The 64,041-nt window shown below is 40.3% G+C and overlaps 4 protein-coding genes and 1 pseudogene across 4 annotated transcripts; all 5 read right to left on the bottom strand.

The window, feature by feature from the left end:
- Window positions 1-8,093: 8,093 nt before the first annotated feature.
- Window positions 8,094-9,095, bottom strand: LOC100016903 (olfactory receptor 52K1-like). The gene has a single exon (XM_001370595.3). The coding sequence runs from the start codon at window positions 9,093-9,095 to the stop codon at window positions 8,094-8,096; it is 1,002 nt and encodes a 333-aa protein (XP_001370632.2).
- A 17,099-nt stretch (window positions 9,096-26,194) lies between these two features.
- Window positions 26,195-27,187, bottom strand: LOC100016938 (olfactory receptor 52K1-like). The gene has a single exon (XM_001370613.3). The coding sequence runs from the start codon at window positions 27,185-27,187 to the stop codon at window positions 26,213-26,215; it is 975 nt and encodes a 324-aa protein (XP_001370650.2). The 3' UTR covers window positions 26,195-26,212.
- A 10,787-nt stretch (window positions 27,188-37,974) lies between these two features.
- LOC100013918 (olfactory receptor 52K1-like) lies at window positions 37,975-38,976 on the bottom strand. Its single transcript, XM_001363922.3, has one exon. It carries the CDS (start codon window positions 38,920-38,922, stop codon window positions 37,975-37,977), a length of 948 nt encoding a protein of 315 aa, XP_001363959.3. The 5' UTR covers window positions 38,923-38,976.
- Window positions 38,977-45,872: 6,896 nt separating this feature from the next.
- LOC100014095 (olfactory receptor 52K1-like) lies at window positions 45,873-47,355 on the bottom strand. Its single transcript, XM_001363614.3, has one exon. The coding sequence runs from the start codon at window positions 47,353-47,355 to the stop codon at window positions 46,423-46,425; it is 933 nt and encodes a 310-aa protein (XP_001363651.3). The 3' UTR covers window positions 45,873-46,422.
- Window positions 47,356-54,810: 7,455 nt separating this feature from the next.
- On the bottom strand, window positions 54,811-60,520 carry LOC100017017 (olfactory receptor 52K1-like; annotated as a pseudogene).
- Window positions 60,521-64,041: the final 3,521 nt, after the last annotated feature.

Raw genomic sequence — 64,041 nt, forward strand, 5'->3', positions numbered from 1 at the left:
AACTTGAAGTGGGCTGGCATGACACCAAAGCAACTAGAACTCGCTGCCTCTGACAGAAGCAGCTGGCGAACCCACATTAACCAGGCCGCCACCACCTTTGAAGATGAGTGACGTCGACGTCTTGCCACCGCGTGTGAATGCCGACACCAGGCCACAACTGCACCTCTCATAACAACTGGTGTTTCATGCCCCATGTGCCACCAACTCTGCGCCTCAGCCTTTGGACTCCAAAGCCACATGAGGGTACACCTTAGATGAAACTGCACAAAGACAATAGTTATTCTTGATCACTGAGAGACTACTATACAATACAATACTACAAGAAGGGGCAGTTAGGTAGCTCAGTGGATTGAGAGCCAGGCCTACAAACAGGAGGTCCTAGGTTCAAATCTGGCCTCAGACCCTTCCTAGCTGTGTGAACCTGGCCAAGTCACTTAACCCCCATTGTCTAGCCCTTACCTCTCTTATGCCTTGGAACCAATATACAGTATTGATTCTAAGACAGAAGTAAGGATTTTAAAAAAGAATGTGGAAATATAATTTAAGAATTATTAGATTATCTACAAATTATGACAAAAAAAGCTTAGATACCATTGATTGGAAAGCAAGCTTGGTCTGGGTCTTCATTCCCATTAAAAGGGGCTTGCTATGGAACATTGCCATCATTTATTTAAACCACCTGCTGGGGCAAGAACACTGGCATATTTTGAAAAATCTACCAATGGGAGTTCTGGGGCTACTTCTTTCCTGATAAACCCTTGTGAGAGAATAAAACACCCAGGCTCCAACAGCACAGAGCTACTTTCCATTTGGAGATGGCCCAATACTAGTGGTGCATGAGAAGAAAGCTCCTTGAGAGTCCATGGGGATGAGTGTTCTCTGCCTTCTACTTGGACCACCACTCCACCCTCTCCCCTTTATTACTGCTAGTGTAAGAATGTGTGTGTGTACACACACACATCCTGCTGTTCCACTGGACTGGAGTATCCAGTTATGTCCATCTGTCTAACTCCCTTTGCAAGGCTAATAAACCATTACAGTTGTCAGTATTTCCAGATTTCCACATTTTCAGTATTTTAAGATTCCTTGCAGAATCCAAACCCACTGGCTAGTGTAGCTAGCCCAACTATATTTCAAGAAATTACAAATGAAAACTGGTTAGGTCCTTAGAAACAGAAGGCAAAATGAAAACAGAAGTAGAAAGGATCCATAAGTCACTTACTAAAAGAAACCCAGAACTTCCATGTCAAAGAAAGAATACTACAAGTAGTCAAAAGAAAGCTCAGGTACCTTGTAGCCAGTCAGGCTCACACACTTGACAGCTACCACAATAAAAAGAAAGAGCCTGAAATCCTATATTCTAAAAATAAAAAAGATAAAAGCTGAGATGTGTGGAAAGGGAATAAGACTGACAGTTTGTGGGGGAAGGGGCCAACTGGGAGTGGCAGTTGGGTCTTGTGACTAGCACTTCCTGCCAGCTGAGTGGGACTGGCTTCCGGGTATTGGAGGAGAGAGGAGCGTGGTCAGCCCAGTCTGGAGTGGCATGCTCTTCTTGGTTCAGCCCGAAGACACAGGCTTCTGAAGGTTAGAATTGTTCTTGTTTGCTTTCTGTCTATTGCTAAGATTCTGAATTAGAACAACGAGTGTAGACAGGAGTGGGACAAACCCTCCGCCAGCCTCTAGGGCCTGGCCCTATACTCTGAAGCTAAGGAAAAACTCCAAATCCAACTGGATTATTAAACTTTATATTATTTGAATTTGCAGTCAGATAAGTGGACTGTCTTTTCTGGTCATAGAGGGAGCTGAACTTCAGTTCAGTCATTCAAAGACAAACAGACCTCATTGGACCCCTGCTGTTTCCTCTCAGCAGGGGGCATCTCCCTCCCTTGCCACACCAAGCTATATACCCTCTCTACCCTCTCTCCTCCTTACTCCATACAAACCTCTCATTATCACCCATTTTTCCAATCCCATTTCCTTTCCCAATAAATATTACAGAAGAATAAAATAAACAAAATAGCAAAACTAAATATAATTCTATAGGGGAAAGGGAGACTTAGTGAAACAGAGGATTTCCAAGCATCCCTGATGAAAAAGTCATTACTGGGCAAATATTTTGAAATGGAAACATAGGAGTCAAGAGAAATTTAGGAAGGTACCAATTGGAAGGGACTAAATGGGGAATGTTTACATACTAATAGAGGATAAGGGGGAGAAAAATGTCTTCTCAAAATCCTGATATGGTTAAGGGTAATGTGAAAGTTGTTCAGTTGTGTTGGGCTCTGTCCATGGTATTTTCTTGGCAAAGCTATTGGAGTGGTTTGTCATTTCTTTCTCTAATGTGTCTCCCCTACTATTTTACAGTTGAGAAACTGCAACAAGAGTTAAGTGACTTGCCCAGCTAGTAAGTCTGAGGTCAAATTTGAACTCAGGTTGTGTGTGTGTGTGTGTGTGTGTGTGTGTGTGTGTGTGTGTGTTTTATTTCAAGTCCAATGATTACTGTACCATCTGACTATTCCTTAAGTGTAATAGAAAAGAGTAAATATTACACCCAGAGGACCCATAAAATAGAACTTCAAAATGGTTTAGAAAAAACAGACTCTGACCAGATGTGATTTTAAAGAAACATGTTTGAAATATATTGATGTAGATGCATAGAGCTAAAATGAGGAGCTGGAGTAAAATCTGTTTTGTCTTGACTGACCTTAAAAAAAAGGAATAGTAATCATGGTTTCAGATAAGGGTATGATACATATAGATATTTTTTAAAAAAGATAAGTAGGAGTGAAACAAGGATGCCCATTATCACCTCTATTATTTGACATTGTATTAGAAACACTAGCAGTAGCAATTAGAGAAGAAAAAGAAATTGAAGGCATTAAAATAGGCAAGGAGGAGACCAAATTATCACTCTTTGCAGATGACATGATGGTCTACTTAAAGAATCCTAGAGACTCAACCAAAAAGCTAATTGAAATAATCAACAACTTTAGCAAAGTTGCAGGATACAAAATACACCCACACAAGTCATCAGCATTTCTATATAATTCCAACACAGCTCAGCAGCAAGAACTAGAAAGAGAAATACCATTCAAAATTACCTCAGACAAAATAAAATACTTAGGAATCTATCTCCCGAGACAAAAACAGGAACTATATGAACACAACTACAAAACACTTTCCACACAACTAAAACTAAACTTGAACAATTGGAAGAACATTAACTGCTCATGGGTAGGATGAGCCAATATAATAAAAATGACAATCCTACCCAAACTCATCTATCTATTTAGTGCCATACCCATGGAACTTCCAAAATTTTTTTTTTACTGATTTAGAAAAAAACCATAACAAAGTTCATTTGGAAGAACAAAAGATCAAGCATATCCAGGGAAATAATGGAAAAAAAATACAAAGGAAGGGGGCCTTGCAGTCCCAGATCTCAGACTATATTATAAAGCAGCAGTCATCAAAACAATTTGGTACTGGCTAAGAGACAGAAAGGAGGATCAGTGGAATAGACTGGGGGCAAGCAACCTCAGCAAGACAGTATATGACAAACCCAAAGATCCCAGCTTTTGTGACAAAAATCCATTATTTCATAAAAACTGCTGGGAAAATTGGAGGACAGTGTTGGAAAGATTAGGTTTAGATCAACACCTCACACCCTACACCAAGTTAAATTCAAAATGGGTGAATGACTTGAACATAAAGAAGGAAACTATAAGAAAATTAGGCGAACACAGAATAGCATACATGTCAGACCTTTGGGAAGGGAAATACTTCAAAACCAAGCAAGACTTAGAAAGAGTTACAAAATGCAAAATAAATAATCTGGAATACATCAAATTAAAAAGTTTTTGTACAAACAAAACCAATGTAACCAAAATCAGAAGGGTAGCAACAAATTGGGAAACAATCTTCATAAAAACCTCTGATAAAGGTTTAATTACTCAAATTTACAAAGAACTAAATCAATTGTACAAAAAATCAAGCCATTCTCCAATTGATAAATGGGCAAGGGACATGAACAGGCAGTTCTCAGCCAAAGAAATCAAAACTATTAATAAGCATATGAAAAAGTGCTCTACATCTCTTATAATCAGAGAGATGCAAATCAAAACAACCCTGAGGTATCACCTTACACCCAGCAGATTGGCTAACATGACAGCTATGGAAAGTAATGAATGCTGGAGGGGATGTGGCAAAGTGGGGACACTAATTCATTGCTGGTGAAGTTGTGAATTGATCCAGCCATTCTGGAGGGCAATTTGGAACTATGCCCAAAGGGTGATAAAAGACTGTCTGCCCTCTGATCCAGCCATAGCACTGCTGGGTTTGTACCCCAAAGAGATAATAAGGAAAAAGACTTGTACAAGAATATTCATAGCTGAGTTCTTTGTGGTGGCCAAAAATTGGAAAACGAGGGGATGCCCTTTGTGAGAATTAAAATAGAGTGAGTCTCAAGTTGTAGAAATTAAATTAGTATAAGGCCATAAACTGTAAGATTTAAAATTGGTGAAGCCAGGGAAATATTCCCAATTATTCAAATACCCAAGTCAATTGGGTTTTATAGAGATTTTTAATTAACAATACAATGAGTAATCAAAGAAAGAGAGAGAGTAAGAAAGGAATAATTATGAAGGGCCTCAAGCCAATATGGCCTAGACCTGAGTCTTAAAAGAGAAATAAATCAGTTTTTTAACACTCACCACAAGGTCTGACTAAACAAGGATACTAGTGACACCAGGCCAGCGTCCTTCCTCAAAGAGTCTTCCAGCCAGAGATTGTTTCAAAGGGCCTCTCTCAAGAGCCTCCAGAGCTCCTACCCCAGAGGGACAGAGCCCCTCAGAGGAGCTCCTCAAGGAACTCTCCTTCAGAATGAGAGTCAGAAATCGAGATCTCCTCTGCTCTTCTCTGAGCTCTTATTTTTAAGGGCAAAATCTCCTCTGTCACCTCCCCTAAGTCCTTACATCTACCAATCATCGTAGATGTTTCTAAAGGACAGCCCATTTGAACTCACAGCTGAGTAGTTTTAATCTCTTTAGTAAGTCAGAAAAAAAAAATGCTGCTGTGTCCACAAATTTCATTAAGAAAAAACCTCTGAATAAGTTATCACCCTTTTAGGTTTAAGTAGTTTACAAGTTGCCCCACCTTTATAGGTACTTAGTATCCCATTGTATCAATTCTAAAACAGTCATGACTCAAAGAACTTCCTCTCCCTTCCATAAGCATGGATCAAAGTACTTTCATTGTTTAGCAAGCAATTTTAAGTAGGGTGGAGCAGGGACACTCCCATATCTAGGAGCCCCCACACTCAAGTAGAGTTCTCACCATCTGCTAGGGAATTTTTTTAAGTAGAAGATTCCCCAATGGGGGAAACCCCTGACATTCATAAGTCTGAGAAATTTTGAGGTTTACACCTTCAATTGGGGAATGGCTGAACAAATCGTGGTATATGTTGGTGATGGAATACTATTGTGCTAAAAGGAATAATAAAGTAGAGTAATTCCATGGAGACTGGAACGACCTCCAGGAAGTGTTGCAGAGCGAAAGGAGCAGAACCAGGAAAACATTGTACACAGAGATTGATACACTGTGGTACAATCGGAGGTGATGGACTTCTCCATTAGTGGCAATGCAATGTCCCTGAACAATCTGCAGGGATCTAAAACAATACTATCCACAAGCAGAAGATAAACTGTGGGAGTAAAAACACCGAGGAAAAGCAACTGCTTGACTACAGGGTTGGAGGGGATATGACTGAGGAGAGACTCTAAATGAACACTCTAATGCAAATACCAACAACAGGGAAATGGGTTTGTCAAGAACACATGTGATAACCAGTGGAATCGTGCGTCGGCTATGGGAGAGGGAAAGGTGGTGGGAGGTGGGGTGGGGAGGAAAAGAAAATGATCTTTGTCTCCAGTGAATAATGTTTGGAACTGACCAAATAAAATAATGTTTAAAATTAAAAAAAAAAAGATAAGTAGGGAACTTGTGCTATCCACTTTGGGACCACAAGAATTGGTGGAAAGTCCTGAATCATGGGACTTTGATATGCCTGAGGGAATGTCAATCGATATACATTAAGTATTTGCTAGGTGCCAGGCAATATCCAGAGCTCTGGGAATACACAGAAGGGCAAAACCAGTCCCTGCCCTCAAGGAACTTAAATGCTAATGGGGGAGAGAAAGGGATATAAATAGGGATATGTAAGGTTCATACAAAATAGATAAAAGGAAACTTCAGAGGGCAAGGTGCTAGGGGAAGATGGGTGAATCAGGAAAAGCCTCCTATAGAAGGTGGTGTTTGAGGAATGAAGGAAGCTAGGGAGTCCAAGAATCAGAAGTGAGGGAGGAGAGCATTACAGGTCTGGAGATGAGTCAGTGCAAAGGTTCAGGGGTGGATAGATAAAATCTCATGGGTGATGCCAATATATAGCTAGATCTTGGGGCATAAGGAGGGACATAAGTCTGGAAAGATAAGAAGGGATTAGGTTATGAAGAGTTTTGAATTCCTCCCTCCTTCCAAAAAAGAACATTAAAAAAACCAAACAAACCTTGCCTTCCATCTTAGAATCAATACTCTATATTGGTTCTAAGGCAGAAGGGTGGGAAGGAGTTAGGTAAAAGGGGTTAAGTGACTTCACCAGGGTCAAATAGCTAGGAAGGATCTGAGGCCAGATTTGAATCCAGGATCTCCCATCTCCAGGCCAGAGTCTCTATCCTCCTAGATGCCCCCCAAAGAATATTTTTTGGATCTTATTTGGAGCCTCTGCATCTCATCAATCATGTAGGTCATCTCTCTTGCCTGGTATGTGCTCCTCTTAATCCTAACTACCTAGCCCTTACAGCTCTTCTGCCCTGGATTAGATAACTTAGTGTTGATTCTAAGACAGAAGAAAGGTTTGGGTTTTTTTCCCCCCAAAAATAAGACCATATTGGTTTAAATTCCAGCTTTGCCACTTGTCTGCGTGGCTTTGGGCAAGTTGCTTAATCTCTCTGGGCTTCTGTTCATCTATAAAAGGATTAGAACATATGATACCCTTTTAATTAGAGTCCCTTCTAATGGAAATCTCCAATTCTATCATTCTGTGCTCTTTTTTTGCTGGTGTCTGAGCAAAAGATAATCAAAATTGCTATAGTCCTTCTTATATTGCTTGTAGCACATTTGATATATCTTTCTTTTTTGCCCTTATCAAACTTTGGCAGCATGACATCTTTGTGAAATGAATAGCACACTGGATTTGGACTCAGGAAGACCTGAGTTTGAATCCTGTCTCAGATCCTTATTGTTTGCTTGACCCTGGGCAAGTCACTTAAGCCTGACTGTCTCCATTTCCTCATATGTAAAATGTGCTGGAGAAAGAAATGTCAAACCACTCCAGTGTCTTTGCCAAGAAGATCCCAAATGGGGTCTCCAAGAGTCAGGCAGGACTGAACAACAATAGCAAAAGGGGTAATGATAATAGACCTTATGTCTCAGGGTTGTTGTAAGGATCAAATGAGGCAATATTTTGTAAAGCACTTGGCAAATTTTAAAATTCAAAATAATAATATAATAAATAAAATAAAATTCAATATAAGATTATTGTTCCTATTTCTTTGTCCTATACTTATTTTTTTTTACTTCTTGTATTCTCCTTTTTATACTTTAAACTCTTCAAGAGTAGAGCCTATATATATTTATTTTTAGCTTTCCCTTTCAGTGCTAGGCATGGGGCTTTTTATGCAGTAGGAACTTAACAGATGTTGAATTGAATGAGGGGAGAGGGCAGGGAAGAAGCTTTAATTTTTTGGCTATTATATACTAGGCATCATACTAAGTGCTTTACAAATATTATCTCATTTGGTGAATATAACAGCAATCTTGAATTATTTGAAGATTCATCCTTGGAACTCAAACAACTAATAAGATCGTGGAGGTAAATGATGGAGTAGTATATTGTGAGGCTCTAATATTTATCTTCTTCCTATCTTAGCAAATATCAGAAAAAGGCTGGAAATAGTACAAGAATATGTGATGTGGATGAATGATTGGTCCTCATGTTCCTAGGGGTACACCTGGGTTTTCCCTCAGCCTCTGAGATATCATGAAGGAAGCTCTCTTTGTGGAGGTTGGGATGGATTTTTCTCAGAAGTGGCCTGAGGTCCTGCTCTCTGGAATATCTTGACCAGGTGTTGCCGGATCTCTTTGGTTCTGGCTCCATAGATAACAGGGTTGACAAGACAGGGGAGCAGTAAATAGAAGGCACTGAGCAGGTTGTGTACATCCTGGGAGGCAGTGCGGGCTATGCGATAGACAATGGAAGAGGAAAGGGTGGAGGAGTAGACAGTGAAGATGACTAGCAGGTGGGAGCCACAAGTATTCAGGGCTTTGGAGCGGGCACCCCCAGAGGAGATCCGGAAGGCAGCATGGATGATGCGTGTGTAGGAGGTGCCCAAGAGCAACATGTCCAGGACCCGGTTGAAGACTCGGACTGCAAGCCCCACTGTCTTATTGAGTGAGATGTCCCCACAGGACAGCTTCATCAGGGCCATGTGCTCACAGGTGAAGTGACGGATGATGTTGGAGTGGCAGAAGCGGACTCTTGAGGCCAGTATTACCACCGGGGCAACAATGCACGTGCTCCTCATTGCTGCTAAACCTACCAACCCTGCCAACAGCTGCCCTGTCACAATTTCTGGATAGCGTAGAGGATAGCAGATGGCAACGTAACGGTCTAGAGCCATGACTAGGAGGATGTTGCAGTCAAAGACAATGAGGAAGTAGATGGAGAACATCTGGAGGAGGCAGCAGGAAAGAGAAATGCGATAGTAGCGGGTTGAGAAGCTACAGAGCATGGCAGGCACAACAGCAGTAGCAGCACAAAGATTGACAGTCAGTAGCAGAGCAATGAGTGCATACATAGGCTGGTGCAGGCTTCTCTGGGCCACTACAGTGTAGATGACCAAGGCATTGGCCGAGAGGATCACCAAGTATATGCAGGAGAATGGAAGGATCAGGAGGGATCGGGTCTCCTGCAGCCCGGGGAAACCTACCAAGAAGAAGTCAGTGTAGGAGATATTGTGGGTCTCATTCCACCTTGTCATCCTTGATGGGATCAGTTTAGTGCTTTGGGGAAGGAGACCTAGGAGACAGAGACTCTGGGCCCAGTTATGTTTGGACCCAGATCCAGTCTCACTTGGCTGGATGGATTTTCTTGTCCTTTATGAGTCTTTGATGTTCCTAGAGAAGGAATATATATAAAAAAAGGAAATATAACCAGATTCAATTTAATAAGATGTTCCTGAGAAATGGTAGTTTGTTTCCATTCCTACCTTTCACAAATGTCTTGAAAATGGAGATGATCACTGGGAACAAAAAGTGTGGGACTACTTATCCATCTTCATCAGGGACTTTCCCCATCAAATCTTGCTCCTGGCTTTATCTTTTAATTTTTAAAAATACTTTTTGGGGGTATCTTTTGTTTTTATATCACTTAGAAATTTCCTCCCTCCCTACCTCCCAGAGGGTCACCCCATATAACAAAGAATATTTTTAAAAAGAGGAAGAAAAAAACAGTAAAACATCAATGTTTTTCTTTTCTAATTTTACTCCTAGAAACTGTTCAGTTTTTCTGTTCTTTTCTGTGTTGAGATCTTCTCTTGTTCTCTTTTTGATCAATCAACTTAATTTTATAAGTGCCCTGGGATCACTACTTTAAGACTGAATCAATGATTAGTCAGTTCCTGCATCGAATTTCCATGCTATGATAAGGGCCAGTCATGATAATCATTCTCCACTATACACCTTTGTCCTGTCCCACCTCCATGCCACTGACCCCTAGGGACAATAAGCCACCTGAACTCGTTTCTCAATGATTACTATCTTATACTCTTCTACCAAAGATTCCGGACCGCCAAAGTCATCATAAAGATCCTATTCTGCATCCTTCACTGCCTGCCTCCTTTATTCCCATTTCTTTTTACCCAACTCCACAACATTCCACTTGAGATCTGCCTTCCCCTTCCACTGTGCTCCCTGGAATGCTGGCTTCATAGATAACACACTCATCTTAACCCTTTCCTTTCTCATTCCCATATCACCTTCTTACACTCACTGAGATCTGGTTCCCTTCTGATGATGACACAGCTTCCCTTTCTAGCACTGGTTGCCCTTTCACTCATCCCTGACAATTCTTTAGTCATGGAGGGAGAACAGAACCATTCCTTGCTCCCAACTGCCACTTCCAGACTCTACCTGTACCTGTACCACCATCACTTAGTAACCTCTCTTCCTATGAGGTCCATTCAAGTCATGTTTATCAAACAATCAAGACTCTGGTAGCTGTTATCTACCAACCCATTTTCCTCAATGAGTTCAGTGTTCTGAACAGCTTGTGTTCTTTTTCTTTTCCCCAAATCTTGCCTTCATAGTAGGGGGCTCCAACGTACATACCAGTACTTTCTCAAACATTCTAACTTCTCACTTCTTCAGTTGATTTCTTTTCAATGACTTACTCCTCTGTTCTACCACAGCTAAACACACAGATGGTCATACCCTCAGTCTTGCCAAATCCACCATTTTATGTTTGTGAACTCTAAAATTCTTTTACTGGATCAGAATATTTTGTCTCCATCTTTCTTTCCGTCTTTCAACCCTGAATCCTGTTTTTCATCCTCACCATAACCCCCTCTGCCATCACATCTGTACTAGCTACCCTCTTTACCATTTTGACCCCCTAGCGAAGTAGTTCAACTCTATCCTGCCCTTTTCTGTTCTTGACTCCCTTTCTCCTGATCATACTGCCCATATTACTCTGCAAAACACCAGCCTTGGATTATTCCTATCATCTCTTTCCTTCATTGCAATCCACATGCTGCTGAATAAAGGTAGGAAAAACCTTGAAGCTATGCTGGCTGGGATGATTAAAACTTTGACATAATCTAAGCAAGGCCCTCATTAGATAGCAAGTTAATTCTTTGATACCTCCTCAAACTATTTGCTTTTTCATTCATCCCAGCAACATTTCCAAATCCTTTAATTTTTTTTTCTTTTAACCTCTTGTGGCTCCTCTTTCCCCACTCTCTCAGCTGAGAACCATGCCTCACATTTCACTGAAAAAACCCCCAAAGCTGATGCAATTTTCCAAGAGCTCTTAGTTGTTGCATCCATTTTTTCTTATGTAAGTGTCTTCCTTCGGAGATTATCTCCATTTTATCTTGTAGAGATCATGGTTATGCATAATTGTTTGCATGTTGTTTCCCCAATTAGATTTTGAAATCCTTAACAAGGGTTGCTTTCTCCCCTTGCCTGCCATGTGTACTAGGCTTTTTATAAATGCTTGTTGGATGACTGACTGACTGTACCTATTTTTGCAAGATCTTATGCTGGGCGGTAGGCAGGATGCAAAGATCAATAAGCCAAAGAGAACCTTTGAGGAACATTCACACAGCTAAACAAGAGACTCATACAAGGTTAGTAAGTAAAGTACAACGTGCTTTGAGAGTTCAGAGGGGAAAGGCTGTTTCTCAGGTAGTGTTGGGAAGTGGAACTAATGTGCCATTTGGAGTCAGAACCTTTATTCAGATCCTGGCTTTAGTTTACCTGACCCTATTCTTACATGGTCAGAGTGTCCTTCTGCTCTTACCTGACTGCTTTGTCTTCTGTAAAGGACCTGGTGGATGGGTTTCCTTTGCCATCTACATTGGTTTTTCTCAGACAACTTTAATTTTCCTCCTCATAAGATTTATTTCTCTTTGTGCCTTAAGGAATGCATCCTTGAACATTTCTTCTCTCTCCTGAGCTCACTTCCCCCATAGAATTTTAGGTCATAGGATCTTACTCATCCTTTCTCTGGAGCCTTTAAGTCTATTCTTCTGGAACCCAAGATTCATGTCAGTCTATGCTTGCCTTCTTTTCCTCTATCACCAGTTTCGAGATGGAATAGCTTCTTCCTCATGTTTCCTTACTGGGCTTGTGATCAGTTTCCTTGAACTTCTCATTAAGTATTTATTAGTCTTCAAGTGGTCCATAGCATATGGTCAAAATAACATCACTTGCATTTTCACCCTTGTTGACTTTCATCTCGATATTCTTTACCCTGCTTTCCTCTCTGATTCACCGATTTCCTCAGAGGAATGTATTTTCCTAATTTACTATGCTAATTCACTTCTCTTGTCCAGCTAACTACCCTTCTTCTTTTGATTAAAGCTTTTCCTTCAAGAACTGTATTCCAGGAATGGGTCATATCCCAGCCACTTCCTTTTGAGGCAAATAATTCCATTCTTGGGTCATTCTCATTATCAGGGAGGAAGTTTCCTCATCTAAAAAATGGGAGCATTAAATTAACTGGCTTGGAGGAAACTTCTGGGTCAAATCTTTTACTCTCAGATGGCCCATTTTCCTTTATTTTTATTAAAAAAAAAACAAAAACCCTTACCTTCTCTCTTAGTATCAGTCCTAAAACAGAATTGTAGCAAGGTCTAGGCAACTGGGGTTATGTGACTTGCTCAGCGTCACACAGCTAGGAAGTGTCTAAAACCAGATTTGAACATAGGTCTTCCCGACTCCAGGCTTGGTGTTCATCTACTGTGCTACCTTGTTGCCCCCATTTCCCTTTTCTTTAGAAAAAACCAAACCAAACCAAACCAAACCAAACCTAACAGCTGTTGCTTATCTTATAATAAAAGTGATCCTTTTTCTGCAGTCCCTTAGTCATATTATTCAATCCTCCAACCACTTGACCCAATTCATTATTCCAGGCAGCCTGTCTTCTCTCTCTCTCTCTTTTTCACACTGGACCCATTCTTTCATCATTGACGTTGGCCTTTCAAAATATCTTCATGGTCCCTAACAACTTGCCCCGCCACCCCGCTTAGCCTTCTTTTCTAGAAAGGAGACAAGATTGCACTTTGAAAGTAGGTACCTGCCATTTGGTGGGCAGAAATTCAAATGCCATTCTCTCTGGTCCGGTCACTGGGAAATCCTTGCTAGTCATATTTTGGGGAAGTGAGATCTGCAACCTTCGTCTTTCTTGCTATTGTGAGTGCCAGCAATGTTTATGTGAATTGCCCTCACTTGCTTACCATGGAGAGGACCCTGCTCTCAATGTAACTGGTGATGTTTATGTGTTTTTGCAAAGAGCTTTAATCATTAATCAATCAACATTTATTAAGTGCCTACTATGTGCCAAACACCATGCTAAGTCCTGGGCACATATTATTTCATTTGTTTCTCACTACAACCTTGACAGGTAGGTACTATTATTATCCCCATGAGGAAGAATGAGGAACTTAAGGCAGAGGTGGAAGTGACTTACCCAGGATATAGTGAGGAAGTAACTGGGGGAAGATTTGAACTCAGGTCTTTCTGACACCATGTCCAGCACTTCATCCACTGGGCTGTCTGTTGCCTCTAAGTTTTCCTTCCTAGCCTGGATATTTTCACTTGCCTTTAGCATGTTGGACCCCATTATGGGGTTCTACATCACCAGAGACTCTCCTAGAACTGACTGACAGCAATATTCTGGGCTGATAGCCCCAGTCCATCTGTCAACAACTACAGAACAGGAGGGAGCCCAGGGCAAAGCCAGATCTTACTGGCTCAGGAGAGAAGGTTGTTGAAGTTTCATTGGGAGCATTTACACTTTGGAAATTGGCAAATTCTACAACTCAGGATTCTATTTTTTGTTGATTGTCTGGGCTTAGGAGAATGATAGGGAAAATTTTATGCAGATTAAACTAAAAAGTACATCAAGTACATTTTTTTCAGTCAGTTAAGCTAAACATTTATTAGTTGGGTTAAACATTTACTAGTATGCCTTTTTTGGAGGAGCAGTGAGGAGGGCATCCTAAGACCTACCCTAATCTGTTTTCTTTTCTTTTCTTAAACCCTTACCTTTCATTTTGGAATCAGTTCTGTGTATTGGTTCCAAGGCAGAAAAGTGGTAAGGGCTGGACAATGGGGGTTAAGTGGCTTGTCCAGGGTCACACAGCTAGGAAGAATGTGAGGCCACATTTGAACCCAGGACCCTTGTCTCCAGGCCTGGCTCTCAATTCACTGAGCCACCCAGCTGCCCCCTACTCTGTTTTCTATGAGCTCCTTTTACTCTTGTCTTTTGGGTACCAGTGAAGACACAGACATATACACCTGAAGATGCATGGACCCACATGCGTGCCCTTATAAACATGCACAAATACAGGGCCTGCCTTTGAAAACTTGAGGTTTGCCTTTGGGTTCCTTCCACATCCTGTCATCATTCTGATGTTCCTCCTTCCTCTTCACACACCCCTCTAACTGTACCCCCCCCTTGCCATACAGTCCTTAACCTGCACCCACTCATCAGAGCTCCTCTGAAGTGCTATTTCCTACCTCAGCCTGAGAAAGAACAATCCCCTAACTATTAGATTGCTGAATACTCTCCCCCTATTCCTCTTTCTCTGGGGATGGGACCCCAAAGCAACCAGGCAATCCTATTCCAGTAGGCAGTATTAGATGAGGTCTGATGACAGTGTTAAGGATTACAATGTACTTTCCTCAGCCTCAGTTGCACCAATAGAAACATCTTAGACCAATCTGTACATAACCAAAGATCCCTCAGCCCATGGTTGACACATGGTTGTTCCTCCCAGCCCAGCTTTCTGATCCGGGCAAAGTCCCTACTCCCCTCTAATCCTATCTTTTCTTGCAATGTATTCTCCTAAGTCACACCATTTTTTTTAAACCAAGAAAAGAGGATAATAATAACATCTACTTCACAGTGTTGTTATGAGGCTCAAATGAGATAATATCTGTTAAACCTTTAGGCACTAGATAGATTTGAGTTCTTGCAATATTATTCCTGGGATCCAGAAATGCTCTCTGGAAAGGCTAGGACAATCATTTGCTCTTTTCCTTAGCGTCTCAGAAAGCTGAGGAAAGCTGGGGAGGGGTTTTGCTTTTCTGATGCTATGAAGAATTAGCCAGGGCTCACCCCTGTGGTTCCAGGTCCCCAATGTCCTTGTCCCTTGACACCTAAGCCTGCAGGAGGGGCTTGCTTGGAATTCTATTCCTCTCCTCCTTTGCTCCATCTTTACTGTGCAACATCCCTAGTATGTGGAAGGTTGGTTCTTTCTGGGTTTCCACTCTTGACACCACACCAGTCCCATTGCCCCTTGGTGTACCTGAGAACCAGGTCAGGTTTTCAAAGGGATTTACTAATGATCAATAGGAAAAAAAGGTGGAACAAAAACAATGGATGGAGGGACCTTCTGTGGTCATCTAGCCCACCTTGTACCTGAGCCACATTCCCTGTGATAGCATGTGGGTGAAATGAATTCATATACTCGGGATCTCTATGGGTTGACATTATGCGGGAGTGTGACTTCCAGATCTCAGAGGTGGAGTTTCCCCTCTCTTCACCAGAGAGCTGACAGATTCCCTCCTCACTTTGGAGGAAGTAGAAGCTCATTTTGCAGGTCCTTAAAAGCCAGGGGCGAAAGGGGGCAGGGATGCTAGGATGGAAAAAGACTTCTTCCCTAGACACTGGCCAGTGGCAGCTTGGCTGCTTCACACGGAACCTGCCCTTCTCTCTTTACCCTATCCTGATCATCTCTTCCAGGCTTCTCACACCCTGGATTGCCCAGGACATGCTACTTACCAGAATGTGATCAGACTGGACTGGAGGAGACCAGTTAGGTCTAAACTCCAAGTGTAGAGATTAAATCCTCCTGAATTTCTGGGGGGTGTGTCCTCCAGGACTCTCCAGACCCTCCCTCTGGATTGTAGTTTAGCTAATCAACAATATTCTCTTGGGCAAAGCCCCAGGGGAGCTGTGAGTCTTCAAGGCTTCATCTATGCCAGGGGCTAAGGTAGGATCTTCATTGGGGAAGAAGATGAGAAATCCTGAGAAGGGAGGGAAACTGAGGCAAACAGCCTACATTTCCTTGAGTCTGGGTTTTGAGGAGATGAACTTCTCAGAAATGGAGAAATCCCAATAGAGTAGGAAGATTTAACCTCTTGAACATTTTGGAGTGGGGAAGAGAAAGATAAAACTGGTGGTGGCTTAAAGTTTTACTTCTGGAAGTGACCTTACTAGAAGTAGGGGTCCTACTTCTAGGAATATTGATTTACAATTAGAAAGACCCTTAGAACTGATTTACTCTTATTACAGATGAGGAAAGTGAAGTTAAATGACTTATCCAAAGTCAGGTAGACAGACAGATCTTTGCTAAGTGGGATGGGTGCAAAAACAAGAAAATAAGACACTCTCAAGGAGCTTCCATTTGAATAGAGAAAAGTGGCCTGGAAATTGAGAAAGGTTTTTGAACTTCAGTCCAGGTCTTTAGAACTCCCTTAGGACCCTTTCTACCACCCCATGCTGCTTCCTATTGGCTCTTTCACCAGGAGGAGGGAGTTCCTGGCCATCCAGCCCTGGGGCTCGGCCTCTCTAGAGAGAAGGGGTCTCCCCAAGCTTAGGGAAGAGAAGTCTCAGCATTCTTCAGCCCCTGCCTGAGGGTTATGATGACCAGACCCAGGGAAGGCTGCCTGGAGGAAACTTCTCCCAGTGAATCTAGTGGTAGTCTCTCGGTAACTGAGAATGACGATTGTCTTTGTGTATTATCATCTATTGATGTACCCTCATGTGGCTTTGGAGTCCAAAGGCTGAGGGCAGAGTTTGTGGCACATGGGGAATGGGACGCCAGTTGTTACGGGAGGTGAGGTTGTGGCCTGGTGTCGGTGTTCATGCGCAGCAGCAAGACGTCGACATCGCTCATCTTCAAAGGTGGTGGCGGCATGGTGAATGTGGATTCGCCAGCTACTTCTGTCAGAGGCAGCGAGTTCTAGTTGCTTTGGTGTCATGCCAGCCCACTTCAAGTTGGACTTTAGCTGATCCTTGAATCTTTTCTTTGGTCGACCTTGTTTCCTGAGTCCAGCTGACAGTTCACCATAGAATACCTGTCTTGGTATTCGCTGTGGGTCCATGCGGATGACATGTCCAGACCATCGTAGCTGGGTTTGGAGGACCATGACTTTGATGATGGTGGAGTTGGCTCTGTCGAGGACTTCCTGATTGGTGATTCGGTCCTGCCATGGATCCTCATGATTGACTGGAGGGTGCGTTGGTGGAATTGCTCCAACTGTTTCATGTGCTTCCGGTACAGTGTCCATGTCTCACACCCGTACAGGAATGAGCTGAGGACCACTGCGTTGTACACTTTGAGCTTCGTCGCAGTGCTTACACCTCTGTGTTGGAGGACTTTGCAGCGCAGCCGCCAGAGTGCCTGGCTGGCCTTTTGGATCCTGGCATTAATCTCGTGGTCTAGGGACCCGTCGTTGGCGATGGTGCTGCTCAGGTACTTGAAAGTGTTGATGTTAGAAAGCTGTGGCAGTCGATTGTAATGCACGGCTGGTTCATTGGCCTCCCTGGTGCAGGTTGAAACAGCACCTCTGTTTTGCTGAGGCTGATAGTCAGGCCAAACAGTTTTGTTGCAGTAGAGAACCTGTCCACAATGGTTTGGAGATGATTTTCTTGGGCCATGAGAGCACAGTCATCTGTGAAGAGAGCTTCCAGGATGAGTCTCTCTGTTGTCTTTGTTTTTGCAGTCAGGCGGTGAAGGTCAAATAGTGAGCCATCTAGTCGGTATTTGATGTAGACGCCCAGGTCTAGATCCATCACAGCATGTCGTAATACCTGGGTGAAGTATAGGTTGAATAGTACCAAAGCGAGGACACAGCCTTGTTTCACGCCATTGGAGATGTTGAAGCGATTAGAAGTCTCTCCACCAGATAGGACTTCCCCTGTCATGTCAACATGAAAGAGCTGGATCAGTTTGGCGAATTTTGCTGGGCAGCCGAGCTTGCTGAGGATCACCCACAATGCATCCCTATTCACTGTGGAACGCCTTTGTCAGGTCTATGAAGACAATGTAGAGACTCCGGTTCTGCTCAAGGCATTTTTCCTGCATTTGCCTCACCGTGAAGACCATGTTGATGGTGCTGCGATCTGGTTGGAAGCCACATTGTGATTCAGGCAGGTTCTGCTCTGAAACAAATGACAGGAGTCTGTTGAGTATAACACGGGCGAGGATCTTTCTGGCAGTGGAGAGTAGTGAGATGCCTCTGTAGTTGTCACAGGCTGCTTGTGTGCCTTTGTTCTTGTACAGGGCTATGATGGAGGCATCTCTGAGTTCTGGGGGCATGTCTTCCTCTTCCCATATGCTGGTCAGCACTATGTGGAATGCCTGGAGCTCCTTTCCATTTAAGGCCTTGTACACCTCGGTTGGGATCCCGTCTTTACCGGGTGCCTTGCCTGCACTCATTTGTTTAATGGCTTTTTGGACTTCCTCTATTGAAGGAGGGACGTCAAGTTGTTCAGTGGTGCGGTTTTGGGGGATCTGGTCAAGGGCGCTTTGGTCGACTGAAGAGGGTCGGTTGAGAAGCTGACTGAAGTGTTCTTTCCATCTGTTGCTGCTGCCTTTTTTATCTTTCATTTATTTATTTATTTATTCATTTATTTATTTGTTTGTTTATTCATTCATTCATTCATTCATTCATTCATTCATTCATTCATTCATTTATTTATTTATTTTAAAACCCTTACCTTCTGTCTTGGAATCTATACTGTGTATTGGCTCCAAGGCAGAAGAGTGGTAAGGGCTAGGCAATGGGGGTCAAGTGACTTGTCCAGGGTCACACAGCTAGGAAGTGGACCTCCCATCTCTAGGCCTGGCTCTCAATCCACTGAGCTACCCAGCTGCCCCCCCTTTTTTTTTATCTTTTATGAGAGTGTCACTGTCAGAGGATAGCAAGGGAGTGATGTAGATTCTAGTGAATCTACATCAATGGAAAAACCACACAAAGTGTTCTTTTTTTTGTGCAATTCAAGCTAAAGATTCAGGAACAAGGGAGGAACTCTGGTTGATAATGGATTTTAATGAATAATAGTATTGTGTGATATGTTTATAGAGGTTTAAAGAATGACAATGTGTTATTTAGATTATCTCCTTTGATCCTCAAAACAACGCCCTGAAGTATAGATGGTAGTATTTATTACCCTTTTATAGATGAGGAAACTGAGGCTGAAAGAGGAGAAATAACTCTTAAATTTGAACAGCTTGAATAGTCTGTTAGAAAGGGGTTCAGAACTCTCATTATTATGCCAGGCTATACTTCTTGACAGATGAAGCTACCTCAAAGTGGAATCAAGTGCCTCTAGAGAAAGGGAGTAAATCTTCAGGTTAAGGCTAGATGGTAACTTGATGGGAATGTCATGGGGGGAATATTTGGAAGGGAACAGGTTGCCTTTGATGGCTTCTGAGGTCTTCTTCAGCTGTGGGAGTCTCCGATTCTGTCAACCCTTAGCTTGGAGTGAGTCTACAAGAGTAGAAAGTATCTTAAACAGTCAGGGCTGCATATACTCAGGAATACTTTGGCCTGGTGATGGCTCAGATCATTGCTTCTGGGAATTGTGAGTATTTATTCAAATTCTCCCTCTGTCTACCATGCAAAGAATAAACTCATCAGCCTTGTGTTGGGTATCTTTCTTTTTCTAAGACTGAGCTATATTTGGGAAGCAGTTAAGGTGGAAAGATGACCAGATTTGCAGTTTAGGGGGTCTGGGTTCAAGTCCCATTCCTACCAGCTATGGGACAAACTCAAGTACTTTGACCACTGTGCCTCAGTTTCTTCATTTATAAAATTGGGATATGTTTACTTCATGATGTAGGTGAAATGGAGCAATTCAAAATGCTTTATATTAGAAATGGGTGCTATTTCTAGCCTTGCCTTTCTTGTCTCAGTGAGCCTCTTCTTCTCCAGCCAAAATTTATAGCTTCTTGTTTATAGCTTCTCAGCCTAAAGTCAAGATTTGGATCCATAGATCCAAAGTTTTCTTTTTAAAGTATCTGCGTATTCAGGACTCCTCATACCTACAACACTTACATTGGACATGAACCTTTTTTGGGTTGAGGTTTCATGATTTTCACTTGTTAAAAAGGTATAGTAATACATAGCAGGTAGGTAGATCAGAAACCATCCTCATGGTTTCATGCATCAGACAGCTATGATAGCAAAGGGAAAATCATGAACTAGTCTCTTTATGCAAAGAGTTGGTATGATTTCTTAGGTATCACTGAGACATGATGGGAGGTTACTCATCATGCAAGGGAATAGCTTGGATGAAAGGGACAATAGAGTAGCCCTGGATATTAAAAAAAGAGACATCCTTTAGTGAGGAAATAGCTAAATCAGAGGCAACTATGTGGCTCAGAGAGAGAGAGAGAGTCAGACCTGGAAACAGGAAGTCCTGGGTTCAAATTTGACTTTAGACACTATAATGGTTAAATTGGGATTTTGACTAAATAAGAGAGTTATAAAAAAGTAGTTGCTGATTATTATCCCTTAAGTCAGGAAAACTATAAGCAGCTTTTAGCAATTTTGTTTAATTGGAATATTAGTAAAAAGAGGGAAATGTGGAAGGGAAAGAGGTAAGGAGACTGCCTAGATAGCATTCCCTAAATGCTGATCCATTGAAATGAAGCTCCCTCCCTAATAGAGTTCTAATCTCCACATGGGAATCCTAGTCACTCACCAGCAAGCTGGGCAGGATCTAGGCAATGTTCCAATGCAGAAAAACCCTTATGAGCTAAGCTCACCAAGGCAGCAGTGAACCCCACAAGAAAGTCCCCAAGTCCAAGAAGCTTTAAAGCCAAAAGTTGAAGTACCAAAGCCCAAAATTCTAGTTGAAAGGCCCAAAGCTCCAAGTTGAAATCAAACTCCAAAGAAGTCCAAAGGAGAAGAGACTCCAAAGAAGAACTCCCAAGGTGAAGTCTCAAGGAGAAGTCCCTTGGACAGGAAGTTCAGGACTTTTAGTTCTTTTCATACATCCCTTCCTCTCCCTCCCCCACTTTATGGGAACCAATCTCAGTCTTTCCATTTGCCTAGCATTGGGGGGTGGGGAGGTAGTGGCCTCTGGAGTTGTCACCCACTCTAGCAAGTAATTTGTGAACTCTCATACTTAGTGACTGATAAGGTACTAAGTAGGGGTACTTAAGTTTTTGATTGATTAACTTAAAAGTCAATGATTGATAGATAAAGAGAGCTTGATTCACGCTTCACCATCCTCCCTGTGATTCTTTGGGAGTCTAGTCTCCCAAGTGAATCATTTAACATAACCAGTTTATACCTCTAAAGATCTTGTAGCTGACATGCATACAATAATGTGCTTTCTAGGAGGAAATTAAAATAGTTGGAGATAAGAGGGAAATAAAAGAGAGAAAACAAAACCAATGTTTCCTAGGCACATTGACAAAAAGTCAATTGGGGGCATTCCCCTTTGACATAAGAGTTTACATTCAGAATAAATGTGTTCAACCCACTTTAGTTCAATCAATTAAATCCCAAAGTTCATTCTGGATCTTCTGATGCAGTGGAGGTTTCTTTATGGCACTTTCTTCAAACAATTCACTCTCTTGATTCAAGGAGTTAGCGAACTTCTTTTCCTGAAAATTTTTCCAAAACTTTTTAAGTCTTGGATTTTATGAAAAGTATACAACCCTTCCTAGCTATGTGACCTGGGCAAGTCACTTATCCCAACTGTCTAGCACTTATTACTCTTCTGCTTTGGAATGGATACTTAATATTGATTCTAAGATACAAGGTAAACATTTTAAAAAAGAAAAGATGGATGAAGCAGATTCAATATTGTAGTGGAGTTTTACTATAGATAGCTCAACCAGAGGGAGGAAATATATGATGAATACTGGAAAAACTAAAAAAAATTAATCAGAGGTGTGATAGGGTTATAAAGTCAACTTCCACAATCCAAACATGCTGGAAGTCAAAGGAGAAACAAGGTTCTTGCCTGTTCATGGAATGATAATGTATAATGGAGAGAAGATGAACCTACTTAACTATTATTCTATTTTGCTGGAACACTTTCTTTCTTACAAGGACTTGCCTAGGGTTCCATAGTTCCAGGGTAAGAACTTGAACCCAGATCTATTTTGCTGGAAGAGAGAATTTTACTAGTAAAATTCTACACAGCATTGTCATCTGGATGGCTTGTGAGTATTTGTCATGAGAAGCAGTGATTACTGAAAACCAGATTGGATTTATCAAAAACAGTCATGAGAGACAAACATAATTTCCTGTTGTGACAAAGTCATTAGATTTGTTGATCACAGAAATGCCACAAACATAAGCTATCTGGATTCCAGCAAGTTATTAATGAGTGGACAGTGTATTTTTATCAACCTAGAAGGAAGTTTTTATTAAAACATTCCAGGGCTCTCTTCTCGATTCTACTAGATTCAACATTTCTTTTGTCACTGACTTGGATGAATATACAGAGAAAATCCCATCAATTTTTAATAAATATTTATTAAATATCTTCTGTGTGAAAGGTACTATGGAAGAATGGAGCTAAAATCCCTCAAAGAGCTGAAATATAAACACCTTAAGGGCAGGTATTATTTATTTTTTTCTTAGTTTGTGTTCCCGGTGCCTAGTACAGTGCCTGGCACAGAATGCATGCTTCTTGGTTGACTGATAAGAAGATATCAATAGCATAGGCTATAGACAAGGTTTAATAGACATAGACAACAGGTGTACACTTGGGATGAGAGAAATCAGCAGTCAGAATAAAAAAATGATGAGGTGTGTATAGGAAGCAATTCATTTGAGAAAGACCTGGGGCTTTAGTGGGCTGAAAACTGAATATGAATCAATAGAAAGACATGACACCTACAAAGGTTAATGAAATCTTAGACTTCCCTGAATAGAACCATAGTAATCAAAGAAAGGGGAATGACTAATGATCCTTTTTTCTTCTGCTAGAGTTAAATCATATCTAGGGTATTATGTTCAATTGTGGATACCACAATTTAGGGAGGACATTAAAGTGGAATCCGATGCATTTTAAAATAAATTATCAAGCATTTATTTTTTTTCCTTCCTCATTCTCTTCCCCCCACTGGGAAAAAGAAATATTTTATAACAAATGTGCATAGTCAAGAAAAATTCCCATATTGCCCACATCCAAAAATGCATCTCATTTTGTTCCTTGAATCTCTCACCATTCTGTGAGAAGTGGATAGCATTTTTCATAACTGATCCTCTAGAATCATGGTGGATCTTTTCATTGATTAGGAATCTTATCTTTCAGAATTGTTCATTTTTGCCATGTTGTTGTTACTGTTCTGCTTCTGTTCGTTACAGTCTGTATCAATTGACCCAAGGCTTCCAAGGTTTTTCTGCAAATATCTCATTGATTTATTATAGCATAGTAGTATCCATTGAATCCCTTTACAATAATTTCTTCAGTCATTCTCCAATTGATGGATGGCACCTTAATTTCTAGTTCTTTGTCACCAAAAAATGAGGTCCTATAAATATTTCCATATATGCAGGACCCTTTCTTTTGGTGTCTGGGTGTATGGGCCTAGTTGTGGTATCATTGGTTTGAAAAATCTGCACAGTTGAGTAACTTTTTGGACACATTGTAAAAAAATTTTTTTGATAAAAGTTGTACAAATTCACAGCTCCCCTAAAAGTGCATCAGTATTTGTGAATTCTACTGAATTCTGGGCTACATACTTAGCACTGAGAGGGAAAGATGTAAAAGACTATAGTTCTATTTTTCAAGGCACTAACAGTTTAATTCAGTTCAGTAGGAGAAAAAAGAAGTTAGAAGGAGGAAGAGGAGAAAGAAGAGGAAGAGAATGATGAGGAGGAAGAGAAAAAAGAGGAAGATGAAGAGAAGGAAGACTGTAAAAGGAACAAACAGGAATCAGTGACTCAAAGAGGCAGCAAGAAATAATAGAAAATATCAAGATTGAAAATGGCATGAGAAAATATAAGTTGTTTACTCTTAAAAAATGATCTAGAAAACAAGTCAAGGAGAGATCATTTATATTCATTGAATTCCATGAAAATTGATTACAAAAAAATCCCAGATACTTTATGTCAGGAAAGCATAACTTAGGACTACTTGTATCTATTAGAACCAAGGAACAAAATGAAGAGAAAATCTTTACTTTCTGAAAGAAATCTCAGATTGAAAAGAAATGTCGTAACTAAAATCCAGAACTTGAAAGTTAAAGAAAAGTAACCATAAAGATAGAGTTCAGGGACTAAATAAAGATCGATTGTTAGGATCACACAAGACGTAATATCACCTACTATTAAAGAGAGGAGATTGTGGAAAACAATATTTGAAAAGTCAAAAAATAATTGCTCATAACCATGAATAACTTACCCTGCAAAACTGAGCATAATTCTGTAAGGAACAGAATGGATTTTTAGTGGAATAAAGGACATCTTTGCAATCCTAATGAAAAGATCAGAATTGAATAGGGAATTTGAAATGCAACCACAAGTTAAGAAAAACCTAGAAAAATAAATTACTTTGATCAATTAGATGATGCTACATGATGATAAAAAAAAGCTGATTTTGTAACAGGGGGAGGAGAAACAAGTATTTTTTCAGAATCTTAATGCTAGTAAACCTTAATGTCTATCAACTAAAAATTGAGAACCTGAGACTGGATTAGTTCTATTCTGACGGTTTTGAGAGAGAAAAGAAAAAGCATATGGTTAAGCAAAAAAGAAAAAAACTTCCTCCAGACTTGGAGGAAGAGTTAGAATGGTTGCATAAACTTTATTCTTATTTGAGATGGGTAAATAATGATGTACTCATGTACATACACAGATATTTACACACATAGACAAAGAGGTAGTTATAAAAATGACAGATTTAATGGGGAAGGAGTGATGATTTGAGGCTGAGGAGAAAATAGTTACTTCCTATTCCTAAAGGGGAGAGTAAAAGGAAAAAATGGAAATGAAAGATTTGGAATTTAAAAGGATTGTCCATCAAATGAAATGGTTGAAAAAATTTGTGGTATGTGAACATAATGGAATACTATTATACTATAAAGAATGATGAAATAGACAACATGAGAGAATCCTGGGAATTATGAATTGATGCAGACTGAAGTGAGCAGAACTAGGAGAAAATTAATACAATAACATAAACAACATAAAAAAACAACTATGAAAGAATGAGAACTCTGTTCAAAGCAATAACCTACCATGTATTCAGAGGACCTATGATAAAACATAACTTACTTTCTGACAGAGAACTGTTGGACTCAACACATCAGAGAAAAGATAAATTTCTGGATGTGGCCAGAGTGTTGCTTTGTTTACTTGACTAGGTTGATTTATTAAATAGATTTTTCATTTTTTAATTGGAAGGACTGAAACATTGAAGAAAAAGGATGTGAGTGGTTATTAAACCAAATAAAATAACAAACAAGAGTTTTTTAAGTACACAGAGGATAACAAAAAGAAATTCAGGAGGAAGCAGAGACAAGGAGAACATTCATTAAAAAATTGCTATTTGCAAAGCATTATTGTGCTAAGTGCTGCAGATACAAATGGAAAAGCAATCCAATTCCTGCTCTGCATAAACTCATTTTCTGATGGGGTGACAATACACATCAAAGGTTCAAGTAACAAGTCAGATGGAAACATCCCATGGTCCTTAGGGTATAGATACAAAGCAGATGATGATGCCTATTTTAAAATAGCTTCACTGATAAAATCCTATGAGTCGTTGATGTTGAACAATTTGACATTGCCAAGGATTTTGGTGACAAGAACTCTCTTCTCTAGGTCTTCAGAAGCTGGAGAGCTATGGAAGCCAGCACCAATGGAAGTAGTTGCCACTTTGCATTTGGACTTCTTCCAAGGGACTGCTTCCAAGATGATGGTTAAGGACACCAGACTGGAAGCAGTGGTATTCCCAAGACTCTTGGGTTCAGGATCCTGATCTCTCTGCATCAGGGTCTGATGCTTGCATATTGTATCCCTCATTAGAGAATGAGCTTCTTGAAGTCAGGGACTATATCTTTCCTTTTCAGACCCAAGCATGTGATTTTTCATGCAGCATCCACCTAACAAATTTTGAGTTGAGTTGAAGAGAATAAGGGACTTCAAATGTTTGAAGATTTATCACTTGGAACTCAAGAAACTAAAAAGATGATGAAGTTAATGATGGAGTAGTATTGTGAGACTTCTAATATTGATTCTTTTCTTATCTTAGAGTGCAAACATAAAAATGTAAGGAAATAATATGAGAAAATATAATGTGGGTGATTATTGAATTCCCATGTTTCTGAAGATATACTTGTGTTTTTTCCCTAGCCTTTGGGATATAAGGAAGGAAGATCTCTTTGTGGGGCTAAGGATGGGTATTTTTTGAAGTGGCCTGAGGTCCTGCTCTCTGAAATATCTTGACCAAGTGTTGCCGGATCTCCTTGGTTCTGGCTCCATAGATAACAGGGTTGACAAGGCAAGGAAGTAGAAGGTAGAGGGCACTGAGCAGATTGTGTACATCCTGGGAAGCAGTGCGGGCTATGCGATAGACAATGGAAGAAATAAATGAGGAGGAGTGGACAGTGAAGATGACTAGCAGGTGGGAGCCACAAGTATTCAGGGCTTTGGAGCGGGCACCCCCAGAGGAGATCCGGAAGGCAGCATGGATGATGCGTGTGTAGGAGGTGCCCAAGAGCAACATGTCCAGGACCCGGTTGAAGACTCGGACTGCAAGCCCCACTGTCTTATTGAGTGAGATGTCCCCACAGGACAGCTTCATCAGGGCCATGTGCTCACAGGTGAAGTGACGGATGATGTTGGAGCGGCAGAAGCGGACTCTTGCAGCCAGTCCTACCACAGGGACAACAATGCATGTACTCCTTAATGCTGCTAAGATCACCAACCCAGCCAACAGCTGCCCTGTCACAATTTCTGGATAGCGTAGTGGATAGCAGATGGCAACGTAACGGTCTAGAGCCATGACCAAGATAATGCCACAGTCAAAGATGATGAAAAAATACAGAAAGAACATTTGGATGAAGCAGCATGAAAGAGAAATATGGTAGTAGTGGGTAGAGAAGCTAACAAGCATAGTGGGCATGACAACAGTAGCAGAACAAATATTGACTGTCAGAAGCAGGGCAATGAGTGCATACATGGGCTGGTGCAGGCTTCTCTGGACCACCACAGTATAGATGACCAACATGTTGGCTAAAAGGATCACCAAGTATATGCAGGAGACTGGAAGGATTAGGAGGGACCGGCTCTCATTCAGCCCGGGGAAGCCTACCAAGAAGAAGTCAATGTAGGAGACATTGTGGGTCTCATTCCACTCTGACATCCTCAATGAAATCAGTATTAGGACTCTGGTGGGGGTGGGAGGAGACAGAGACCCTGGTTCCAGTTATGTTTGGACCCAGATCCAGTCTATTTGAGGTAGAAGGAGGTCTTTGTCCTTCACTGAGTCTTTGATATTCCTAGAAGGAAAATATAAGAAAAGGAAACTATCATACCCAATTTAATGACATATTCCTGAGAATATTGTTCCTTCTCCATCCTGTGTAGATATTTTCCAAATGGAAATGATTAATGAGAAAAAGAAGCATAGGAACAATTGGTACTTTCATCTAGGTCTTTTCCACAGAGATCTTGGTCCTGGTTTTTGATTGTCTACTTTTTCTCCTTGAAATTTTTGCTTTTTATTGTCTTACTGAGTTGAGTTCCTCATATAAACTCTATTCTATCAATGAATTCATTCATTTATTTATTCATTCTTTTTAAATGTGTAACGATTGACATTTATTAAGTGCCCATTGTGTGTGAGACACCTGCCAGATAAAGGGATGCAAAGACAAAATAAAAAAGCAATTTCAGCTCCTAATGAGCTTACATTAAGAAACAGAGCATTTTAAAAAAAATCATCTGTCTTTTTAAAGAGAGGTGAAGGTGCTGGAAAATGTCCTCCTTTTGACTAGGAGCTTATCTCACAAAATGAGAACAATTTGTAAATCTCAGGTTAAATTGCTTCTTGCTACACAATCCTCAACTACATTTTTATTACAAATATGTAATGTTGTAATAAATATGCTCAACCAAGAGAAAAAAATTCTCACATTGTGTCCCCAAATCTCTCATTCTTTCTTAACTCATTCTTTTTTCATAACATGCATTTATCAATAACAATATCTACATGACCTTGTGTTGTTACTAAAGAATACAAAGATAATTAAGCCAAGAAGGAAAAAGTGGGCAAAACCTTCCCTTCTTCTGACAATGTCCTGGAATATAAATCTATGTATCACCCTTCATCCTGGGCATGTCAACACACTATTTCTCTGGGTTTCATTAGTTCCCTCCACCTGTTCTCATGCCAGCAGATCTAAGTTTCCAGAGATAGACCACTACTACCACAAAGTTATATTCAAACTCATCCAGTATTGTAGGGGCCTTCTGTGGAGGGAAAATATACTTTCTTACTGATCCTGATACATTTAAAGCCCTCATCCAATTATGGTTTATATCTTCACAACTATCTACTCACAAGGCAAGGCAGCCACATGATGTATGATATTTATACAACCAGCCATCTACAATATACACTTTTACATCTTAAAACCATTTACTTAGTAATAACCTCCCCCAATAAAGCAAATATATAAATTATAACATAAGCCATAACATACATATAAACCCTGATCATACCCTTCTAATTCACTCGAGGGCTTTGGGGGAAGAGTGGGCACACCCTTATAGGCATCTGGGGATGGAACACATGATCCAGATTTTCCCTGTTTGGTTCTCCATCCCCCATTTTGGAGAGGCATTGTTTATAACAGGAATTTTTAACAATAGGAACAAGAGAGGAAAAAATTAGCAAAATTTATCAATACATAATGCCCCTAGAACCCAACATTATATTTAAATATTAAAGTTAGCACCAGAGCAAGGTTGCCATTTTCCCCACCCTAAAGCTGATAGACCCTCACCTCAGATTAGAGGAGAAGAATATCATTCTTTAAAGTTTTTAAGGATTGGGGCTGAGAGAGAGCAGCAGATGCTAAGGGGAAAATTTTTTCTTTGTTTGGGGCTTGCCTGTTATTTCTCAATTATAGGTAGGGAGATATATGAGACAGCTAGTGAAGTCTACTCTGTTGGAGGTATCTGTTCATTTCTCTCTCATTGTCTGAATTCAGTCTATCTTCTCTATCCCTTTAAGTCTATCTCTCCAGGCTGCCTACTCTTGACTGCCCAAGATCTGTTACTCACCAGAATGTGGTCAAGCAGAACTGGTGAAGACCAGTTAGGGTTAGGTTCCACAGGTGAAGATTAAATCATCCTGAGTCTCCTGTGGAGTGTTTTTAGGATTCCCCAGACTTTTCCTTCTGGACTGTGGCTCAGCTCCTCAACAGTGTTACCTTAAGCAAAGTCCCAGGGGAAGAGATGCGTGTCTTCAGGGCCTCATCTATGCCAGAAGTTATGCAATCTTCAGGGAGAGGGAGATGATAAGGGATATTGAGGAAGGAAGGAAACTGGCATACAGACTGTATTTTTTTTGAATCTGAGCTTTAAAATAATTGGAAATCAGGAACTAGGTAGAGTAGTAAGATCTAAATAACTTCTTGAACATTATGGAGAGGAATAAAGGATGCTAAACCTGGTAGTGGTGGTGGGCTCCTATTCTCCTATGTTTATAGAATATTAGAAATAGAAGAGATCTTAGGGATCTTTTAGTCAGAGAATGGATTTTGAGTTGGGACTCAAAAAATAAAAAAAAATTTTTTTTTCTCCAATTACATGTAAGAACAGTTTCAAACATTTTTCAAAGAATTTTGAATCTCAAATTCTTTTCCTCCCTCTTGTCCTGCTTTGAAATGGTAAGCAATCTCACATAAATTTTATATGTGCAATTATATAAAATATTTTCCCTATATTAATCATTTTGTGGGCAGAAACTCAAATAGAAAAAAATCTAAAAAGTGAAAAAAGTTTGCTTTGTTATGGATTTAGACTTGGGTCCTTTTCTCTGGAAGTAGATGACATTTTTAATCATGAGTCCATTGGGACAATTTTGGATCATTGTTTTGCTTAGAATAACTGTTATTCACAGTTGTTTATTGTAAACATAGGTCATTTCCCTTTTTGTTTTTATGTCTCTTTGGAATACAAGCCTAGAAATGGTATTGCTGGGTCAATTATTTATTTTTTATAACCCTCTGGGCATAGATTCAAATTGTTCCCAGAATGATTAAATCAGTCCCCAGCTCTCCCAACAATGCATTCATACCCTAGTTTTCCCACATCTCCTCCAAGTTTTGTCATTTTTCTTTTTTTTTTCATAATAGTCAATCTCATAGTTTTGGGGTGGTACCTCAAAGTTGTTTTAATGTACATTTCTTTAACTAATAATGATGTAGAGTATCTTACATGACCATTGAGAGTTTTCATTTCTTTGTCTGAGAATATCCTTTCACCATTTTTCAATTGGGGAATGACTTGTATTCTTCCTTTATGTATTTGAGAAATGAGGTCTTTATTAGAGAGATTTGTAAAAAAATTTTTCAACATTATGATTCCTGTGTATTACTTTCCCCATCCTATTTTAGTTTCTGGCCTCCACTCCCCCCAATTTGCCCTCTTTTCTATCAGCCCCACCGCCCTTCTCTTATCCCCTTCCCCTCCTACTTTCCTGTAGGGTAAGATAGCTTCCTATACCCAACTGATTGTATGTGTTCTTCCCTCATTGAGCCAATTCTGAGAATAAGATTCACATGTTCTCATCCACACCGCTCCCATCTTCCCTCCACTGTGAACAATCCAATAATTCTTTGTGTGTGTGTGTGTGTTTGAGAGCAAATAATATTTTTCTTGTTGGCTTTGGATATAGCAGTATTGATTACTGTCTTCTGAATCTGAGTCTTCCCTGTTACCAAAATAATTTTCTATGTTAAGTTTTTGTTGTTGTTTTTTCATTTTCTGCCTTTTTCTCTTCTTTTAGTTTAAAGAATTGTTATAGTTGGTCTTTGTAACTGTGGTGATTGGAGCACAGTTCCAAGCTTCAGGTTCTTTGTGCAGCTGCTTCAGAGCTGGCTCTGGGGAGTTATCTAGTTTCAGTTCTTCCAAGATGGTATGATATAAAGAGAAGTGTGTTTAATACTGTCCGAACCTGTGCTCTATCCCCAAATCCTCTTTTACCCTTTAGAACTATGACCAAGATCCCCTATTCCCCTGAGGCTACAAGTACTGAGGTATGCCCCTCACCTTATGATTGTATCCCAAGACTGCAACCTGGTTCTGCTTATGGGCAATACGACAAGAGTCTTACACCCAGAGCAAGCAAAAGGACCCTTGTAATTTCCTTCTGAGTAGTTGTCCAACTCTCTGCTTTAGTTGCATCCAAGGCCTGTTAGCTCCATGGGGTTTGTCCTGCCCTGTGTTCTACCTCCATTCTGGTGCACTAGATCCCTGATGCAGACCTTATAAGTTGTTTTGAACTGGAAATTTACTTCACTTTGTTTTTTTGTGGGCTATGTTGCTCCATAATTAATTTTGAGGCATTATATCATAGCTTTTTGGAGGATAATTTGGTAGAAATCAGATGGGTCCCTGTACTTTCTCTACCATCTTGGCTAGGTCCCCTAGAAAGACTCTTAGAGCTAATTTACCCATTTTACAAATGAGGAAACTGAGACCAAGGTAGTACAATTAGTATCTGATGTGGGTTTTGAACCCAGATCTTTCTGACTCTAAGTCCAGTAGACTATCCATTTTATCATGATGCTATCCAAATTTTCCAAGAGACAAGAAATAGAAATCCAGAGAGAGGGAAGTTACTGGTGAAGGCCTAATAGCAAGGACAAGTAGAATCAACACATGAAACAAGATAGACAAGTTGATTGATTGGTAGGTAGATAGACAGGAAGGGGGGGGAATACAAAAACAAAAGATAGTTTTTGCTCTCAAAGAGCTTACTTTCTAACAGGAGAAGAAGAATCCTAAAGGGAAATTGGAAAAGGGAAAAATAAGGGAAGGGGACCCAGGCAGTCAATGTGGAGGTGAATCAGGCTGGAAATGGAAAGTGTCTTTAGAACACTAAGACCAGGGCTCTTTCTTTAGGGCTAAGATGCCTCTGGTTATTCCTTTTGCCAGAGGGAAGAAGTTCCTGGTCATTCAGCTTCAGAGGCATGGTCTAGCAGGTCTAGCAAAGGAGAAGGTCTCTTTCCCTTTCTCTGAACTTAGGGAGGAGATACCTGAGCACTTAGCCCCTTCCTTAGGGTTATGTTGAGATAGACTCTCAGAAGGCAGATAGTGATAGGGAACTCACCCCCCATAAAGTTCCTACTTCAACAGCGCACCTTTTTATGTAGCTAAGGCAAAAAGATTAAGGAAGTGGGAGGAAGGAGCTCAGATGGATTTGATAATTCATGGATAATAGATATCTCCCATCTTCCCAATCCCAATAATTAATAATAGCATTTATTATCTGAAATATCAAAGTGTTTTATATATATATATATATATACATATATATATATTATCTTTATTAAGATAACAGTGGGAAGAGCCTCCAGATGTGGAATGGTCTATGTCACTACACAGTGGTTTTCCCTCTTAAATTATTGTGTTGAAATGGGCTATTCTTCACATGTATCATAGGGCAGGGGGGTGTCATTGTGTGGCTCAAAGAGAGGCAGAACAGACATCTCTAGTCTCTTTTCCTTCTACTCTTCTTAAAGGGAGACTTTAATTCCTGCCAGGAGAGGAAGCAGGAAGTTGGTACCAGAGAGAGGTGGGGGTACTAAGTTAGAATTATATCTACCTTTTCCTGTAAATATTGTTAGTCTAGGCAATGAGATTTTCTGGTTCAATTTAATGTTTTTTCTTCTCTAAATTTTATCTCCCTCCAATTATATGTAAAAACAGTTTCCCATATTTAAAAAAGAATTTTGATAAATAAAAAAAAAACAAAAATGTCAAAAAAGGAATTTTGAGTCTCAAATTTTCCCCAATTTCCCCCAGATGGAAAACAACCTCATTTAGAATTTACATGTGCAATTGTGTAAAACATTTCCCCATATTAATCCTTTTGAGGAAGGAAACTTGAACAAAAAAAATTAAGAAAGTGAAAAAAAGTTTGCTTGGGTCTAGATTCAGATTTTAACAGTTCTTCTCTGGAAGCAGATTATATATATATATGTATATATATATATATATGCATATATATTATCCTGAGACTTTTAAAGACTATTTTGAATCATTTTATTTCTAAAAATAGCTAGGTTATACACAGTTGTTCATTGTACAATATTCTTCTGTGTACAATTTTCTTCTGGTTCTGCTTATTCCACCCTGTGGCAGTTCATATGTCTTTGTAGGTTTTTCTCAGCTCCTCCTGCTTGTCATTTCTTACAGGACAATAATATTTCATTTTGATCATATAATATAATTTACTCAACCATTCCCCAGTTTAAGGGGAATCTAGACCCATATAGACCCTATATATCTAGATTAGATATATAAGTTCTTCCCTTTTTTGCTTATTATCCCCTTGGGATATAAACCTAAGAATGGTATTGCTGACTCAAAGGGTGTATATGTGTGTGTGTGTGTGTATGTATATATATATGTATGTATGTATTATTTTATAGCCCTTTGGGCATAAATCCAAACTGCTCTCCACAATGGTTTAATCAGGGTATTGATGTCTCAGTTTTTCCACATGACCTCCAAGTTTTGACATTTTCCTTTTCTGTCATAATAAGTAGCCAAACTAACAATTGTGAGGATGGACCCCAGAGTTGTTTTAATGTGCATTTCTTTAACTAATAATGATTTAGATTATTCTTAGGCAGGACCATAGAGAGTTATTATATAAAACTGCCTGTTCCTATCCTCAATCTAACTTCTGGTTAACAGGAGGATTTCCCCTTGCCTTCCTAAACTACCTTGTATTTAACAACCTTGTATATACTTATAAATTTACACAAAAATATATCAACTTCTTGGTTAGGCTATACACTTTTTTTGATACTTCTTGAATATCCATCATGAGAATGTAACTCCTCATGAATAGCACTGTTCCATTCTTTACATTTGTATCCCTAGCCTACACCAGTGCCTGACATATAGTAGTTGCTTAATACATGTTTCATGATTGAAGGATTAAAATCTTAGTTTCTGTTAATTATATGATATCTTGCATATTAAGACGTATGTTGTCTGTAATCTAGGATTGCGATTCCAATTTTTTTTTAAACCCTTACCTTCCGTCTTGGAGTCAATACTGTGTATTGGCTCCAAGGCAGAAGAGTGGTAAGGGCTAGGCAATGGGGGTCAAGTGACTTGCCCAGGGTCACACAACTGGGAAGTGTCTGAGGCCAGATTTGAACCTAGAACCTCCCACCTCTAGGCCTGACTCTCAATCCACTGAGCCACCCAGCTGCCCCCATTGCGATTCAAATTTGATAGGACATAAAAATGGTTCATAGAAAGACTTCATAGGCTTATAGGTTTAGCACTAGAAGGAACTCCACAGGTCATCTAATCCAAATCTCTTATTCTATATATGATGAAACACACAGAGAAGTTAAAGAATTTGTCTGAAGTTATAGAGAAAGTCAGTGGCAAATCAGGATTTGAACTCTGGCCTTCTAACTCCAAATCTAGTAGGATTTTCATTGCATCATATAAAATATTAGAAGAAATGGTAAGGCAAGATCTAATGGTCCTCAGTGAGTTCAATACAACAGACCCAAATGAATTCTATTCCTGGTTACTGACTGATGGAATGTGAGAACATAATGGTTGAGTCATCATCAACTGTGTAAAAATCAGGGAGCATGAGAGAATTGTTACAACGATAGAGATAGTTGAATGTCCTAATTGTCCAAAAAGGAAAAGGAAGGAATTTGCAAAGTATAGATTAAGAAACTAGACTTTGAATTTTAGAATACATTATTTAACATATAGTTTGTGAGTATTTAGAGTCTACATCCCCTGTCATATCCCCCTCGACCCATGTAATTGAGTAGTTGTTTTTCTTCAGTGTTTCTACTCCCACAGTTTTTCCTCTGAATGTGTATAGTGTTGTCATAGACTCCTCCGAGTTGTTCAGGGTCATTGCATTGCCACTAATGGAGAAGACCATTACATTCGATTGTACCACAGTGTATCAGTCTCTGTGTACAATGTTCTCCTGGCTCTGCTCCTTTCAAGTTTGCAAGTGTTTAGAAAGGGAAACATGAGTCCTCTAGAGCCATCATAGATTCATAAAATAAAAGCTATGCCATTCTAATCTCATTTCCTCTTGTCAAAAGGTTAACCAGATGACTCAATCTGAGGAATACTGTAGATATTATGTAACTGGATTTCAACAAAGCACTTGACAAAGTTTCTGATGATTTTCCCTCTGAGAATGACTGTAAAGAGGGAATAGCTGTATGCTGGAAGTACTTAGAATAACCTTCAATTTTTCTTTTTTCTTTTTTGCTTACTTAAGGCTTGTTGAGAAAAACCTCTGATGCTCATGTTAGAAGTAATGATTGTAGAGACCAGTCTGTGGGCATATGGTGTTATATATGGACTGAAAATCAAAGACTCAAAGATTTAGAGTTGGAAGAGATCTTGGACATCATCTAATCCAATTCACTGATTACATAGATGAGGAAACTGAGTCCCAGGAAGATTAAGTGACTTGCTCAAGATCACACAGATGGTAAGGGGCAGAGTCAATGTATCAACCCACATCCTCAGAATTCAAATCAAGTATTACACTATATTTCTATAAAGCTTTATGACTTTGTATTGGTGGAAGTCATTGAAGAAGAGTGATGTTGTGTGTAGGTGACTGATAATGAGGGAATGTCTAGGAGCTTTCAGTGGTCTGCCAATGAGTCAAGAGTATCAGAATGAAACCCGTGTGCAGGAGGGAAGTTTGATTTGAGGAAGACAGGATGCTAGGTCAAGTGCATATGCTAGTGTACCTTTCTCTTGCACTGAGCCCTGAGAGTCTGTCTTTGAGGCTCTGGGTTCTGGTGTTCTCCCAAAAAGCAATACCCATTTAAGGTAGGTATATGTGGGTAACTGGTATCTCTGATATGAGCACTTTATGAGCTCTTTTCAGGGTTTCTTTCCTCCTTTGGAAGGCTGGAGGGCTGCCATCCAGCCCTCACTTGTGGCTCCAAGAAGCTATAGCCTACCCAATGGCCACACCTGGATAAACTGTCTTGGCAGGCTGGCTAAATCTGATTGAGGGTAACCAACAGACCCCAACTCTGTCAGTGAGTTAGGGGGATGTCTACCCCAAGAATGTGAAGATTCTTCCTGTTGAAAGGGGTGGATGAGAACAATGTATTGAGTGGCACATGCCGTGGGCAAAGTCCACCCTTACTCGCGACACCAGGGGTTCCTGACAGGTGGCGAACAATCAGTCAAAAAAAACAAAAACAAATGGAAGACAGCTTTATCATTATGGCTATGGGACTACTTTTCATCTGATAGCTGCTCCACCATCCCCAGGCTTGGTTTTTTTATACCCATTTTCTTGGCACACAGATACATTACCTAACACACATGTCTAAATGGAGATAATTGGAAAAGTGATACATTCACTTTTAACAAATCACTTGATTAACATTCTATATTCTTGTATTATGATTACTGATTCTTGACAGAACAAAGGTTTCACACAAGATAAATTATTTCATCACAGGTGGCTTAATTTTCTCATTACCCTGTGAGAAGTTTTGAGCTTACAAACAATCAAGGAAAATTACTTATTACTTTTAATAAAATGGAATAATTAATCAGAAAGTCTTAAAAGACAATTCAACAATCATATCATTGAGGTTGAGGGGTACTGGGAACACAATTCAGATTCAATATTAGACTGGTCATTTTTCAGGGTTTACTAGGGAGTTTCCCACTGGCGAGTTACTGGTTTGTGAAGTTTAGTCACTGAGGCATGTTGAAGTTTAGAGTACCTGTAGTGTACCTGTACATATTGTATGGGCCTTTATGATTGATTTGTATGCTGGTTTCACGAGAATAAGTTTCTGTGAGTTGGAAGGTTCTGGGCTTGGCCTGTAGCTGCGGTTTTGCTGGGAATTATGTACCTAAGTAAAAGTTAACCCATGATAGTCTTTTGGGATAGGTTTTGAGGGTCTGATCTTTTGGTGATGTTTTAGAGAATTAGTAATGCTCTTGCATTACTCCTTCTGAGATTAGGGGGAATAGTAATCATGTCAATTTCATAGGTAAGGGATGTTGATGAGAGAGGTCATGCAAGGGGGACTGAGTGGGCAATCACATCTTGCCAAGGGCCACTCTGTGGCCTCCTTAGCTACCACACGTGACTCTGTCAAGGCTTCATGGCCTGATGGCTCCCAGTAGCCACGAAGGTGGTGGAAGCAGGGAAGGTGGAATGTGTAGAGTTTGGTTAGACACTGGAGAAGCCAAGGTCATCCACTGTATCTAGAATCATCAGCAGTCCTCTTGATTTTTGTCTTGCCCCTAGATTTAAATGATTGGCAAAGGAGTGAGGCTGATTATTTTATGGAACTCTGTTTCACTTAAATCCATTTTACACCTCAGTCAAGAGACATCACTAGGGATGTCAGTTTGGTATTCTTCAAGAACAAATGATAATAACTAAAAGACCATAGTTATAGAGGGATTAAATTTGTTTGACTTGGCTCTGCAGGACAGAACTAGGAGTAATGGGAAGAAGGAGAAGAAAGGTCACTTTTGGATTCAGATAAAGAAAAATTTTCCAGCAATTAAGGTTGTACAAAATTGGAGGACACCAGTTTTCCTCCATGAGTGGAGGCCAGGTGAAAACTAGCTAACCATTTGTTGGGGTTGTCATAGAGAGTATCAGTTCAGGGAGGGCTGGAAATAGGTGACTTTTGAGACACTTTGTAGCTCCTAGTTTTTGTGATGTGATTTTAGAGAAAGAGTTGAAAACCCAAGTATAGTCTTGTTACTTTCTGACTGAACTTCAACTTTAATCCCTGTCATTTAACCTTTAATTTCCCCCAGACTTAAGTAGAAAACTCTCTGTCTTAAACCCTCCCCATTGAAGGCAGATACATCAGTTTGGAAGATGCTTTTGGGGGGATTATGGAGAGTGTTTCATGACCTTTCCCTCTGGAACAACTTTGCTAACTGTTGCCTGATCTCTTTGGTTCTTGCCCCATAGATGACAGGGTTGACAAGGCTAGGGATCAGCAAATAGAAGGCACTGATTAAGTTGTGTACATCCTGAGATGCAGTTCGAGCCACACGATATACAATTGAAGAAGACAAAGTAGAGCCATACACAGTGAAGATGACAAGCAGATGAGATCCACATGTGTGAAGAGCCTTTGAGCGAGCACCCCCTGAGGAGATCCTGAAGGCAGCATGGATAATGCGGGTATAGGAAGATCCCAGAAGAAGCAGGTCCAGGATCCTATTGAAGACACGAAGGGCAAGTCCTACAGTCTTATTCAGTGAGATGTCTCCACAGGACAGCTTCATCAAGGCCATGTGCTCACAGGTGAAGTGATGGATCACATTGGAGCGGCAGAAGTGGACTCTTGAGGCCAGAACCACAACAGGGGCCACAATACCTACACTCCGGGTGGCTGCTACCCCCACCAGCCCCATTAGCACCTGGCCTGTCATGATTTCTGTATAGCGCAATGGGTAACAGATGGCAATGTAACGGTCCAGAGCCATTACCAGAAGGATGTTGCAATCAAAAACAAGTAGGCAGTAGATGAGAAACATCTGGACAAGACAACAAGTCAAGGAGATGCGATTGAGGTGGGTGGAGAAACTGAAGAGCATGGCAGGAACCACAGTAGTGGCAGTGCAGATGTTAACAGCCAGGAGTAGACTAATGAGTATATACATGGGTTGGTGCAGGCTCCTCTGGGTGGTCACAATATAGATGATTAGGCCATTGGCTGAGAGGATCACCATGTAGAGGCAGGAAAATGGCAGGATCAGAAGGGACCGTGATTCCCTGAGTCCTGGGAAGCCCAATAAGAAGAAGGTGGTATAAGAGATGTTGAAGGTCACATTCCATCCTGACATTCTTGCTAGGACTGACCAGAAAGCTCTGGGGTGAGGGAAGAGATGAAGTCCCCACGCTTCTTTATCTGATATTCCTGGAGGTGAATGCAAGAAACAAACACTATTGCATAAAATGGAATAAGATATATCTTGATAAAATGACTGTTGTCTATCCATCGACAAATCTGTCTGAATGGACATTGATCAACCAATCAATCAATCACCAGGTGCCAGGCACTGGCCTCAGTGCTAAGGATATAAAGACAAAAATGAAACTGTCCCTGCCCTCAAGGAGCTTACAGTCTCTTGGGGAAGATAACATGTACACATAAAAATAAGTGGAAAATAATATACAAAGGAAATAAAAGATAATTTTTGGAGGGAGTCTTTGGTAGAGGGGGAAGGAACTTATAGAGGAGGAGAAATTTGATCTAAGCTTTATAAGTAACTAGGTATCCAAGAGGCAGAGAGAAGAGGTAGTGCATTCCAGGCATAATGGATAGCTTGTGAAGAGAAGCAAGATGGAAGATGGAATGCCAAGTGAAATGAATACCAATAAGACCAGTTTGTCTGGATCATAGAGTATGTACAAGGGAGAAATGTCTATCCGCCTGGAAAGATAAATTGGGATCAAGTTTGAGAAAAGTTTAAAGTGCCAAAGAGAGGAGTTTTTGTTTGATTTTAATAGAAAGCCATTAGATCTTCTTGAGCTGGGAAATTATGGGGAAAAATGGGAAATGGAAACCCATTCTTTAGGGAAATCACTTTGCCAACTTGTGGAGAACAGATCAGAGAAGGGGAAAAAATGAAAAAGGCATAAAAATTAGGAAGCTACTAAAATAGTTCAGAAGAGGAGTGATTAAGGCCTCATTCATGAGGATGGTGAATGTGCAAGTAGAGAGAAGGGGATAGATCACAAAATAATAATGACAATAATAGTAAAAACTTAAATTTATGTTGTATTTTAGGATTGTATACTGCTTTTCTTACAACAGTCCTGTATGGTAGATAATTCAATTGATTTATCTCAGTTTTTGTATTTGGGAAAGTCCAGACTCAGAGAGGATAAGGGAATAATTGTCCACGATCCTTAGCTAGTAGGTGTCTGATGGAGTAGAATCTGGCTCTCCCAAATGCAAATCCATTGCTCTATCTATCATCTCAAATCAACACCTAATTAAGGGAGAAGAGCAGATTGTCAAAGAGGGAAGGATCCTCAGAAACAACCTGGTCTAATTCATACTTGAACAGAAATCCCTTCTACACTCTCTCTGCCAGGTCGTCATGCAAATAGTGATGGGGAAATCAGTACTTCCTGAGGCAGCCCATTTGACTTGATAATAGCTCTGATTCTTAGAAAGGGGCTGAGATGTCTTTCTACCGGTCTTTCCCCTCTTTTCCCCTCTCATTACTTCTAATTCTGCCCTGTGGGGCCAAGCAGACCAATTCCATCATTCCCATGGAAATCTCTTGTGCTTGGAGACACCTATCCCAAGGTTCCTGTCTTTTCTTCTCTAGCCTAAGAGCTCTACCTTCTTTCATGGAGTCTTGTAAGGCAGGATCTCGAGGCCTTTCACTGTTCTGGTTTTCTTCCTTTGAACTCTCCCCAAACTTTGGAGCCTTTCCTCAAATGTGATTCCCAGAATTGACCATAATATTCCAGCTACGTTCTCACTAAGGCAGAAGATGGTGGCTCATTCTAGACACTATACTTTTAACTCAGCCCAAGGTGGAATTAGTGGAGGGGATAGACTATTAATCTAATGTCTTGATATTTTGAACTCTTATCTTGTTCTTTGCATTTCCCTCCTCCTTTTACTCCTGGAAGCTATTGCTGTTTTTCTGTTTTCTTTGGTAAACTAGCTTAGAACCAAACTCTTTTTTTTAACCCTTACTTTCTGATTTAAAATCATTGCTAAAATTCGAAGCTAAGTCTTAGTTCAAAGGCAAAGAACTGTAAAGACTAGGCAATTGGGGTTAAGTGACTTACCCCGGGTCACACAGCTAGGGAGTGTCTGAGGCAAGATTTAAATCTAGGTCATTCTGACTCCAATTTTGACTTTCTATTCACTGATACACCTATCTGCCCCTAAAGCCACACTTAAGAAAACCATATTGGTTTACATTCCAGCTTTGCCTCTTGCCTGTGTGACTTTGGGAAAGTTGCTAGGGATGGAGTATATGATGCTCTTCTGATCAGAGTTCCCTCCAATTCTAACCTCAGACCCTATGACCCTGATCACTTTTTTGTTGCTGTCTGAGCCCTTTGTTTCTATATCCAGCCCTAATTTCTTTCCTGATCTCCAGTCTCACATTACCAATTACTACTTGGACATCTACAATTGGATTTCCCATGGGCATCTCAGACTCAACATCTCCAAAATAGAACTCATTATCTTTCTTTCCTGAACCTGTCCTATACCCAAATTTATTATTATTGTCTTCATTTTTTACCTTCCTTTGGGTTCTGGGTATCCTAGACGATGGCGACAGTTGGTTTTTATTATTTTTTGTCACATAACTTCTGTTTTGGAGAGGTTGGGAAGGTCTTGGGGATCAGGAAAAAATGTGTCATCCTTTATCTTGTTGATCGTGTGACATGGAAGTTCCTTTTTACTCTTTCCTCTGAACTATGCTCTTCCATTTCTGTCAAGGGCACCAGATCTTGTCAGATCTTGTCCTTTTTTGCCTTCCCAATGCTTGTCAGTACACCTTTCTTTCTCTCTACTCACACAATTATCAACCTGATGTGGATTCTCATCATTCCAACCTTGGCCTATTGCAAGAGCCTTTTAATTGTTTCCCTGCTCCATATCTTTCTATTCTAATCCATCCTGCTCTCAGTTGCCACATCTATCTTACTAAAGCTCAGGTCTGGCCAAGTCTCCCCACTATTTAATTCCAGTGGTATAGTGGATAGAGTGCTTATCCTGGCACTAGGAAAAACTGAGTTCAAATCCAGTCAGTAGTTATGTAACCCTGGGCAAGTCAATTACTCTGCCTCAATTTCCCCATCCATGAAATGAGTTGGAGAAGGAAGTAGCAAACTACTCCACTATCTTTACCAGGAAAACCAAAAATTGGGTCAGGAAGAGTAGAACATGACTGACAACAACTTAATAACAACTTTTAGAATCAACTGTAATAGTCTCTATTTGACATTTAAAACTCTTCATGATCTGCTCCATTCCTGCCTTCCAGGCTTCTTACACCTCACTCTTCTCCACGTTCTCCATGATCTAGTGACACTGGTCTACTTGTGGTTGGAAATACACTACACTCTATCTTTGAACTCTGCCTTTTTATTGGTCGTCTCCCATGTCTGGGATGCTCTCTCCTCTGCTTCCTGCTTTCCATGTCCTCCTTTAAGGTGCAGGTCCAATCCCACCTTCTGTAGTATGCCTCCCCTCCCCTGCCTCCTCCTGCCTGGCATCAGAGATGACCTTCCTTTTGTGGAGTATGTATCTTGCTTGTACAGCTATTTGCTTGACATCTCCCTGTTAGGCTATGAGCTCTTTGAAGCCAAAGACCTAGTTTTTGCTGTTCTTTCTATCCACAGAGTTCAGCATAGTGCCTGGGACATTGCTAGGGATTAAGAAGTACTTGATGACTGATTAACCTTCCCTCCCTCTACTAAAAGTAATATTTTATGTTTCCATGTTTGGTGGAGAGGAACTAATTTTTCAGGCTTCTTCCCTCTTCTTCAAAAATAGTTAGTGATAGTTCAAGGACCAACATAAGCAAATATGTGACTATTTAATCAGGATAATTGTATAATACTTCACCTAGATTCCAGAAACAAAATTGTAGAGGACCAGAGAGCTAAAGCTGGCTAACAGTAAGTATGGGAAGTCCCAGACGGAGACCTGGAAGACTATCTTATCACACCCCTTAATTTTATAAATAAGGGAACTGAGGCCCAGAAAAATTAAGTGTCATCAAGGACCTTACACATTGGTAAGTGTATGGAACATGGCATGTCAATGCCTTAATTACAGGAAGGAATCTTCTTTTGTGTCTGAATTTGTAGCCAAGACCCTCGTCAGCCCATTTTCAATCTGACCATATAGGTTTCCAATTCTGTCACAGAGACACTCAGTCATACATACATAAACCCACTCACAATCCAGTTGTGTCTCAAGCAGATACACACATACACAGGTGAACACAGTGACCGAAGCACAAGCAGAGACGTATATATTTTCACACACACGTATATACTTATTCATAGACACACACAGAGTGGTACATATGGAGAAACACACAGAGAGAAAGAGCCAATCCAGAAGCCTGTGTAGACACAGATGCCCACATGGGCACAGCCACAGATGAACCTTTGAGGTCTCCTGGGAAGTAATCGGGGTATGATGAGTTGGACCTTAGTGTGAGTCCTATAGCAAACCTCAGGCTCTCACAGCTCTCCCCATTCACCTACAGCAAGAGGCGGCTGATCTTTGTGTCCCCTATCAGGCATGAGAATGAGCCATTAAACCTAAGAGCCCCCCAAGTCTTAGAGAGGAAGAGGATGGGTTCTCCCTAAACCCCAGCCTGAAGGCAGGCTGAGAGAGGAGGGATAGCTGCCCAGGGAGGCTGGGTGATGGCACTGGCAGAAAATTTGGGACTTTCGTAGCTGGGAACATATCAGTGATATAATCGGAGGGGGGCATATTTGCAAGGAAAGTCCATTCAGAGAGGCTTTGGTGGCATAGGATTCAGTTTATCTCATCAGAATATGGAGCTGGAAGAGTCCTCAGGGTTCATTTGGTGCAACTCCCTTATTCAGTAGATGAGGAAACTGAGGCCCAGGGAAGAATGGGATTTAAACTCATGTTCTCTGACTCAAGAGCTTGTGTTCTTTCCTCTAAGCCATGCTGTTTCTTGTACTAGATTAATTTCAAAGCAACAAACACTTGTCAAACATCTATTGTGTACAAGATTTTTTTTTAATTGAGAGTTGGAGATGCAAAGATGGAAAACCATTCCTCCTGCTGGCACCCACCCCCTCCCCTAGCTCCAGACACCACCAGTCATAGTTCTGTTACTCACCAGGACACTCAGGAGCTGAGAACTTGAACTGTGCTCCCCATGTGAAGGTTAAATCTTCCTGAGCTTCCCTGAGGACTCCCCCAGGGCTCAATTGTGGCTCTGACTCAGCCAGTCAGCTGCATTCTCTTGGGGAGTGTCCCAGAGTAAGACCTCTGCATCTGGACCAGGTCCTGTTTATACTCTGGGTTAGCATCCTTTGGGGGAAGAGATCACGTCTTATATCGTAGAATCTTTGGAGGTTTAGAGATAGAAGGCTCCTTAGAGACCAACTAGAACAACTCTTTCCTATTTGTTGTTGTTCAGTTGTTCTAGTCATTTCTGACTCTTTGTGATCCCATTTTGAGTTTTTTTTTTTTTTTTTGCAAAGACATTGGAGTGGGTTTGACATTTCCTTCTCCAGTTCATTTTGCAGATGAGGAAACTGAGGCAAACAGGGTTAAGTGACTTGCCCAGGGTCACAAAGGTAGTGAATATTTCTCATTTTACATATGATGAAACTGAGGACCAGAGAAGGGGAGGGACTTGCCCAATGTTGCATATTTCATAAATAAAAAGGTTAGGGTCAGAACCCATTGTCTCTGACTCCAAACCCAGGTGCCTTTCACCACTCTGTACTACTTTGCTCTCTGGATTCAGGGTGTGCAACAAGAGTCTTTTTAAATGCTAAAGAGGAGGTTGTTAAAAGGCACTTGGCAATTAAGTGGAAAGAGAGTCATGCTTGGAGTCAAGAGGTCCTAGGTTCAAATCTGGTCTCAGAAACTTTTTAACTGTGTGACTCTGGGCTAGTCACTTAACACCAATTTTATGGCCCATACCACACTTCTGCTTTGGAATCAATACTTAGTATCAATTATAGGCAGGTAGGGACTAAAAAAAATGAGAGAAAAGAATGAACCAAATTCTCTTTATGGTTTTAGCTCTCAGAACCTTTAAAATTTTATAAGATCTGTTATGCCAGTTCACTAACTACTGTCCTGGCAACACTGCATTTTGGTACTTGATTCTAGCATTGATTCAATCATTTACTTACTGTATTCTCCGTAAACCCCAGATCAACTCATTACATTTCCTAGAGATGAACTCATGAGAAGAAAGTGCTATATACAGAAATATCCCAAATAGGATTGTGGGTAATTAAAAATGCCTTTAAAAGACCTTTCTTGGTGAAATGGAATGGTGCTGTAATTTGCAAATCTAATTCTTAAACCAAATTCTCCAGGCCTAGATTGGTTCCCACAATTCATCTCTAATTTAACTCCCAAGGGCCCTCAAATAAAATGATGATTCTTTCACTATGAGTTTATGTTATGTCTCCACTGGACCCTCACTACAATAAGACAATCTTACTTTTTTTTATAACTACTCTATTACTCTTAAAAAAACAATCAGGGGTTCTCTTTGATCCAGTTATACCATTACTACTTCTGTATCCCAAAGAGATAAAAAAAAAGGAAAGGACCTGTTTGTTCAAAAACATTTATAGCTGCTCTTTTTATGGGGGTAAAGAATTGGAAACTAAAGGGACCTCCCTCAATTGGAGAATGGCTGAACAAATTGTGGTATACAATGGTAATGGAATACTCTTGTGCTATAAAAATGATAAACAGGATGATTTTAGAAAGAATTGCAAAGACCTACGTGAACTGATGCAGAATGAAATAAGCAGAACCAGGAGAACATTGTACACAGTAAAAGCAACATTGTGGAATGATCAAATGTGATAGATTTAGCTACTAACAACAATACAATGATCCAGAATAATTCTGAGGGAGTTATGAAAAAAATACTATCTACTTCTAGAGAAAGAATGGAGTAGGAATGCAGAAGAAAGCATATGATTTATCACTTGTTCATTTGGGTATATGTTTTGGGGTTTTGGTTTAATGAGATTATTTGCTTATAAGAGGGGGACAGAGTCAAGATGGCTTCTTAGAATCAGCAAAAGTCCAGACCTCTGGGAAAATCCTTCCACACTAATCAAAAACGAAGTGCTTTGAGGGGACAGAAAACCAAATCTAACAACAGGACAGAGACAGGGGACCCTCTTGCTCAATTCAACTTAAAAGGTATGCAGTGAAGGCTGAGTTCTTGGGTTTAAGGAAAAGGAAGAAGGAAAGTCTCAGGACCCCTCGTCCACCTGCTGTACTGAGTCTCCAGGGGTTGATGGAATCCCCACTTGGTGGGGATGTTGTAGAGAGTGCCAGTTCAAGAAAATCTGGGACTAAATGATGTCTGAGACACCTTCTAGCTCTGAGCTTTTGTGAATGTGATTTTAGAGGAAGAGTTGAAAACTCAAGTATAGTCTTGATATTTTCTGACTGGACTTCAACTTTAATCCCTGTCATTCAACCCTGATTTTCTGCCAGACCTAAGCAGAAAACTCTCCGTGAGTCTCTTCTCTACCTTAAACCCTCCCCATGGATGGCAGTTGCCATCAGATTGGAAGGTCCATTTTAGGGGATATGGGGTAGTGGTTCAGAACAACTTTGCTAACCATTGCCTGATCTCTTTGGTTCTTGCCCCATAGATGACAGGGTTGACAAGGCAGGGGATCAGCAAATAGAAGGCACTGATTAAGTTGTGTACATCCTGAGATGCAGTTCGAGCCACACGATACACAATTGAAGAAGACAAAGTAGAGCCATACACAGTGAAGATGACAAGCAGATGAGATCCACATGTGTGAAGAGCCTTTGAGCGAGCACCCCCTGAGGAGATCCTGAAGGCAGCATGGATGATGCGGGTGTAGGAGGCTCCCAGAAGAAGCAGGTCCAGGATCCTATTGGAGACACGAAGGGCAAGTCCTACAGTCTTATTCAGTGAGATGTCTCCACAGGACAGCTTCATCAAGGCCATGTGCTCACAGGTGAAGTGATGGATCACATTGGAGCGGCAGAAGTGGACTCTTGAGGCTAGAACTATCAGAGGGGCCACAATACCTACACTCCGGGTGGCTGCTACCCCCACCAGCCCCATCAGCACCTGGCCTGTCATGATTTCTGTATAGCGCAATGGGTAACAGATGGCAACGTAACGGTCCAGAGCCATGAGCAGAAGGATGTTGCAATCAAAAAGAAGTAAAAAGTAGATGAAGAACATCTGGACAAGGCAACAAGTCAAGGAGATGCGATTAAAGAGGGTGGAGAAACTGAAGAGCATGGCAGGAACCACAGTAGTGGCAGTGCAGATGTTAACAGCCAGGAGTAGACTAATGAGTATATACATGGGTTGGTGCAGGCTCCTCTGGGTGGTCACAATATAGATGATTAGGCCATTGGATGAGAGGATCACCATGTAGAGGCAGGAAAATGGCAGGATCAGAAGGGACCGTGATTCCCTGAGTCCTGGGAAGCCCAATAAGAAGAAGGTGGTATAAGAGATGTTGAAGGTCATATTCCATCCTGACATTCTTGCTAGGACTGACCAGAAAGCTCTGGGGTGAGGGAAGAGATGAAGTCCCCACGCTTCTTTATCTGATATTCCTGGAGGTGAATGCAAGAAACAAACACTATTGGACAAAATGTAATAAGATATATCTTGATAAAATGACTTTTGTCTATCCATCGACAAATCTGTCTGAATGGACATTGATCAACCAATCAATCAATCACCAGGTGCCAGGCACTGGCCTCAGTGCTAAGCATATAAAGACAAAAATGAAACTGTCCCTGTCCTCAAGGAGCTTACAGTCTCTTGGGGAAGATAACATGTACACATAAAAATAAGTGGAAAATAATATACAAAGGAAATAAAAGATAATTTTTGGAGGGAGTCTCTAGTAGAGGAGGAGAAATTTGATCTAAGCTTTATAAGTAACTAGGTATCCAAGAGGCAGAGAGAAGAGGTAGTGCATCCCAGGCATAATGGATAGCTTGTGAAGAGAAGCAAGATGGAAGATGGAATGCCAAGTGAGAGGAATACCAATAATGCCGGTTTGTCTGGATCATAGAGTATGCACAGGGGAGAAATGTCTATCAGCCTGGAAAGATAAACTGGGATCAAGTTTGAGAAGGGCTTAAAGTGCTAAAGAGAGGAGTTTTTGTTTGATTTTAGTGGAGGATCATTAGATCTTCTTGAGCTGGGAAATGATATGGTCAGAACCATTCTTTAGGGAAATCTCTTTGCCAACTTGTGGAGAATGGATCAGAGAAGGGGAGAAAATTGAAGCATGAAGACAAATTAGAAAGCTATTGCAAAAGTTCAGAAGAATGGGGGGGCAGCTAGTAGCTTAAATGATTGAGAGCCAGACCTAGAGATGGGAGGTTCTAGGTTAAAATCTCACTTAAGATACTTCCTTTTCTGTGATACTGGGCAAGTCACTTAACCCCCATTGCCTAGCCCTTAACTGCTCTTCTGCTTGGAGCCAATACACAGAATTGATTCCAAGATAGAAGATAAAGCTTTAAAAAAAGGAGGAAGCTGTATTGTTTTAAATTTCAACTTTGCCTCTTGCCTGTGTGGCTTTGAGCAAGTTACTTCACCTCTGTGGGTCTCTGTGCTTCATCTATAAAATAAATGATGGAACAGATATACCTTTCTAATTTAGACCTTCAGTCCTATGATTTTGTTCCTTTTTTGGTTGGTGTCTGAACACCATTTGTTCCTATCTCCAGCCCTAATCTCTTTCCTGGGCTGCAGTCTCACATCTTCAGCTACCTCTTGGGCATCTACAATTAGATGTTCAAAACTAAATTTATAATCTTTCACCCCTAAATTTCTCCTTTCTTAAGATTTGCTTTGACTTTCTTTATTTTTACCTTCCTTTGGGTTCTTGGTGTCCTAGATTGGAGTCAGCTGAAGTTATTTTATCTTTTTTTTTTTAAACAACCCTTATGTTTTGTTTTCAAATCAACACTAAATTATTGGTTCCAAGACAGAAGAGCAATAAGGGCTAGGCAATTGGGACTAAGTGACTTATCCAGAGTGATACAGCTAAGAAGTGTCCACCAAAAATGGAGCCAGGAAGAGTTGGGTATGACTGAACAACAACTCCTAGGATCAACTATAATATTCTGTATTTGGCACTGAAAATTCTTCACTATTTGCCCCATTTCTGCCTTCCAGGCCTCTTACACCTCACTCTCCTCCACGTTCTCCATGATCTAGTGACACTGGTCTACTTGTGGTTGGGAATACACTACACTCTGTCTTTGAACTCTGCCTTTTTATTGGTCGTCTCCCATGTCTGGGATGCTCTTTCCTCTGCTTCCTGCTTTCCATGCCCTCCATTAAGATGCAGGTTCAATCCCACCTTCTGTAGGATGCCTTCCCTGCTCTGTCTCCTTGCCTCCCCTCCCCTGCCTCCTCCTGCCTGGCATCAGAGATGACCTTCCTTTTGTGGAGTATGTATCTTGCTTGTACAGCTATTTCCATGACATCTCCCTGTTAGGCTGTGAGCTCTTTGAAAGCAAAGATCATGTTTTTGCTGTTCTTGTATCCACAGAGCTTAGCATAGTGCCTGGGACATTGTCAGGGATTAATAAATGTGTGTTGATTGACTAATCTTCCCTCCCTCCTTACATTTCTCTACCAGAGGGGATCGTATCTTTTTATGTTTCCATGTTTGGTTGAGGGGATCCAACTTTTCTGGCTTTTCCCCTCTTTTCTAAGGTGTTAGTGATAGTTCAGGGATCAATTCAACCAAATTATTACAATTTAACTAGGAAAATCATATAATACCTCCTTTGGATTTAAGAAAGAAAACTATGGAGTACCAGAGAGCTGATGTTGGCTAAGTAAATATGTGAGATCCTGGATGGAGACATGGAAGAAATCTTATCACACCCCTTAATTTTATAGATAAGGAAACTGTTGTCCAGAGTTAGCGTCACTGAGGACCCTTCAGGTCAGTAAGTGTATAGAACAGAGACTTTCAATGCTTTAATTCATAGGAAGGAATTTTTTTTTCTGTGTCTGTGAATTTGTAGGCAAGACCCTCGTCAGCCCATTTTCCATCTGACCATATAGGTTTCCAATTCTGTCACAGAGACATTCAGTCATACACACATAAACCCACTCACAATCCAGTTGTGTCTCAAGCAGATACACACATACGCAGGTGAACACAGTGACCGAAGCACAAGCAGAGACGTATATATTTTCACACACACGTATATACTTATTCATAGACACACACAGAGAGAAAGAGACCAATCCAGAAGCCTGTGTAGACACAGATGCTCACATGGGCACAGCCACAGATCAACCCTTGAGGTCTCCCGGGAAGTAATCAGGGTATGATGAGTTGGACCTTAGTGTGAGTCCTATAGCAAACCTCAGGCTCTCACAGCTCTCCCCATTCACCTACAGCAAGAGGCGGCTGATCTTTGTGTCCCCTATCAGGCATGAGAATGAGTCATTAAAACTAAGAGCCCCCCAAGTCTTAGAGAGGAAGAGGATGGGTTCTCCCTAAACCCCAGCCTGAAGGCAGGCTGAGAGAGGAGGGATAGCTGGTAGAGAATTTGGGACTTTCGTAGCTGGGAACATATCAGTGATATAATCGGAGGGGGGCATATTTGCAAGGAAAGTCCATTCAGAGAGGCTTTGGTGGCATAGGATTCAGTTTATCTCATCAGAATATGGAGCTGGAAGAGTCCTCAGGGTTCATTTGGTGCAACTCCCTTATTCAGTAGATGAGGAAACTGAGGCCCAGGGAAGAATGGGATTTAAACTCATGTTCTCTGACTCAAGAGCTTGTGTTCTTTCCTCTAAATCATGCTTTTTTTTTGTACTAGATTAATTTCAAAGCAACAAACACTTGTCAAACATCTATTGTGTACAAGATTTTTTTTTTTAAATTGAGAGTTGGAGATGCAAAGATGGAAAACCATTCCTCCTGCTGGCACCCACCCCCTCCCCTAGCTCCAGACACCACCAGTCATAGGTCTGTTACTCACCAGGACACACAGGAGCTGAGAACTTGAACTGTGCTCCCCCTGTGAAGGTTAAATCTTCCTGAGCTTCCCTGAGGACTCCCCCAGGGCTCAATTGTGGCTCTGACTCAGCCAGTCAGCTGCATTCTCTTGGGGAGTGTCCCAGAGTAAGACCTCTGCATCTGGACCAGGTCCTGTTTATACTCTGGGTTAGCATCCTTGGGGGGAAGAGATCACGTCTTATATCGTAGAATCTTTGGAGGTTTAGAGATAGAAGGCTCCTTAGAGACCAACTAGAACACCTCTTTCCTATTTGTTGTTGTTCAGTTGTTCCAGTCATTTCTGACTCTTTGTGACCCCATTTTGAGTTTTTTAAATAATATTTTATTTGATCATTTCCAAGCATTATTCATTAGAGAAAAAGATCATTTTCTTTTCCTCCCCCCACACCCCATATCCAACGCGTGATTCCACTGGGTATCACATGTGTTCTTGATTCAAACCCATTGCCATGTTGTTAGTATTTGCATTAGAGTGTTTGTTTAGAGTCTCTCCTCTGTCATATCCCCTCAACCACTGTAGTCAGGCAGTTGCTTTTCCTCCGTGTTTCCACTCCCACAGTTTGTCCTCTGCTTGTGGATAGTGTTTTTCTCCTAGATCCCTGCAGATTGTTCAGGGACATTACACCGCCACTAATGGAGAAGTCCATTACATTCGATTATACCACAGTGTATCAGTCTCTGTGTACAATGTTCTCCTGGTTCTGTTCCTCTTGCTCTGCATCACTTCCTGGAGGTTGTTCCAGTCTCCATCGAATTCCTCCACTTTATTGTTCCTTTTTGCACAATAGTATTCCATCACCAACATATACCACAATTTATTCAGCCATTCCCCAATTGATGGGCATCCCCTCGTTTTCCAATTTTTGGCCACCACAAAGAGCTCAGCTATGAATATTCTTGTACAAATCTTTTTCCTTATTATCTCTTTTTCTTTTTTTTTTTTTTTGCAAAGATACTGGAGCAGTTTGCCATTTCCTTGTCCAGCTCATTTTGCAGATGAGGAAACTGAGGCAAACAGGGTTAAGTGACTTGCCCAGGGTCACAAAGGTAGTGAATATTTCTCATTTTACATATGATGAAACTGAGGACCAGAGAAGGGGAGGGACTTGCCCAATGTTGCATATTTCATAAATAACAAGGTTAGGGTCAGAACCCAGTGTCTCTGACTCCAAACCCAGGTGCCTTTCACCACTCTATACTACTTTGCTCTCTGGATTCAGGGTGTGCAACAAGAGTCTTTTTAAATGCTAAAGAGGAGGTTGTTAAAAGGCACTTGGCAATTAAGTGGAAAGAGAGTCATGCTTGGAGTCAAGAGGTCCTAGGTTCAAATCTGGTCTCAGAAACTTTTTAACTGTGTGACTCTGGGCTAGTCACTTAACACCAATTTTATGGCCCATACCACACTTCTGCTTTGGAATCAATACTTAGTATCAATTATAGGCAGGTAGGGACTAAAAAAAATGAGAGAAAAGAATGAACCAAATTCTCTTTATGGTTTTAGCTCTCAGAACCTTTAAAATTTTAAAAGATCTGTTATGCCACTTCACTAACTACTGTCCTGGCAACACTGCATTTTGGTACTTGATTCTAGCATTGATTCAATCATTTACTTACTGTATTCTCCGTAAACCCCAGATCAACTCATTACATTTTCTAGAGATGAACTCATGAGAAGAAAGTGCTATATATAGAAATATTCCAAATACGATTGTGGGTAATTAAAAATGCCTTTAAAGGACCTTTCTTGGTGAAATGGAATGGTGCTGTAATTTGCAAATCTAATTCTTAAACCAAATTCTCCAGGCCTAGATTGGTTCCCACAATTCATCTCTAATTTAACTCCCAAGGGCCCTCAAATAAAATGATGATTCTTTCACTATGAGTTTATGTTATGTCTCCACTGGACCCTCACTACAATAAGACAATCTTACTTTTTTTTATAACTACTTTATTACTCTTAAAAAAACAATCAGGGGTACCCTTTGATCCAGTCATACCATTACTACTTCTGTATCCCAAAGAGATAAAAAAAAGGAAAGGACCTGTTTGTTCAAAAACATTTATCGCTGCTCTTTTTATGGGGACAAAGAAATGGAAACTAAAGGGACCTCCCTCAATTGGAGAATGGCTGAACAAATTGTGGTATACAATGGTAATGGAATACTCTTGTGCTATAAAAATGATGAACAGGATGATTTTAGAAAGAACTGCAAAGACCTACGTGAACTGATGCAGAATGAAATAAGCAGAATCAGGAGAACATTGTACACAGTAAAAGCAACATTGTGGAATGATCAAATGTGATAGATTTAGCTACTAACAACAATACAATGATCCAGAATAATTCTGAGGGAGTTATGAAAAAAATACTATCTACTTCCAGAGAAAGAATGGAGTAGGAATGCAGAAGAAAGCATATGATTTATCACTTGTTCATTTGGGTATATGTTTTGGGGTTTTGGTTTAATGAGATTATTTGCTTATAAGAGGGGGACAGAGTCAAGATGGCTTCTTAGAATCAGCAAAAGTCCAGACCTCTGGGAAAATCCTTCCACACTAATCAAAAACGAAGTGCTTTGAGGGGACAGAAAACCAAATCTAACAACAGGACAGAGACAGGGAACCCTCTTGCTCAATTCAAATTAAAAGGTACGCAGGGAAGGCTGAGTTCTTGGGTTTAAGGAAAAGGAAGAAGGAAAGTCTCAGGACCCCTTCCCTGCCTACTGTACTGAGTCTTCAAGGGTTGATGGAATCTCTGGGTAAGGGCTTTAGGCTGGAGGGAATGCCTTACTGACACAGCTGTGCCAGACTGAGGGCTCTAATAACAGCCAGAAGGGAATCATCTGGAGGAGAGGCACAGAGGGGTGGGCAGCCTAGTTGCAGCCATTACTCTCTATCTTGAGCCTCCATTTCTTGAGGTTCTCTGTGCACATCCAGCTCTGCAGATCAGCTCTGCCCCAGCTTAATCTAGTCTATTAATAGGGTAGATAAGAAGCCTTCAGATGGCAGGGAATTTCAATCTCCGACACCTCTCTCCCACCAACTGCACTGAGAACCACCTTAAGAATCATGCTGCTTCAGGTCCCAGGGTAAAGGCTGCAACCCCAACAGAATACCAGGGTAGGAAGCACAGTTCCCTTCATCCTCCACCCCTTTACCTACACCTTCAGCTTCTGCAGTCAGCTGGGGGAAGATCTGACTTCAGGACTTATTAATATTCCATCAGCCTAATCTAGTCAATTAGCAGAGCAGAGAAGAAGACCCTTCAGGACAGAATATACCAAACCCACAGATCTAGCAAATAATCAGAGAAGCAAGATTACAGTCAATGACAGGGGGTAAAGAAGGAAAAAATATGAGTTAACAACAGAAAAAGAAAAAATAAATTACAATAGATAGCTTCTATTCAGGTAACGAACAAAGAGCAAATGGAACAGAGGAGGACCAAGAAACACCAAGAAAAAATGGAGAAACTCCAGTGAATTGGACTCAGGCTTTGGAAGAACTCAAAACACAATTCAAAAAACAATTAAGAGAGGCTGAAGACAATTAAGAAAAGAACTTACAAAGCAAAATAAGTCATCTGGAAATAGAGGCATATGAACTAAAACAAAAAATAGTGTCTTGAAAGCCAGAATTGACCAGCTTGAAAACAGGCAAAGAAAGTAAAAGATGACCTACAAAGAGAAACATGTCATAAGTAGAAGGATGACCAAAAAGCCAGGGATGAAATTTAGTCTTTAAAAATTGGAATCCAACAATATAATAGGTATTGGTTCCAAGGCAGAAGAGCAGTAAGGGCTAGGCAATGGGGGATAAGTAATTTGCCCAGGGTCACACAGCTAGGAAGTGTCTGAGGCCAAATTTGAACTCAGGACTTCCCATCTCTGGGCCTGGCTCTCAATCCACTGAGCTACCCAGCTGCCCCCTCAATGGAATATCTTAACCAGGTATTGCTGAATCTCCGTGGTTCTGGCTCTATAGATATCAGGATTGACAAGACAGGGAAGTAGTAGATAGAGGGCACTGAGTAGGATGTGCACTTTCTGGGAGGCAATGGGAGCTACACAATAGACAATGGAAGAGGAAAGTGAGGCCATGAAGAGTAGGAGAGGAGTAGGCCATGAAGATTAAGTGCCAGATGGGAGCTACATGTGTTTAGGGCTTAGAGTGGGCCCCACCAGAATACATCCAGAAGGCAGCTTGGATGATGTGTTTGTAGGAAGTGCCCAAGAGCAAGATGTCCAGGACCTGAGTACTTATGAGGATGGTGATCCCCACTGTCTTATTGAGTGAGGTGTGCCCACAGGACAGCTTCATCAGGGCCATATTATAGTGGAAAATCCTCAGGTCTCCCTTTTAGGGACCCCCTTAGGTCTTAAGGACTGGCTTTATGAGGCTGACACCCAGAAGCTTGCTACAGATAGAGTGACCAATAGCCCCTCCTTCCCCTGTACCTGCTGGAACTCCAGAACAAAGTAAATGGTTCTACTTCATAGGACACTGTTACTTCCCATGCTGTGACCCCACAAATCCATGATGGATTGGTGTTCTGGTCTTAGCCTAAAGCCGCCTCCCCCTCACCTCCCCTTGAACAATTTTGGAACAGGATGAAGCCTCTTGAAACAATACTGGGTAGGGCTGCTCCTCCTTTTCCATCCAATCATGTAATCCCTCATACCTGTTCCTGTATGTATCTCCAATCATGTAACCCCCCATATCTGTATTTTCCCCAAAATAAACCTATAAAATAGCCAGAACTCCACAACTCAGGGCCCAGAACTTTGAGGAAATGTCCTTTCTGGGACTGCATGTAATAGTCCTCCTTCCTTCCTTACTCTGGAGTGGCAATTGCGGTTTTCCTGCTTGGCTAAACAGGAAATTCTGTAATGATATACTCACAGGTGAAGGTATAGATGATGTTGAAGCAGCAGAAATGCACTCTTAAGGCCAGCACCACTGCCACAACCACAATTCCTATACTCTATGCTGCTGCTAAGGCCAACAACCCTGCCAACTGACCCCCTGTCACAACTGCCAGATAACACAGTGGGTAGCAGAGAGCAATATAGTGGTCTAGTGCCATGGCCAGGAGAATGCCACAGTCAAAGATGATGAAGAAATAGAACATTTGGACGAGGCAGCAAGAAGGAGAAATATGGTAATAGTGGGTAGAGAAACTAAAGAGCATGTTGGGCATGACAGCAGTAGCAGAATGAATGTTGACTGCCAGGAACAGGGCAATGAGTGCATACATGGGTGAGTGCAGGCTTCTCTGGGTCACTGCAGTGTAGATGACCAGGGCATTGGCCGAGAGGATCACCAAGTATATGCAGGAGAATGGAAGGATCAGGAGGGATCAGGTCTCCTGCAGCCCTGGGAAACCTACCAAGAAGAAGTCAATGTAGGAGATATTGTGGGTCTCATTCCACCCTGTTATCCTTAATGAGATCAGTTTAGGGCTACCTAGGAGACAGAACCTCTAGGTCCAGTTATATTTGGACCCTGAATTGGTCTTACTGGGCTAGATGGATTTTCTTGTCCTTCATAGTCTTTGATGCTCCTGAAAGGAGAATATAAGAAAAAGAAACATTATAAGATCTCATTTAATGAGATATTCCTGGGAAATGCTAGCTTGTTTCCAACTCTACTCTTCAGAAATATCTCACAAATGGGGATGATCAATAAGAAAAAGAAATGTGGGAATATTTATCCATATTCATTAGGGACTTTCCTATCAAATCTTAGTTTTGTCTTTGTCCTTTATAATTTTTGGAATACATGTTTTCAATATTTTTGTTTTTATATTTCTTAAAATTTCCCCCATGTTCTCCTTCATCTTTCCCTCCTTTCCATAGAGCAATCACCTATAACAAAGAATATTTTTAAAGAAAAAAGAGGAAGTAGAGAAAAAATTATCAACATAACATTAATTTTTTTTCTAATTTTACTTCTAGAATTCCTTTCTGTTTCTCTCTTGTTTTCTCTGGTGAGATCCTTTCTTTCTGGCATCATCTACTTATTTATCAATCAATTTAATTTCAAGACAAGAATTTATAAAGTCTATTCTAGTCATGTTTATCAACCAATCATTCTGGTAGCTATTATCTACCAATCTATTTTCCTCAGTGAGTTCAGCGTTCTGAACAGTGTTCTTTTTCTGTTCCCTAAATTTTGCCTTCATACTAGGGAACTTCAACATAAATAATGATGTTTTTTTCAAACACCCTAACTTTTTATTTTTTCATTTTTTTAAAATTGTCAGTGAGATTATTCTTCTATCCTATCTCAGTTATACACAGAGATGGTCATACCTGATAGAGCACTAGACCTCAAGTCAGGAAATCCTAAGTTCAGATCCATCTTCAGAAACTTATGAAGTGTGAGAGGCAGTGGTTAGAAGCAAAACACTTGTAAAGAGGGACAGGATGGAGAGAAAGACAGAGACAGAGACAGACAGAAACAGAGATGGACAGAGAGAAATAGAGAAGGACAAATGAGAAAATATAAGGGAGGGAAATACAGAGTTAGTGATTATAACTGTGAATGTGAATAGGATGAATTCACCTATAAAGTAAGTAGATTAAGTAGAGTGGATTAAAAACCAGAATCCCATAGCATGTTATTTACAAGTTACACATTTGAAGCAGAGAGACACACAGAGTAAAGGTCAGGGTCTAAAGAAGAATCTATTATGCTTCAGCTGAATTAAGAAAAGCAGGGGTAGCAATTATGATTTCAGACAAAGCAAATGCAAAATAGAAATATTAAAAGAGATAAGGAAAAAACTACAACCCACTAAAAGGCAACTTAGACAATGAAGTAATATCAATACTAAATATATATGTAATAGATGGTATAGCCTCCGGGTTTTTAAGGGAGAACTTAAATGAATTATAGGAGGAAACAGTAAAACTATACTAGTAAAGAACCTCAACTTTTCCCTTTCAGAAATAGAAAAAAACAAAAAATAAAGAAGAATTTAAGGTGGTGGATAGAATTTTAGAAAAGTTAGATATGATAGAACTTTGAAGAAGACTGAATAGAAATAGAATAGAATATCTCTTTTTCCCAATGGTTCATGGCACCCATATGAAAACTGTGTATGAAGACATAAAAACTACATAACAAAATGTAGAAAAGCAGAAACATTAAATACACACTTTTTAGATTATGATACTTATATATTTAATTTTAAAGAATGAGTGGGTCAAAGAACAATCATAGAAACAGTAACAATTTCATTAAAGAGAACAATAACAGTGAGACAATAGATCAAATGGATGGGATGCAGCCAAAGCAATACTTATGGGAAAATTTATAACTAAAATTTACATCAATAGAGGAAGATTACATCGATGAATTGTGCGTGCAAGTAACAAAATTAGATAAAAACAAATTTTAAATCCCCAATTAAATACCAAATTGGAGACACTGAAAATCAAAGGAGAGTTTAATAAAATTGAAAGTCAGAAAACTCTTAAACTAATAAATATAATTAGGTGTTGGTTTTATGAAACATATAAATTGTAGGACCCTGGATAAGTTACTTAATATCCATTTACTTTAGTATCTTCATCTGGAAAATGGTGATAATTTTTTTTTTCTCCTGGATCCCTGCAAGTTGTTCAGGGACATTACACCGCCACTAATGGAGAAGTCCATTACGTTCGATTATACCACAGTGTATTAGTCTCTGTGTACAATGTTCTCCTGGTTCTACTCCTCTCGCTCTGCATCACTTCCTGGAGGTTGTTCCAGTCTCCATGGAACTCCTCCACTTTATTATTCCTTTTAGCACAATAGTATTCCATCACCAACATATACCACAGTTTGTTCAGCCATTCCCCAATTGATGGGCATCCCCTCGTTTTCCAGTTTTGGGCCACCACAAAGAGCCCAGCTATGAATATTTTTGTACAAGTCTTTGTGTCCATTATCTCTTTGGGGTACAGACCCAGCAGTGCTATGGCTGGGTCAAAGGGTAGATATTCTTTTGTCGCCCTTTGGGCATAGTTCCAAATTGCCCTCCAGAATGGTTGGATCAGTTCACAGCTCCACCAGCAATGAATTAATGTCCCTACTTTGCCACATCCCCTCCAGCATTCATTACTTTCCTTTGCTGTTATGTTAGCCAATCTGCTAGGTGTGAGGTGATACCTCAGAGTTGTTTTGATTTGCATCTCTCTGATTATAAGAGATTTAGAACACTTCTTCATGTGCTTGTTAATAGTTTTGATTTCTTTATCTGAGAACTGCCTATCCATGGAAAATGGTTATAATTTTATAATAACATTCACCTTCCAGGATTTTGGTGAATGAAATAATATTTGTAGAGTATTTTGCAAAACTTAAAACTTTTTTTTTTAATTTTCTTTTTTTTTTTTTAAATATATTTTATTTGGTCATTTCCAAGCATTATTCGTTAAAGACATAGATCATTTTCTTTTCCTCCCCCCCCCAACCCCCCATAGCCGACGCGTAAGTCCACTGGGCATTAGATGTTTTCTTGATTTGAACCCATTGCTTTGTTGATAGTATTTGCATTAGAGTGTTCATTTAGAGTCTATCCTCTGTCATGTCCCCTCAATCTTTGTATTCAGGCAGTTGCTTTTTCTCGGTGTTTCCACTCCCATAGTTTATCCTTTGCTTATGAATGGTGTTTTTTTCTCCTGGGTCCCTGCAAGTTGTTCAGGGACATTACACCACCACTAATGGAGAAGTCCATTACGTTCGATGATACCACAGTGTGTTTGTCTCTGTGTACAATGTTCTCCTGGTTCTGCTCCTCTCGCTCTGCATCACTTCCTGGAGGTTGTTCCAGTCTCCATGGAACTTCTCCACTTTATTATTCCTTTTAGCACAATAGTACTCCATCACCAACATATACCACAGTTTGTTCAGCCATTCCCCAATTGATGGGCATCCCCTCATTTTCCAGTTTTGGGCCACCACAAAGAGCGCAGCTATGAATATTTTTGTACAAGTCTTTGTGTCCATTATCTCTTTGGGGTACAGACCCAGCAGTGCTATGGCTGGGTCAAAGGGTAGATATTCTTTTGTCGCCCTTTGGGCATAGTTCCAAATTGCCCTCCAGAATGGTTGGATCAGTTCACAGCTCCACCAGCAATGAATTAATGTCCCTACTTTGCCACATCCCCTCCAGCATTCATTACTTTCCTTTGCTGTTATGTTAGCCAATCTGCTAGGTGTGAGGTGATACCTCAGAGTTGTTTTGATTTGCATCTCTCTGATTATAAGAGATTTAGAACACTTCTTCATGTGCTTGTTAATAGTTTTGATTTCTTTATCTGAGAACTGCCTATCCATGGAAAATGGTTATAATTTTATAATAACATTCACCTTCCAGGATTTTGGTGAATGAAATAATATTTGTAGAGTATTTTGCAAAACTTAAAACTTTTTATAAATATATAAATAAATAAAATTTTAAAAATATAAATAAATATAATCATTATTACTATTATTATTACCTTTTAAGACATATTTTGCTTCCATTCATGTACTCTACAATCCAGTGGCACTGGCATCCTTGCTGTTTATTGAATGAAACACTTCATCTCCCAGGTCCATGCATTTTTGCTGGCTGTCTCCCCTGCTTGGAATGCTCTCCTTCATCTTTGCCTTCTGGGGTCTCTGGCTTCCTTTCAGTCTCAGCTAAAATCCTATCTTTTATAATAGGCCTTTCCTGATGTAGAAGTCTTCCCTCTGAGATGATTTCTAATTCATCCTGTAGATGTCTTGTTTGTGCCTGTTTGTTAGCATGTTGTCTCCCTGTTTAGATTTTGAAATCCTTAAGGTCTAGGATTGCTTTTTTGCTTTTCTTTGTAGCTTTAGTTCTTAGAATACTGCCTGACAAATATAGTAAGCTCTTAATAAATACTTGTTGATTGACTGGCTGACTGTACTTAATGTTTGTAAGACATTATGCTGGATAGTAAGCAGGATACAAAGATAAATAAGCCAAGGAGAACTTTTGAGGAACATGCACACAACTGAAAAATGCAATCATATAAGGTCAGTAAGTGAGACATAAAGTCTTCTGAGAGTTCAGAGGGGAAAGGCTATTTTTTAGGCGGTGTTGTACAGTACAAATAATACCCCATGTGGAATCAGAACCTTTATTCAGATGTTGGCTTTAGCTTACCTGCCACAGTCAGGGTCCAGCCCTACTTGCAAGTCCAGGGTCCCCGACAGGTGGTGAACAATCAGTCAAAATAAATATCATAAAATAAATAACAAACAGAAGACAGCTTAATCATTAAGGCCATGGGACTGCTTTGTATATCCAAGCTGCTCTGACATTCCCGGGCTTCGGATTTATTTTTATATCCATATTCTTGGCATGCAGATACACAAAACCAAAGAGAGATAATTGGAAAAGTGATACATTAACTTTTAAGAAATTACTTGATTAACATTCTATATTTTTGTATTGTGACTATAGACAGAATAAAGGTTGCACACAAGATAAGTGATTTCGTCACAGGTGGCTTAATTTTCTCATTACCCTGTGAGAAGTTTTGAGCTTACAATCAAGGAAAATGATGTATTGCTTTTGATAAAATGGAATAATTAATCAGCAGTTCTTAGAAGACAATCCATCAATCATACCATAGGGGCTGAGGGGTCTGGGAACACAATTCACATTTAGACTGCTGGCTTCTAGGGAGTTCCTGAGTCACTGAGGCATACTGAAGCTTGATGTACTTGTACTTATCACTTGGGCCTCTATGATTGATTTGTGTGCTGGCTTCATAAGAAAGTTTTGGGCTTGGCCTGTAGCTGTGGTTTTGCTGGGAATTATGTACCTAAGTAAAAGTTAACCCATGATAGTCTTTCTGGATTGGGTTTGAGGGTCTAATCTTTTGGTGATGTTTAGGAGAATTAGGGTACATGTGTTTTGCTCTTGCATTATTTCTTTTGAAACTAGGGGGAATAATAATCATGTCAATTCATAGGTAAGGGACACTGATGAAACAGGTCATGCAAGGGGGATAGAGTGGGCAGTCACATCTTGCCAAGGACCACTCTGTGGTCTCCCCGTCTACCACGCGTGACTCTGTCAAGGTGTTGTGGACTGATGGCCCCCAGCACTTAACTAACACTATTCTTACAAGTCCATATTATACTTTTATATTTTTCTGCTCTCATCTATTTTGCTTTATATTCTATAAATGTTTTGGGAAAATTCATATTCTTTGATGAGTTTCTGTTCCCATCCACATTGGTTCCTTTAGTCAATTTCACTTTTCCTCCTCATAAGAATTCTTTCTCTTTTTTGCATTAAGGATTTCATTCTTTTTTTTTCTTCTCCAATTTAAACATTGTTTTATTTGGTCATTTTCAAACAATATTCTTTGGAAACAAAGATCATTTTCTTTTCCTCCCCCATTCCCACCACCCCTCCCCTAGCCTATGCACGATTCCACTGGGTATCACATGTGTCCTTGATTCAAACCCATTTCCGTGTTGTTGGTATTTGTATTAGGGTGTTCATTTAGAGTCTCTCCTCATTCATGTCCCCTCAATCCCTGTAGTCAAACAGTTGCTTTTCTTCAGTGTTTTTAGTCCCACAATTTGTCCTTTGCTTGAGGATAGTGTTTTTTTCTCCTAGATCCCTGCAGGATGTTCAGGGACATTGTATTGACACTAATGGAGAAGTCCATTACATTCTTTTGTACCACAGTGTTTCAGTCTCTGTGTACAATGTTTTCCTGGTTCTGTTCCTTTTGCTATGCATGACTTCCTGGAGGTTGTTCCAGTCTCCATGGAATTCCTCCACTTTGTTATTCCTTTTAGCACAGTAGAATTCCATCACCAACATATACCACAATTTCTTCAGCCATTCCCCAATTGAAGGGCATTTCCTCATTTTCCAGTGTTTTGCCACCACAAAAAGTGCAGCTATGAATATTCTTGTACAAGTCTTTTTCCTTATTATCTCTTTGGGGTACAAACCCAGCAGTGCTATGGCTGGATCATAGGGCAGACGGTCTTTTATTGCCCCTTGGGCATAGTTCCAAATTGTAAGAATTTCTTTTCTCTCTTGGGCTGACATTCCCCTTAGGTCATAAGAACTTATATACCTTTTTTTCCTGAAGATTTTGAAATCTGTTCTATCCAATCCTAAGATTCATGCTATCCTATGATTGCCTTCTTTTCCTCTGTCACAAATTTTAAGATGGAATGATTTCTTCCTTTTGTAATTTCTATTAAGAGCAATTTAGTAACCATAACTAGTTTCTCCCAAATTAGTAGCTCATCTCTTGGGTTCTTCCATCTTGGAAGATTTTATTGTCTTGAAGGCAAGTCAAGGAATGATTATTTATCTTGCTTTGTAGCATGCTCATATAATCAAAGTCTATCTCCACAGTGTCATGCTTCTGTAGGCTTGTGATTCATTTTTTAAAACATTTCATTAAATATCTCTTTCTGTTCCAGTGGTCCAAAGTATGTGCTCATAACAATTCCATTTGCATTTTTGCCCTTGCTGACTTTCATCCAAATGTTCTCCACCCTACTTTCTTCTCTGGTTCCCAGATTTCCTCATAACAATATCTGTTCTTAATTTACTATGCTAATTAATCCCCTAGTTTACCTTGATTGCCATCCCTTTGGCTTGCATTGCTGCCTAGACATCTGAAACTATGAGTTTTATTTTGGGCTCCTTTTTATATTTTTCCTCCTATAAACTTCTGGGTGCTTCTATTGCTATTTTCCTTTCTGTTTGGTAGCTGTGTATGCTATCAAGCTTGTTGGATATATGTAGGCAACTTTTTCACTACCCAGTTTCTTTTCAGTTTAGCACTCTTTTGATAGCATCTATAAGATTTCAAGCAAACACTGTTTTTGTTTGTTCAAGCAAACATTGTTGTTGATCCTTCTTAAACAAATTCTTTCATTGGTTAGGAACTTATAATTTCTATATTCTAAACTATGGTCTAGAATTCAAATTCCACTCTCAGGCTTTAACTTATTTTTTTTAAATTGATTTTATTCATTTTTGCTTGTTTTTACATCTTTCAGATTTCCCTGTAAGTATCTTCCCTATCCCAGCAATTAATAATAGTATTTATTATCTGAAATATTTAGACTGCTTTAATGTATGCAAAATGTTTTGCATATGTTATCATTAT

Source organism: Monodelphis domestica, chromosome 4 (genome assembly GCF_027887165.1).
Source record: "Monodelphis domestica isolate mMonDom1 chromosome 4, mMonDom1.pri, whole genome shotgun sequence".
Taxonomy (NCBI): domain Eukaryota; kingdom Metazoa; phylum Chordata; class Mammalia; order Didelphimorphia; family Didelphidae; genus Monodelphis; species Monodelphis domestica.

What these genes read in the sequence shown, in the direction of transcription:
- LOC100016903 (XM_001370595.3), bottom strand. Translation starts at nt 9,095, where the DNA reads ATGACAAGGTGGAATGAGACCCACAATATCTCCTACACTGACTTCTTC.
- LOC100016938 (XM_001370613.3), bottom strand. Translation starts at nt 27,187, where the DNA reads ATGTCAGAGTGGAATGAGACCCACAATGTCTCCTACATTGACTTCTTC.
- LOC100013918 (XM_001363922.3), bottom strand. Translation starts at nt 38,922, where the DNA reads ATGTCAGGATGGAATGTGACCTTCAACATCTCTTATACCACCTTCTTC.
- LOC100014095 (XM_001363614.3), bottom strand. Translation starts at nt 47,355, where the DNA reads ATGTCAGGATGGAATATGACCTTCAACATCTCTTATACCACCTTCTTC.